Genomic DNA, 62,613 nt, shown 5'->3' with positions numbered 1-62,613 from the left:
GGTCAGAACAGACTGACTGTGACCCAGGCACTGCCCGGCTGCAGCTGGCTCGGCTCCTGCAAGCGCTGGGGCGGGCAGCAGCTCTGGGACTCGCAGCCCCCTCTCCCCCCCGGGAGCAGAGCTGGGGCGAGGAGGGGCCGGTGGTGCAGAGTCAGTTTCCTGCCCGGCCCCGCCCCTTCCCCGGGTCTCCCCGCTCAGCTGCAGGCTCCGGAGCTGGTATCGGCAGAGCCCGGGGCTGCTTCAGGGGCTGGTCCCCCCCCCCCCCGCGTGCAATGGCCAAGCGTGAGTGTCGGTGAAAGCTCCGGGGGCTCAGGGCTGGAGGCCGATCCTGCGGGGAAACGGCGGGTCCCGTCTTTGTTACGCGGTAACCAGCAGTCCGGAGAGGAGGATTTTTATCTGTTTGAATAATCAAAGTGGTGCTTTCGGTGCCTTCTTGGTTGCAAAGATTTGAACTTCCTGAAGGTCCACACTCTGGGCCAGCTCATGCGCGATTGAGATGGTTGCAAGGCCGACCAGCCTCTCCTATGTCATTGTGGAGCGTAAATGTGTTTTTCTTAACTTCAGCTTAGAAAAGCTGTGTTCTCCACTGGCAACTGTTACAGGAAGTGTTAGAAGTATGTGCAGAGCAATAAAAGTATTTGGAAAGAGGGTGGTCTCTTGCTTACAACATTTATTTTAAACAGTATGCCATGCCACAACACTAAGCCACACAGAAATTTGGAGTTATGTATGTTTCTGATGATACCACTTCCCTCTACCATTGTCATAGCATTATCCTCCATAATGGCAACTATGGCATCATCTATCTTCCCAATTTGCTGTTTGATAGGCTTTATCGCCTCAAATCCACTTTCCCATCGTGTGGCACTCAGTGGTTTCAGTGTCAGAGAGGATGTTCGCAGATATTGCTTCAAAATTTACCATTGATGAGTTGATGCAGAGAAAAAAACAACAACACAGATGCTTTGAATTATATTAAAAAAAATTCAGCAGCCTCAGTAGAAGCTGAAGCTGCATCACTGACCACCAAGTTCAATGAATGAGAACTGCATGGGATAAAAAAAGCGTGCGGGTTTAACTCTTGGATCCATGTGTGCACTCCTCTGTTCTTTCCTCTCATGTTGGCACCATTATCATAACCCTGACCTCTCATGTCAGCTATCACAATTCCCGTATCTTCCGGCTTTTTAGGAAGTACATTTGTCATACCAGCTCCTGTAGTATCATCAATGTCAATAAATTCTAGAAAATGCTCTCTGACAGTCACCATTGCAGGGATATTTTCACTAGGTTCTGTTGTTGTTACAAAATGCACCATTAAAGTCATTTGTTCCGTATGGCTGATGTCAGGTGTGCAGTCCAGAATAACAGAATAATATCTGGCTGACACCAGATCGGCCACAATCTTCTGTTTGACTTTTGTTGCCAGTAACTGTATGATCTCATTTTGAATGGTTTTTCCAAGGTAGTGGTGTGTGTACATTTCTTAGGTGGTGACTCTTCTTAGATGCTCCTGGAGTACAGCATCAAACTCAGCCATCAGCTCCACAATTTGAAGGAAGTTTCCATTCTTTGGCACATACAGCTGATCTGAAGTGCCACGCAGTGCTAGGTTTTGGGTAGCAAGCATTCTCACAATGGCAATGAGCCTTTTTCAGAACATTTTGCCAGTAAAGAGACTCTGATGCAATCTTCTCTTGATGCTGATCATCTATGGTGGCTTTTAACCTTAGTCTCATCTCAAGCTCTTCTACCTATGGACCTGCTCTCTGGTGATTTCCTGCCTTCTCATGGCATGCCAGATTGCTAGCCAGATTTTTCCAGTCCTTTGTTCCTGTAGAACCCAATGTGGCTGAAATATTAGACTGGAAGAGTTTGCAACAAAAACAGTATGCAGCATTCTGGGATTTTGAGTACATAAGCCACGGCCTCTCCACTTTGTCACCATTGTGCTAGAGGAGAAATGAAAAGAACAAAAATTGTGAAAAAACAATGGTAAATTACAAAATCCTGGTAAGAACATAGAAAAAAGGTAAGTGATTGCTTAAATTCTAGCGTCAATTACTATTTTCTGTGATTATTTATTATTAGAACCATACACTAAGCAACACAATGACATCCATGTGCACCATGCTGACCAAGGTGTGCTAAGGAAAACAGGAATAACCAAAAACCTACTTTTAAAAGTGAATTAAAAATAAATAAATAAATGGAGTGAAATTGCATTTGCAGTGGTTTATAGGAAGTAGAGTTATTTTCAGGCAATGAGAACAGCAGATAAGACCCACATAAAGTGGCAATGAATTATTTTATGTAACAAAGACATATATGGTAATGGGCTTTAGCACCACAGCCCTGTGGAGGGGGTGCTGAGATGGGCCAGCAATGAACACAAGCCTCTTTGCCACCCATGTCCTATTTTGGCATCCACTGCAGCAGAGGGCTCATCCCGTTATGGTAACTTTTATCTCTCTGCCCCTCGCTATCCCAGAGTTTTCCCCCCTCTGCCCCTGTCTGGCAGAGCATCTCCCCCTATCCTAACCCCAGTTCCTGCACCTTCTCCCTGATTCTGACTGCCTACTCCCTCATTCCCCTGCCTCCACCAGGGGGGACTTTCTGTAGGTACTCAAACGAGCCCCCTGGGGCAGCACCAGGCTCTGCCGACACCAGCCCCTGAGCTGGAGCCTGCAGGTGAGGAGAGAGACCTGGGGGAAAGGGCTGGGGCCGGGCAGGAAAGTGACTCTGCACCAACGGCCCCCAGGAGCCTTAGATCTCACAGCCCCTGGGAGGCGGCTGACTTGTTAAATCTCCTGCCCCAGCTCTGCCCTCAGCTCCAGTCCAGATCTGCAGCATGGGCCAAAGTGGAGGGAAGGGCACAGGGGGTGCAGAAGGACTACGAAGCAGCCCCAGTTGGGTTTCCCCTTTGTCTCTGGGCAGCAGGGCCGGCTCCAGACCCCAGCACGCCAAGTGTGCGCTTGGGGTGGCGTCCCCCGGAAGGGCAGCAGGCGGCTCCGGTGGACCTCCTGCCGGCATGCCTGCAGAAGGTCCTCTGGTCCTGCGGCTGCGGTGGAGCATCCGTAGGCACGTCTGCGGGAGGTCCACCGGAGCCGCAGGACTGGCGACCGCCAGAGCGCCCCCCCCCCCACGGCGTGCCGCCCTGCTCGGGGTGGCGGAAATCCTAGAGATGCCCCTGCTGGGCAGTGAAGTTGTCAGGGAGGTGAGGGTTGAGAAAGAAGGTGGCTGTAGCCAGAAGGAAGGAGCTGAGGCAGGAGACATGGTGAAATGTGGCAGAGTTAAACAACTCCGCCCAGTCAGGGCTAGTCTGCACTAGAAGCACCGCGTCTGGTGAAGATGCTCTGTGAGCTCTCCTGTCGGCAGAACTACTCCACCTCTGCGAGAGGGGGAAGCTGTGTTGACGGGACAGCACCTCCTGCTGACATAGTGGCTGCTCTGGACAGTGCTTATGTGATAAATGAAGGGATGGGGGGTCCCTTTTATAGACTCCCAGACAGCCAGCAGCTATAAAATCCTTCTTAGTGGCTGTTCTCTAATTGCTCTACCTCTAAAGGGTTAAAAAGTCTGACTGCATGCATGGGTAAAAGGAAGTGAGTGGGCACCTGGCCAAAAGAGCCAATGGGGAAGCTAAAACTTTTTAAAATTAAAAGAAGACTCCCCTTTTGCCTGTCTGTTGTTGTTCTCGGGGAAAGGCAGACAGGGAGCAGTGATGCTGTGAGAAGCTTGGGCCGGGTATAAAAAAAATCATCAGTATCATACCTAAAAACTACTCATCTAAAACCCCAGATATGTAAGTAAACCAGGAAATGTCTAGAAAAATGCACTTAGGTTTATCCCTTTTATTTCTTTATGACTTGTGGATTCCTCTGTGCTAACCCCAGGTGCTTTTGTTTTGCTTGTAACCTTTAAACTGGACCTCAAAAAAGCTATTCTGAAAGCTTAATCCTTGTAGTTTTTTTTCCTTCTAACAAAAAGCCTGAATTCCCAGCTTTCCTTTTTCTTTTTTTGTTTATTAATAAAATTTACCTTTTTTAAGAACAAAATTGAATTTGTGTGTCTTAAAAGGCTTGTGCGTGTTTAATTAGCTGTTGCCACCAGCTGGTTTCCTTCCCCCCCCCACTTTTCTCTCTCAGCTCTTCCCCCGGGGCGGGGGGGAGGGCTTAAGGTACCCCACAGGAAGGAATTCCCAAGTGAGCCTTCCTGGCCTCTCAAAGGGTTTCTGCACTTGGGTGGTGGCAGCATCTACCAATCCAAGTTCAGAAAAAGGCTGTAACCTTGGAAGTTTAATACAAGCCTAAAGTGGCCAGTATTAATTTTTTAAAGTCCTTGTGAGCCCCCATCTTCTGCAGAAAAATCAGCCCTGACAGCTTAGGTCACTGTAACACAGGGGTCCCCAACACGGTGCCTGAATTTCTGCGGCGTTTTGGCGGCGACACCTCTTGATGACGTCACTTGTCTGTGGCAAGTGGCATCACTGAGAGGCGTCGCCGCCGAAACGCTGCAGAAATTCGGTGGCGACGTCGCTCGATGATGCCACTTGCCGCCGAGAAGTGACATCATCAAGAGGTGTCGCCACCGAAACGCCGCAGAAATTTGGTGGCATTTCGGTGGGTGCTCTACCGCCACCAGGGTCCTTCATCTGGTGCCCGTCAGACATAAGGCAGAGGGATAACTCAGTGGTTTGAGCATTGGCCTGCTAAACCCAGGGTTGGAATACTGTGAGCAATTTTGGTCTCCCATGTTTAAGAAAGATGACCTCAAACTGGGACAGGTGCAGAGAAAGGCTGCTAGAATGATCAGAGAAATGGAAAACCTACCTTATGAGAGGAGACTCAAAGAGCTTGGCTTGTTTAGCCTAATCAAAAGAAGGCTGAGGGGAGATATGTTTGCTCTCTATAAATATATCAGAGGGTAATTACCAGGGAGAGAGAGGAGTTATTTAAGTTAAGTGCACATGTGGACACAAGAAGAAATGTCCATCAATAAGTTTAGGCTTGGAAGGTTTCTAACCATCAGAGGAGTGAAGTTCCGGAAGAGCCTTCCAGGGAGAACAGTGGGGGAAAAAAACCTAAATGGCTTCAAGACCGAGTTTGAGAAGTGTATGGATGGTATAATGTGATTGCCTAAAATGACATGTATCCAATCTGTAAGTGCTAGCAGCAAGTATCTCCAATGGCTGGTGATGGGACACTAGATGGGGAGGGCTCCGAGTTACTACGGAGAATTTTTTCCCAGGTGTCTGGCTGGTGGGTCTTGCTCAAGGTATAAGTCATCACCATATTTGGGTACAGGAAGGAATTTTCCCCTGGGTCAGAATAGGAGTTTTTCACCTTCCTCTGCAGCTTGGGGCATGGATCACTTTCAGGTTTAGACTAGTGCAGGGATTCTCACACTCCATTGCACTGCGACCCCCTGCTGACAACAAAAATTACTTCTTGACTTCAGGAGTGGGGGACTGAAGCCTGACCCAGCTCCAGCCCCACTGCCTTGGATGTGTGTGTGTGTGTGGGGGGGGGGAAAGCCCAAGTCCCACCGCTCTGGGCAGGGGGGGCCAACCTGAGTTCTGTGGCCCAGGGCTGAAGCCCTCAGGCTTTGGCAGTGGGGTTTCGGCTTCAGCCCTAGGCCCCAGCAAGCCTAAGCCAGACCTGGCGACCCCATTCAAAGGGGGTCGCTACCCACTTTGGGGTCGTGACCCATAGTTTGAGAACTGCTGGACTAGTGTAAATGGTGGATTCTCTATCAGTTGAAGTCTTTAAATCATGATTTGAGGACCTCAGTACCTCAGCAGAGGTCTGGGTGTATTAGGAGTGAGTGGTATAGTTCTGTGACCTGCAATGTGCAGGAGATCAGACTAGAAGATCATGATGGTCCCTTCTGGCTTTAAAGTCTGAAGTGTTTAGATAAGGAGCGGAGTCTCTCTAAAAAGATTTGCTGTGGCTCAACAAGAATGTATGGGCTCAGTGCAGGAATTATGAGGGGAAATTCTCTAATCTGTTATACAGGTCAGACTAGATAGTCCGCATGGTCCTTCTGGCTTCCGTAGCCAATTAGTTCATTTTATTATCTATCTATTGTTGTGCTGTGTGATGTTATGATTAACTCATATACTATGTTACATATAATGAATATACACTAAATAGATTTCAGTTGTAAGATAATAGAAGTACAAGATTGATAAATATTCAGGAGTGATCAGTATGCATTAGGGATATAAGTAAAGCACAGCGGAAACGCAAGGCCTAGGCCGAGGCCTGTAAGATTTCAACTTAGCTATATGAGGCCATAGGCTTAAGAATGCCGGATGTAAGCAAGTGACCAAAGAATGACCCTATGCCCGTAATGTCACAAGACTACTGGAAAGATGTGCCAACAGGTGATGTTACAGAAAATGGAACGCAATGTACTGTTCATGACATGAGATCCCTTATTGTAACATTGTTTATAACACATGTCCTGGCTCCAGCGTACATATTATGCATCGATGCTAATGAAAATAAGAGGAACTGCACACAATGGGGCCCTCCAATATTTATGGGGTGTGGAAATATAGATAAGGAAAAAGAGGAGTGAAACCTTCATGCACATACACAGAGTGAAACCTTCATGCACATACACATCTAGTCAAAATGATAATATAAAAGAGGGTTCCCAGCAATGTTCCCTCCAATATTTTCCACCAATCTGCGGAATGAATTTTGTTATGTGCAGCACCAATATTGAGGTAATGTGTGCCACCACTACAAATAAAAAAACCTAGATATAATATATACTTTTAAACAGTTCATAGGTATGGAAGAAGATGAATATTAAAACAAGGGAAAATTAAGGTGCCCAGCTTAAGATGGTTATTTAATATGAAATCAAATAAGAAGATTAACACTGCCCTTGGAGTACATGTATTTTATCATCCTTTCTAACAACTCAAGCTAGTAAACACACCAAAATATGGCATACTGAATACAAAATCATGGCCATTAAGTGAACAAATAAAAAATATGCACCAAAGGCCAATTTAATAACCTACTCAACAGTGTATTTATGCAAGTTTTCAGGTGCAGAAGTTTGCCCTGTATTTATTTACTTCTGAAAAACACCAAAAGTTAGATTCTGACTGTGTGGAGACATCCACCATTATAGAACCCACTGCGATGTTCTGTACCTCATGGGAACACCCTACATCCTCATGTTCATCCTTATAATATGATTGTGGGGTATCTAATGAAAAGTTTGTCATGTCGGGTGACTTTGGAAAGCTCATGGTATACTGAGCATTGTTGTTATGGTAATGTTATAGTAATGTTATGGGTTGTAATTTCATGTATATATAATTATGAGGCTGAAAATGTGTCCTTGTGGCTTAAAGCAAGCCCAGGCAAAAGCTCCCCCAAAGCAGAGGGGCAGTTCACACCTCATCAGGGCATGTATGGGACAAACCCAGCCCAGCCTCACAGGAACAAAGGACACTGGTCTAGGCAATAACAAAGGATCTGTTGGACTCTGGATTGAGTCACCCCCTTTCATTTGGTCAGTTTGGGACTGCGATGAGGTAATGCTCACCTGACCCTGAAGAACTGAGAACACCCAGGGCACCGGGTGCAGTTAGAGGAGGAGGGATTGAGCAGTTTGGGTTTGGAAGGGCAGAGGGGATCACTTGCACCTGTAGGGAGCCTGATGCGGTCACTAGCTCAGCACAGAGAAGAAAGCAGCTGTATAAAATTCTCAATTGGAGCAGGAAGGGGGCTCCTTGTAACTGCTGCTATGTTGTGATGCACCATAAAAAGTCATAAAGAGACAGAATGGAAGTTCCCTAGCAGACTGCATGCTGCTTAATTCACACAGAGGTCTGCCAGCCAGGGGTTGCAGGAACTGATGGGGGAGCCCATTCAGAGTTAGAAATTTAAAAATGAACATTGCCTGCAATCTCTTCATGACACTTCATGCTGTAAATTGTGAGTGACAACACATTTTTGTGTCTTGTCAGACAGTAAAAACCATGTTGTATATTAATCTATTTGCCAACATTTTTCCCCATGTAATAACACAATAAGACTGGATAAGAAACCACAGTAATTACACATAAGTCAGTGAGAAATAGGGAAAGAAACACAGATATTTCTGAAAGAAAGTTTAGGGGGAAATTATCTAGGAAAAATAGTTTCAGCAGCCCATGCCACCTAGACACAAGCAGACTAGATAAAAACCACAAATAAATCCATCAAAAGATAATTTTAGGGTATTTATTTTCAAATAATCAAGGTAAGTGTAGGGCACATGCTATGAATGGCATATTTTGAATAAATCTTCAAAACTGAATTATGACATTGAAAATGTTCATAACACATCACGGTTAAAACAAAAAGGAGTCCTAGCCATGCCATGTGATGTGCCCAGGGGCGGCTCTAGGCACCAGCAAACCAAGCTGTTGCCTAGGGCGGCCAAATCTAGGGGGCGGCAGGCTGGGCCGGTGGACCTGCCGCAGTTATGTCTGCGGGAGGTCCACCGGAGCCGCGGACGACCGGACCTGCCGCAGGCATGACTGCGGAGGGGGGCTCGTCCCGCGGCTCGGCTGGACCTCCCGCAGGCATGACTGCGGCAGCTCAAGCGGAGCCGCCGGACCCGCGAACCGTCCGCAGCCGTGCCCGCGGGAGGTTCGCTGTTCCCGCGGCTCCGGTGGAGCTCCCGCAGTCATGCCTGCGGCAGGTCCGCTCGTCCCAGGGCTCCGATGGACCTGCCACGGGAGCTCAACCGGAGCCGCGGGAAGAGGGGACCCGCCGCGGGACCGAGGAAGGGCGGCGCAGCGCACCGCGCTGCTTGGGGCAGCCTAATTTCTAGAGCCGCCCCTGGATGTGCCTCCCCTCAGACTCTGTTCAGGGGTAGAAAATTCTGACAGGAGTGAAAGACCCCATCCCCCACCATCTGCTACCCTTGGGGAAGGGGATGGAAAAGGTGGGGGCTGGGGGTTCCCAGGTGTCTGGTTTTTGACTGGAGGCTCCAGTTGAAAAGGGAAACTGGCAACGTCCGGTCAGCACAGAAAGTCCAGTTGCTGCAGTAACTGGCCCCCACCACTGGCAGAGGGGAGGGTGGGAAGAGCAGCAGGGCTGGAAGGGGCCAGTCTGTGCCGTGGGTGTCACAGTCAGGGACAGAGATTCCCTTCAGTCTGAGCTGGGACCGGGCAGATTTTCAGGGGATCCGCATTTGTACCCCAGGTGTTGACACCAGGATAGAAATAAGGGCGGAGCTTCCCGGAGAAGGTGCCAGTGAAAGTGAAGAGATGGGACCTGTCAGTCACATTGTAAAACGAGACCTCGCCCGCCTCATAGTCCAGGAAAATCCCCACCCGGCTGGGTCTGACGCTCACGGGGAGGGGGGTCAAGGGGGAGGTGAGGGCCTTGTATTCCTCCTCCCTCAGCCACATGACCCAGAATCCATCCTCAGGTGTGGCTGTGATCCATCCCTTCCTGCTCACAGATTCCCTACAAACCCCCAGATCCCATCTCGTCTTGTCTCCCACCTCCACCTCCCAGTAATGCCTCCCACCCGCGAACCCCTGAACGCCCAGGACGGAGGGACAAGGATCAAATCTCTCAGGGTTGTTGGGCAGATCCTGTCGTGTATGTCCACATCTCACACGTTTCCGATCCTCAGACAGGATGAGTTTGGGATTTGCCGTGTCTGGATCCAGAGTCACGTCCACTGGGGAGAGAGTCACAGAGTCAGGGCCGGGGGCAGGGGCTGGTCACTGGGATCAAAGGTAAATTAATCTGCGTCCCCATTAATTGCTAGGCGTGGGGGGAAGAAGGGGGAGTCTTGCCCTTTAAGGAGAGTCAGGGCCCTGTCCGCCCATGAGAGAAAACTTGAGGGGAACGACAGGAAGGTGGGGAGCAGAGGGATGGCGAGGGGAGGGCAGGTTCCAGGGGCAAGGGGAGGGATGGGCATCAAGAAGAAGGAGACAGACCCCAGGGAGCACAGGGAAGCAAAGGAAGCGGGGGTAGCAGGGGGCAAAGGGGTGTAAGGGAATGGGGCGGCAGCCAAGGGGCAGAGGAAATGAGAAGAGGGGTGGACTCCAGAGGGGCAGATCAGAGTCAAGAGGAGGGACAGGTGCCAAGGGTGGGGGGATGAGGAGTAGGGCAGACACCAGGAGCATGGGGGTTGGGAAGGAAATGGGCAGGTGCCAGGGGGACAGAGTGAGGCAGGAACCTGTGGGAGAGGAGCTGGCTAGGGCAGGGGTGGTCACTGGAGGGCAGAACAGAGAGAGGGGAGGGGCTGATGTTGGGATAGAGTGGGGTGAGGAGAGGAACGGCAGAGGAGGGGCAGCACCAGGGAGCAGAGGGTGGGTGGGGCAGAAGCCACGGTGCGGGGATAGGGGGGAGGAGAAGCCCTGGACCCTGGCAGAACATGTGGGGCTGAAGTCTCTGGGTCGGGAGCCCCAGCCACCCTAGCGGCAGAAGCTGCAAGGCTGAAGCCCCGACCCCACTCTGTGTGGAGCTGGCCTGAGCCCCTCTCTCTCCCGTGCCCTCTGTGCGGAGCTGGCTCTCACTCTCCAGCTATGGAGAAATTCAGCCAAATCTACCCACCTTGGTATCTCCATTTCCCCCCTCACCACACAGCCATGAAGGGATTCAGCCTCGGAGGCAGGGTCACGATTAGCCCCATGTGGCAAGTGGGATCTAGGGCACCCAGAGGTGAAGTGACTTTCCCAAGGCTAAGCAGGGAGTCAGTGGCAGAGCAGAGAACCAAACCCAGGACACCTGAGCCCCAGGCCTGTGCCTTAACCACTAGGCCACCCTTCCTACCCGAGGAGGGGGAACCGCCTCTGCTGCTTTGAGTGTGTGGACAGAGCCCCCAGGAGGTGGGGAGCAGAGAGAGATGGGTAAAAGGACACAGGTGGGAAGCAAGAAGGGGGAAACATCAGGAAGGGGAGGGAGCAAGGAGTTACAGAAGAAACAAGAGGGAGGGAAAGGGGCCGGGAGAGTGATAGGAAGGAAGTGGAGAACAGAAGAAGGGAGCAGGGAAAGACTCCCCACTGCTTGTGCCTCCCATCCACCTTCTTCCCACAGCCATCCCTGGCCTTCAGCTCCCAACCAGGAGCTAAGCCGGGGTGAGGCACAGCGTGAACACAGTGTCTTTACACAGGGGTGTCAGTGAAGACAGCATGTAGCTGAGTGTAATGAGTTTAACACACTGGAATTCATGGAAATGTAATGCTGTAGTTCGTTACTGTTTGAATAATGACATTGCTGTGATACCAGTGACAGACACACATTCAATAAAAGAATATGAAGGAAGTGTATAAATATGCTGAAAATTGTCAGTTTTGAGGGAGGCTGAACGCCCCCCCCCCCCCCCAACACACAGACCTCGCCTTCAAGGCAGGAGGGAGCAGAAAGGAGTGAGCAGTGGGCAGGAGATGCTCAGGGGAGAGGATCTAAGGGGAGGAGGCCGAGTGGGGGCAGGAAGAGATGGAGTGGGGTAGAGTGAGGGCAGGACCATGGGGAAGGGGGCGGAGCCAAGATGGGGCACCCGCCGGCAAAACCAAAAGTCAGCACCTATGCACACACAGAGCTCAGCCACGGCTGTGAGGCAGAAAAGCTGCCGCGTGGGCACAATTTGTTGCAACTGGGTCAGGGGAGTGTCACAAGCTGGTTATAAAAACCTGTCTGCCCTTGTAGTGGGGACAGGGCCTTCCTTACCCCAGATCCATGGAGACACTGAACAGCTCCTGTCTGGGCCTGTTACGCTGGAAGGAAATTGTGGCTAAAGCCCAGTCTGAGCCTGCTGCTGGGAAGAGAGAGCTTGGAAGTTCAGTTCAACCATCACTCAGCCCTGCAGCCTGCAGCGAGAAGCCAGTTCTGTTCCATCTGTCTTCCCCATTCCTCTACTGTGTATCTGAAGCTTGGGGGAGGTGGAGAGGCTAACAGAAGCTGACCTGTTTCTATACCACAGTTTCTCAAATAAAGTAATAACTATCCTAAAAAAAAAAAAAAAAAAAAAATGATGGCCAGATAAGAATGTCCATCCTGCAGAGCCCAGGTACCGCCCTGGAAAGGTGACACCAGGGGGCAGCATTTCCTCACCAATCAACCCTTTCCCAAAGGGGCAGGTCCCTGCTCTGCAATAAACCTGGGTTTTGTCTGCCCCTTTCCATCCACCCCCAGTGACATTGCTGTTTTCAGCCCATTGAATGTCATAGGAAAATGCTCTGTGCAGGGAAAGGAGCAGAGAGCTCCCAGGGGGAGGTGGGTGTCATCATGGATAAAACACTAGTGGTATGTACAGTACCTGAGTAGAGCTGGGCGCGTCTCCACCCTGCAACCAAACACAGACAGAGGGGTGAGAACTCCCCTGAACACAGACACACTGAGCAGGAGACAATGTCACACAGGGTGATACTGCGGGGAATGGAACTTACTGAGCTCAGCCTGGAGTTTATCTAAAAATAAAACAAGGAGAAATGAGTCAGTGTCACATTATCTTGCAGAAGAGAAGCGAGTCAAAAAGACCTTAAAGCACATAGGAGTCACCAACCCCTCCCGTGAAGAGCTCACAGTCTAACCGGACAAGACAGGCACAGGGCTGGGGAAGGGGCAGAACGCACAAGCAGAGTGAGCAGAGCGATAGTGCAAATGCCACATCAGTGCCACCATTTAACAGTCACACTGTGCTGTGTGGGAGAGAGGGGGAGCAGGGGGTGGAGTGAGATTGGGGTGACAGGACCGGGTGAGAGGGGGTTGGAGCTGTCAGCCAATCAGCACAGGAGAGAAGACAGGCAGAGTGACACTGTCACAAGTAGCATGATGACATCATCAACCACTATATCCCTCTGGACACGGAGGTGAACTACAACAGCCTGGGCACAGCGCTGGCTACAGGCAGAGTGATGCCAAACCTGCTCCCGCCCCCGGCTGTGTGGGAGCAACAAACCCGTGGGAATTCAGTGAGTGGGGTTTGGGTCTGTTCGCTCCGTGTCCTGAGTACGAAGGCCGAGGGGCCGAGCTTCTCTGTGCACCGCACAAACCAGACTGACTTTCTGTTCACAGTGAGCTCTAAGAGCTGCCCAGAGGGGCTATGAACCTTGTTGTAAAGTCTGAGATTCCCCCTCCCGTCCCCAGTGAAATGAACAAAGGGACCTCACCTTTCTCTGCACGATGCGCCGCTGGAAGTGAATAACAGGAGAGGTGGGTTACAAGACAGAAGATTTATCTGTAAGTATTGCAAACTCATTGGAATCATTTTTCTGCTGGTAGAAAGTAGAACACACAGGGGCTCTGCCTCTAGCTATTCCCACTGCCCACGTTATACTGGGGACACAAGGCCAAGTGCAGGCAAAACACTGAGTAAATGGCCATCTCCTTTCCTCTCTGGCTGAGTGAAGGGAGGCCCCACACGGAACTCGGTGGCATTTCTGTCTGTCTGTAATGGGAGAACTTTTGAAAACCACGACCCTTCAGCTCCGGCGTGTTCTAGGCATCAGTGGGTGGAACCCTCCTGATTTTCAAGAAATCTGGACATTTGTAACAGCCCGATTCCCTCAAGATACAGGGTGAGAGGAAAACAAAAACAAAAACGAGGAGTCCTTGTGGCACCTTAGAGACTAACAAATTTATTTGGGCATAAGCTTTCATGGGCTAAAACCCAATTCATCAGATGCATGCAATGGAAAATACAGTGGGAAGATATATATATATATACAGAGAACATGAAAAAATGGGTGTTGCTATACCAGCTATAACGAGAGTGAGCAATTAAGGTGGGCTAAGGGTTTCAGGTGAGGGTGAGGTCAGAGTTAGGGTTAACAGGCTCCTCATTCCACTCCAGTCACCCTCTCCCCCGTTGGGCTTCTCGCCTCCCCTTCAACCAGCCCCTGCCAGCTGGACTCCTTACACCCCTATTCCAGCGTGGCCCCTCCCCTCCCCACCCTGCTCAGAACCCTACGGATATGGGGGGAAATCGGAAAAGCCTGATTTTAGTGGAAATTAGTTTTTTCCAGTTTTCTGCTTTTCTCAAAAATCAGTAGGGTTATAGCTACAGTGTGTGTTGGGGGGAAGGGACCCATTTGAAGGTTGCGGGGCTGCGGTGAGACCAGCTGGATGCAGCCCTGGGCCTATGTAAGCAATGAAGTAAGCAACCCTCTAGTTACAGAATTGCCACATCATTGTGCTCCGTGATCTAAACTCTCAGGGTGAGATTCTGTGCTCAGAACCAGGAGCCCAGGGGCACAGGAGGGCTAAGCCCACATTGCATCCCCCTGATCCTGGCTGCTCTGGAAGCCAAAGCAGCCCCCGCTGTAACTCAGGGCTTGTCTGCATAGGAAGGTTACACCAGTACATGGTAAGGTGGGAATTTAAACTGCTCTTGTTACACGGGTATAACACCCCATGTCAGCGCTGTTATCCTGTAATGGGAGTGAGTTTTTCTGGCTTATCTTGTGCCTTTAGTTACAGCAGCCTTTCCCTAGGTGAAGGGCAGCAGCACAGCCCAGGATCTCTGCAACACTGTGCCCTGGGCCCCTCTCCTGACACCACCCTCTTGTTCCCAGACCCATCTCCCACACACCTAAAATAGGGGTTGTGAGTGGGTCCTCAGAGGGCAGCCTGTAGCTGTTCACTGCAGTGTCTGCACTGGAGGAATCCTCCCGCACCTGGATCCAGGCCTTCTGGAGCCCTTTAATGCTGCTCTGGTCCTTTTACTGACCATAAAGAGGTTGAAGTGTGGGTGAAAATCTCATCCTCCATTTATTAAAATGTGCCCAGCTTTTATGGGTATGAAGGCATAACTGAGCAAGTGATCTCAGTGTAAGCAGTGCTCCAGCCCACTGAGATCTGCCTGAGTCTGCAGGCAGCGCTGTTTGCTGTTCACACTCAGCACAGTGGGATTGGGAGGCTGACATTAAGGCCTGATCAATGATAATTTAATTATCACCATTTGCAATTATCTCACTACTGATCATTTTAGCAGAAACATCCAACTTCTGTGCTTCTCCCTCACAGCTGGATGAGGACGGGTACCGGGGAGGGCGGCAGTGGGGCAATGGCAGAGGGCACTGGGGCAGCTACCTGTCATCAAGGGTTGCTGTGGTGAGGAACAGTGAATACAGGCCCCTCCCTGCACCATCCAAATACAGTGTGAGCTCTGTGCCTGCTAAAATAGGGAGAGGAGATACATTCTCCCTCCCTTCCTCCAAGTATGAAATGCCTCCTGGTCCTGGATACCAGAAAACAAACAAACAAACAAACAAACAAACACACACACACACACACACACACACACACACAGTGAAATCCTGCCCCTTCCCTCATTACATGGCCGTGGAAAGGCCAGAACACGGGGGGATCCCATGTGAGGAATTGTGTTAAATGCTGGACAAGTCTCAGTCCCCAGCAATGACTCTGGTCTCCGGCCCGGCCAGGCTAGGGTGACTCAGGCCTGGCCTCAGGGTGCTGTGTCTGTAATTTCCAAGGGGTTTTAGGACAAATGGCCCCTTCCCCTTCAGAGCCCGTCTGTGTCAGCGTGAGCAGCCCTGAGCTCACTGCTTGGGCTCTGGTGCCAATACGGAGACATTGCCCATCACCCCTTCAAACACCAGCACGTTATTTGTAATTGTTCCATCCCACGGGTGTTTTGCAATTTCTCCAGCAAACACACTTACTCTCCCTCTCCCCTCCCTCCCCACTGGAATTGTCTCTGTGCAAATACCTTCCCCCACAACCCTGGCTGAAGGGAGGGGCTCTGCTGATTTCCCACCCGTCACTGCTCCCCATTGCTCTGCCATGTCCCCGCTGCAGGCGCTGCAGCCCACACAGCTCCGTAGCCACAGCCTGAGCCATCACGTCCTATGGGCCCTCCAGGCACAGCCGGGTCCCCAGAGGTGAGGGGGGAATCCCTAACTGTGACGATCTTTACATCTGCCACATTTTGGGGTAACATTCTCGTATAACCTTTAACCTACCCCCTTGGCCCCAGACACTGACCTTTCTCACTCTCCAGATCAGATCGCAGCATCTCTAGGGGGAGAAAAGGGGCAGAGGTGAGATTCCCCTGTCATATTTCTGGGAATAACCCTTACATCAGGTAATGTAACTAGCCCAGACACTGACCTTTCTCGCTCTCCATTTCAGATCGCAGCGTCTCTAGGGGGAGAAAAGAGGGAGAGGTGAGATTTCATTCCATCATGTTTATGGTGAAGTTCCTATTGTTTAATGCAGCTCTGCTGTAGGTATGAAACAGAGGAACAAAGGGAGAGACACAGATGGGTCTGTCTGTGGAGGTCCCTGCACTCCCATCCCAGGCCAACTTCTAATCTTGGGGATGGTGCCTGCCTCCTGGTCCTAACGTTACAAGGGAACAGCTCCCTGTACGGCCAGGTTCAGTGGGAGGTGCCCCAGCTAAGAATGGGGTGAGAGGCCTTTCTTTAGCTGGGTGCTCAGGTCAGCGTGAGCCAGGGAGGGGTGTGTGGATGGGCCCCTACAGGCATCACCTCTAAGTTCAGCTCTTTCCCACTGGGAGCTTGACCCTGTGGTGCGTCAGCCCTGGGGTACCAACGCTGCTGGAAATGGAGGTTGCAACATGTCTGCCAGTCACTGCTGAGCACAGCCTAAGCGAGAGCATCTTGTGCCCAGTGTGAGCAGCGTGTCAGACTCAGCTGTGCCAATCCTAAGTGTGTTTGTGTTATTACAGCATCCTAGCCCCAGCTCACCAGGGCAGCTGGTGCGGCGAATTCTCTGAAAGGCCCAGGGAACAAGACAGTGACAGTTGATTGTTCTGATGGTTTAGTGGTTGGAAATGAGCCCAACAGAATTCTCTCTAGGCCCACAGACAAATTCTATACACCACTCAAAATGAGTTAATCCCTGTCACCTAATCAGTGCTGCCAACTCTCATGATTTTGTCATGAGTCTCATGATAATTATTGTTTTCCTTAAACCCCCAGCTCCTGGAGTCTAGTGGAGATGTGATGATTTCAGCCTTCCTTCTTAGAGAAAAAGTATGCTTCTAGCCCTTGTTTCAAAATGTTTCTCCAGTGCACCCTAAAGGCTCAACAAGCAGAAGGCAAATAAAAAGAAGCCCCCATCGACTATTTTTACATCATCCCGTGATTTTAAAGCCAATCTCCTGATTGTTGGTGAGCCTGATTCATGATTTTTGAACATTTGGGGTTGACAATTGTGATAAATGGGGGGGGGGGTCCCTTTAGTGGACACCCAGCCAGCCAGTTAGCTATAGAATCCCTCTTGGTACCTGTTCTCTACTTGCTTTACCTGTAAAGGGTTAAAATGTCTCACTGCACGCATAGGTAAAGGGAAGTGAGTGGGTACCTGGCCCAAAGAGCCAATGGGAGGGCTAGAACTTTTTAAAATTGGGAAAAAACTTCCCTTTGTCTGTCTGTTGTTCTCCGGAGAAGAGGGCAGCAGTGATGCTGTGAGAAGCTGAAGGCCAGGGATGAAAATCAGCAGAATCATACCTAAGAATTGCTTATTTGGAACCCAGATAAGTAAGTAGATCAGAAAATGTGTAAGAAGATGCAACTAGGTTTATTTTGTTTATTTCTTATGGCTTGTGGACTCCTCTGTGCTAACCCCAGAGGCTTTTGTTGCTTGTAACCTTTAAACTGAATACCCAGAAAATTATTTTTGGTGCTTAATTTTTGGAATTGCTCTTTTAAAATCTAGCAATAATCTGAGTTTTCAGATGTATTTTCTTCCTTTTTGTTTTTAATAATATTTACCTTTTTTCAGAACAGGATTTGGATTTTTGTGTCTTAAGAGGTTTATGTACAGGATTTTTTCGTTAGCTAGTGGCAACAGCTGATTTCTTTATTTTCCTTTCTCAGCTCTTCCCCGGGGGTGGGGGGGATGAAAGGGCTTGAGGGTGCCCCACAAGAAGGAATTCCCATGTGCACCTTCCTGGGTTCCAAGCGGTTTTGCATTTGGGTGGTGGCAGCATCTACCATCCAAGGTCAGAGAGAGGCTGTAACCTTGGGAGTTTAATACAAGCCTGGAGTGGCCAGTATTAATTTTTAGAGTCCTTGTGGGCCCCCACCTGCTGCACTCGAAGTGCCAGAGTGGGGAATCAGCCTTGACAGCAATCCTGTGGACTCAGCCCACATAAAGCTGTGAACTAAACCAGTTCACACCTGGTGCCGACAGAGTGTGTAGGTGACAGTTCTAAGGTGTCAAGTATCAGAGGGGTAGCCGTGTTAGTCTGGATCTGTAAAAGCAGCAAAGAATCCTGTGGCACCTTATAGACTAAGGGCTTGGCTACACTTACAAGTTGCAGCGCTGGTGGAGGCTTTCCAGCGCTGCAATTACACCCCGTCCACACTTGCAGGGCACAACCAGCGCTGCAACTCCCTGGTTGCAGCGCTGGCTGAAAACCCATCCCGGCAGGGGTATAAGGAGTGCAGCGCTGGTGGATCCAGCGCTGCTCAGCAGGTGTGGACACTCACCAGCGCTTTACCTGTCCTCCAGGGAATAAGGAGCTATCCCAGAATTCCTGTTCAGCCACTCTGCTCATCAGTTTGCACTCTACTGCTCTTGCCTCAGGTGACCAGCCCTTTAAATGCCCCGGGAATTTTAAAAATCTCCTTCCTGTTTGCTGCAGCCAGGTGTGGAGTGCAATCAGTTAATCTTTCCAGGTGACCATGCCTCCACGTGGCAAACGAGCCCCAGCATGGAGCAATGGCGAGCTGTTGGACCTCATCAGTGCTTGGGGGGAGGAATCAGTGCAGGCACAGCTGCGCTCCGGCCGTAGGAATTACGATATCTTTGAGCAGATATCAAGGGCCATGCTGGATAGGGGCCATGATCGGGACGCACTGCAATGCAGGGTGAAAGTTAAGGAGCTGCGGAGTGCCTATTACAAAGCCCGCGAGTGTAATCGCCGATCCGGATCTGCCCCCACGACCTGCCATTTTTACAGGGAGATGGACGAGATACTTGGGGGTGACCCCACTGCCAATCCCAGGATAACGATGGACACTTCTGAGCAGGCTGGGGGACAGGAGGAGGAGGCGGAGGCGGCGGCGGCGGAGGAGGAGGCGGGGGGAGGGGAGGAAACCACGAGTGAAGCTACTGGGATGGGGGAAGACACCCCAGAGTGGGCATGCAGCCAGGATCTCTTCTCAAGCCAGGAGGAAAGTACCCAATCGCAGCAGCCAGCAGTTGCAGAACGACAAGCAGAGGAGCGGGTTAACGGTAAGCGGCTTTTATTTTCTGGGTGGAAATGTTTCTGGAGAGGAAGGGGGTAGGGTCCCGGGCGGAATCCACATTGCTGTAAAAGAGCCTCCCGCTGTCTCCTAGTGACTCGCAGCAGGGAGATATCTTGCAGGATTAACTCCTGTGAAAAATGTTGGGAGACTCTTTAGTGAAGAGATAGGTAGATAGTGAAGATCACCCCTGCAGCTGCATCTTCACTCAACCCCTCTATCACTCCAGATTACCCGAAGCAACCAGCCCCCCTCTATCAATCAAGCCCCACTTCTCCTTCTATAAGCACCCCTCACTCACCATTTCGTGGCTTCTGTCGTGTTATGCGTGTGGGAAAAGAATGTTAAAGTGCAAACTCCCTCAGTGTAACAATTCATGTCTGGAGATAGTGGATACAATGCTGCCCCTGTTAAATGTTTCATTTCTACAGTGACCTTGACTCCTGGAGTGGCAGATGTTCCACAGCACAGAGGCTACAAAATTTGAGAAGAAATCCCCGAAAGAGCAAAGAGGAGATGCTGAAGACTGTTCTTCAGCACTCTGCTGCAGAGAGAAAGGAACTGAAGGAGTGGCGAGAGAAGGAAAGCATGATCCGCCAGAGACATTGGCGTAGAAACGCTGTGGCAAAGAAGAAAAGCACAAACCAGCTGCTAGAGATCCTGTCGAGCCAAGCGGACTGTCTCAAGGCAATCTTAGCCATGCAGGCAGAGCAGTCCCGTGCTGCCCCACAGCCCCCCCCGTCCCAAAGCTGTTTTCCTTGTGCCCCAATGTCAGCTCAAACCGCCTTTCCCCAGCATTCAGTTTCTTATCACCACCAGCTGCCTCCAACACCTGTTCTTTCACCAACCAGCCCTGAAACCTACCACCCTTACCCTCTGCACTCAACCCCCACAACCATGCAGTATATGCACCCTGAAGTGCAGGAATCGTTAAACAGTACTCCAGACAGGACATATGCAAACTTGTGACTGTACAGTTCACCAACCCACACCCCTTCCCTCTTGTGTTCATGAAATGTTGTGTGTCTGTCTGTCTGTCAAGGAATTTTTTTTCTTTACAATAAAACAATTCTTGGCTTTGAAAACAGTCTTTATTATAGCAGATAGTGAAAGATACCTTAGCCCAGTAAAGAAAGAGGCACTGCAAATCATTTTAGGGATAATAGAATAACAGTGTAAACAGTGCAATTCACTCCCATGCAAGGCAGCAAACATTACTGTTGGCTTTCAGCCTCAAATTCTTCCCTCAAGGCATCCCTAATCCTTGAAGCCCTGTGCTGGGCCTCTCTATTAGCCCTGCTCTCTGGCTGTGCATATTCAGCCTCCAGGACTTGAACCTCGGTGGTCCATGCCTGACTGAATGTTTCACCCTTCCCTTCACAAATATTATGGAGGGTACAGCAAGCGGATATAACCGCGGGGATGCTGCTTTCCCCCAAGTCTAGCTTCCCATACAAGGAACGCCAGCGTGCCTTTAAACGGCCAAAAGCACACTCCACAGTCATTCGGCACCGGCTCAGCCTGTAGTTGAACCGGTCCTTGCTCCTGTCAAGCTTCCCTGTATAGCAGCAAAGAATCCTGTGGCACCCTGTATAGGGTTTCATGAGCCAAGGCAGTAACGGGTAAGCGGGGTCTCCAAGGATCACAATGGGCATTTCGACGTCCCCTACTGTGATCTTCCTGTCTGGGAAAAAAGTCCCTGCCTGCATCTTCCTGAACAGGCCACTGTTCCGAAAGATGCGTGCATCATGCACCTTTCCAGGCCAGCCTGTGTAAATGTCAATGAAACGCCCGCGGTGATCCACAAGCGCCTGGAGAACCATAGAGAAATACCCCTTTCGATTAACGTACTCTGATGCCAGGTGGGGGGGGGGCCAGAATAGGAATATGCGTCCCATCTATTGCCCCTCCACAGTTAGGGAAACCCATTTGTGCAAAGCCATCCACCATGTCCTGCACGCTCCCCAGAGTCACGGTCTTTCTTAGCAGGATGCGATTAATTGCCTTGCAAACTTGCATCAAAACAATTCCAACGGTCGACTTTCCCATTCCAAACTGGTTCCCGACCGACCGGTAGCTGTCTGGATTTGCCAGCTTCCAGATTGCAATAGCCACCCGCTTTTCCACCGTCAGGGCAGCTCTCAATCTTGTGTCCTTGCGCGCAGAGTGGGGCGAGCTCAGCACACAGTCCCATGAAAGTGGCTTTTCTCATACGAAAGTTCTGCAGCCACTGCTCGTCATCCCAGACTTCCATGACGATGTGATCCCACCACTCAGTGCTTGTTTCCCGAGCCCAAAAGCGGCGTTCAACGGTGCTGAGCATTTCTGTGAATGCCACAAGCACTTTGGTGTCACACATGGCAGGAGAATCGATATCGATATCATCGTCAGACTCCTCGCTGTCACTTTGGAGCTGAAGGAATAGCTCGACTGCCAAACGTGTTGTGCTGGCGACACTCATCAGCACAGTCCTCAGCAGCTCGGGCTCCATTTCCCACAGAGTAAAACAGAAAGACACTCACAATGGCGCCAAACGTTGCCGGAAAGACAGAATGCTGGGATGTGAAGCGATGCACCACGGGGCGTTGGAACAGGAAGCGGAATGACCCACACACTTCCTTCCCCTTCCCACAATACTCAGCGCCAAAACGGCGCCAAAACGGGACGAGGTGTTCTGTGGGATAGCTGCCCACAATGCACCTCTCAATACAGCGCTGGAAAGTGCTGCAAGTGTGGCCACACTGCAGCGCTGGTAGCTGTCAGTGTGGCCACACTCCAGCGCTGGCCCCTACACAGCTGCATGACCAGCGCTGTAACTCCCAGCGCTGCAACTTGTAAGTGTAGCCATACCCTAACAGACGTTTTGCAGCATGAGCTTTCACCCACGAAAGCTCATGCTGCAAAACGTCTGTTAGTCTATAAGGTGCCACAGGATTCTTTCCTGCTTTTACAGTTCTAAGGTGCAACATCCAGTTCCAACTTTCACAAGTACAAAGCACAAGAAAACAGCACAGCTCCTCTCTGCTTCTCTGAACTACCTGCTTCCATCCCCACGAGAAATCGCTATAACAGACATTTCCCCTTCCCAATTCTTCTGACACTGGTACATTTCTACCTACAGTTCACAGCACTTCAGTTGAGAAAACCCTCTGGGTGGGACTTTCACAGCTACCTTGGGGGTTTGCACATTCGGTGCCCATTACTGTAAACAAAAATTGGGCATTCAGACCCCTTAGGCAGCTCTGAAAAGCCCAGCTCCCTATAAACACACAGATCACTGAAGGACCATTTCTGCCTTTTGTGATCACTGCGTGGCACTCTCCTGAGGAACACTGAATCAAAGGCCCTTAATCCCAATCTCTCTACCTTTGGTTTTGATTTTCACTGTCTCTCTATCACACATCAAATTCCTCCCTCTTGTTAATTTACCTTTTGCTCTGTGCTGCCTCCAGATGCAGTAACTGGCCAGGAGAATGAGAACAGTCAGGACAGCCAGGATCACACCCAGAGCCACCAGCCCAGGATTGACTCGTGGGAAAAACAGCTCTGCAAGAGAAAGTGCCATTGACTTGGGAGCAAACACGCACAGAATGAAGGCAGGACCCTGTGACAATGGTGACTCTGTGACTAGTTAAAAGAATCTCAAGGTGAGATGTGGCTCTTTTGTGCTTTATTATTCAGCTAATGAAAGTCCAAGCTTTAGCCTGGTTACTGAGCATGGTTAATGAACGGGATGGGGGCTGTTGTGGGTAAGGAGGGGGTAGGGTGCAGATCTACTATGCTACACCTGGGATTCCATATTCTTTATGAAAACATAACTGAGATATACTTAATGCAAGATGGCTCATGTGAGATATGATTGGGAAAGGTTCTGATTTACTGAATGCGATGATCCAATTTGTATGCCTGTATCATGTCTGTATCTGAAGTTAGGAATATTAACTATGTATCTGTATTTCGACTATACTACTTTGGGTGACACCCCTGCTAACACTTCAGGTACAACAACGGAAAAACCAGACAGTGCTGATGGCCCATCGGCAAGAGACAATGGACGATAAAAGAGCTTAGTCTTCCCATGAACCTGTGGGTCAGCCTGTGAAGAATGGCTACAGGGGCCCTACAGAGGCATGTGACCATGTCACCTGATACCAGAACCCAGCTTGAATTCTGCACTTTTCCACGAGATGCTGGGGTGGGGGTCAAACTAGGAAACAAAGGACTCCCGCCTTATGCAAATACTATTTAAGGGTGGGGAGTGAGGTAATCCAGGTCCTCAGTTCTCCCCCATAAGCTAGTCAGCAGTGCAGCACTTTGAGATCTGAGATGAACAGGGCTTTACAAACACAACCATCTTATTATTATTATTATATAGATGAAATAGTCATTCAGTATTAACAAAGTTATTTGCCAATTTTTAGAAAAACTTCAGATTTTATATAGTTTTGAGCTGCTCTTAGGTCAGATTTTGCTTCTGAATATTTTGGGCCTGATCCTTTATTGCCAGCACTCCCAAAGCTCCGACTTCGTTATGCAGGGCTGCCCAGAAGAGGGGGCAAGAGGGGCAATTTGCCCCAGGCCCCGAGCCCTGCAGGGGCCCCCACGAGAGTTTTTCGGGGCCCCTGGAGCGGGGTCCTACTCTCTCTCTGGGGGCCCCGGAAAACTCTCGTGGGTTCCGGAGCTTCTTCCGCTCCCGGTCTTTGCTGGTGGAGGGTCCTTCCGCTCCGGAAGCTGGGTCTTCGGCAGTAATTTGGCGGCGGGGGGCCCTTCCGTTATGGGACCTGCCACTGAAGTGCCCCAAAGACCTGCGGCGGGGGCCCCCCGCTACCAAATTACCGCCGAAGACCTGGCTGCACTTTGGAGGCGGGACCCGCTTCGGCGGTAATTCGGTGGCGGGGGGCCCCCGCTGCGGGTCTTCGGGGCATTTCGGCGGTGGGTCCCGGAATGGAAGGGCCCCCCGCCGCCGAAGACCCCAGGCCCCCAGAATCCTCTGGGCGGCCCCGTGGTTATGCAGGGAAGGAAGGATGAGGCCCACTGTGTGACTGTGAAATGAAAACCCACAACATATTCACAGGGTGAGCGGGGTCACCCTCGCTGTGGAGCTCTGTGCTGATGGACTTTTCTGCAACTGAATACAAGTTACAGCCTGATCCTCAGTTCTGACTTGGGCAATGGGAGTTTTGCCAGAGTCTGAAGTGCAGGAGGGGGCCCATAGTGCAGCTGTTACACAGATGTGGTAGTTTCAGATGTAATCTGAGTAGCGATGCTCAGACCATAGCCAAGGCTCTCTTGTGCTAGTCAGGAAAAATGACTTAATTAGCCTGATTTTCATAAATACTCGGCACCCCACAGCTCTCACTGAGAGCAAAGGAGAATTCCCTCTCCCACCCCCACTGAGAACTGTGATGGTCACAGCACACACAGAAGTTAGACACAAACATAAATACTCTTGCTGGAAGGTTGCAGCATTACAGGATTTTATGTCTTAGAATCCAGAACCTTAAGACGCAAGAACCCACAACAGAGATGGGGGAGTGCGGGGGAAGGCTGCTCCCTAAGGCAGTGGGCACAAATCATCCCACCTTGCTTTACGTTGCCTTGTCTATATAGGAACAGTTACTGTGTGGCAGGCTGGGGTGTAAATCCACCTTGCACTAGCCTGCTGTGCACTAACCGGCTGTGTGCACTCTGCAGCCATGCAGTAAAATTTTCCTTGTGCACATTGATCTGTTCCCGTTTCCAAGTGGGGTAGATCGAAGCGCACTACGGAATTGTTAGTGCACATAGCAGGGCTCACACAGACAGTTAGTGCACAGCAAGCTAGTGAGAGGCAGATTTACACCCCAGCTCTGTCCCTGTCCCTGTCGACAAGCCCTGATTCTGCTCACATGCTTTCCTACAGAGCCCTCTAGCCTGCAAACAGGACCTGGAAACACCCCACTCGTAAGGTGATAGTTGCAATTCCAACACAGTCCTCACTATACCACCACCACAAAGGAGCATTCCCTCCTCCAGCCCACTGAGAAGGATGATGATTGCTGAGTCCTGAGCTGTTATGAAAATCTGGCCAATGGCATCCCAGCCTGCAAGATGCTAAACACCCTCAGCTCCTACTGGAGTCGACGGGTACATCTACACTGTAATTAGGACCTGCAGCTGGCCCCTGCCAACTGACTCAGCCTCTCTGGGCTCAGGCTAAGGGGCTGTTTAATTGCACTGGAGACTTTCTGGCTGAAGCTGAAGCTCAGGCTCTGAGACCTTCTCACCTTGCAGTGACCTAGAGCCTGGTCTCCAGCCCAAGCCCAAACGTCTACACCACAGCTTAACAGCACCTTAGAACGAGTGAGCTGGCACGGGCCAACTGCAGGTTTTGAATTGCAGTGCAGACACATTCAAAGAGAACTGAGGTTGCTCGGGACTTTCCAAGAAGTGCTCAGCACCTTGAAGGTTCAGGCCAATGAACCAGAGACACAAAGATAAAGACTCTCTGCCCATGTCTGCAGCGTCTCAGTCTATCCCTGTGCGGCTGGGATGGGCACTGACCTGCTATGGAAATCACTGACTCTCTCTCCTGGTTGAGAAGGAGGTTCCTGACACAGCAGGACACTTTCTGGTTGGACTCTTCTGTTAGAACAATGGCAATCTCTGCTTGAAACAGGCCATTGGCCTCTGGGGATATTTTTGCAGAGTCTGATTGTAAGATCTTCCCCTGGAGGTCTCTCCACTGAGCCTTGGGCTCTGGGTACCATCCAGCTGATCGACACACCACCCGGATCCCTCCGTCCTGATGTCCCTCCACAGAGATGGCAGGAGCAGAGCCCAAACCTACAGAAGAAATAAATGAACTTGTGACAATCCTACAGTGCCCAGTAATGAGCCAAACATTTTATTACATCGTTATCAAAACCCATTTCTCATTAAATTAATAGTCAAATGTAAGTCCACGAGTGCAGTTGGAGCACCCATGGAGTAGGCATCTATGGAGAGGAGGGTGGAGAGAGGAAGAGAAACAGGGCGTGTGTGTCTGTAGCTCCTAACAAGAGAAGCAGCTGAGAACCTGTCCGAAGCCCGGGAGGGACAGAGTAGCTGACTGGGGACACCCAGGACAGGAGCCAGGAGAAGCATTGTGACAGAAAAGAATTACCTGAGCACAAACCGGAACCGGAACCAGTATCCCTGTCACCCAGAGCTGTATGGGGGACTGAGTACTGGGGCCTGTGATCTTGCATTGGGAATAAAGAGGGAGGCTGCAGCCAGGTAAGTGGGGAGGTGGTCGCTCTGTGTGGCTTTGCAGAGAGTGGCAGAATAGGGCACCAGAGGGGTTTGTTGGGGAGAGTTCACTGGCACTAAAGACGACCAGGATACCCAAGACTCATTGCTGAGCTGGAACTCGACTCAGAGTTCAGGAGTCCTGGGCAGACGCAGTGCTTGGCATCTACCCTTTTATGTTGTGGTACCACTGGGGCCTCGTGCTGGATCTCAGCCTGTTTTATCCTCAACCCCCATATTCCCCGTTGTTTTTCTATATTCATCCCTCTGTAAATAAATATTTCCCCTTCCTATATTCGTTGTACTATTCCGGTGTGTGTGCGTTTATCCCAGAGGATTTCGAAGAGGTGCCCCTGGGACAGGGATGACTCATGCCTGCCGGCTGTGGGGGGGACACAGAGTGAAGGCAGCTGGCTTCAGAGGTATTATTAAGCATGTTCAGTACAACCCAGGCAGCAAATGTGGGTGAGCACGTGACCCCGCATGCTCCCTGATACATCACTTGTGGGCTGGGGTGGAAGGGAGTTACCCTGCTGCGCTCCAGAGCGCGCCTGTTCCTGGCAAGTATAAGAGGGGTAGCCATGTTAGTCTGGATCTGTAAAAAGCAACAAGTAGTCCTGTGGCACCTTATAGACTAACAGATGTATTGGAGCATAATGCAAACTGGACACCCTATTGCATAATGCTCCAATACGTCTGTTAGTCTATAAAGGTGCCACAGGACTCTGTTGCTTGTTCCGGGCCGGAGCCGCTCTGCAGAGCAGACTCCATCTCAGCCACAGGGGGTCTATAGTTACATATTAGTTCCTAACAAATACTCATCAATGCAGAATGACGGTTGCCCGGCAGGGCCTTGTGCCTTCCCAAAATGCAGAGAGCGGCTAAACTTAAACGTCTGAAACCCAAGAGATACAAAGTAACGGCTCACAGCGCCCCAGCCCTGCCACCTTAACTCTGCCAGCTGGGCTGGCAACAGGCGCTGGGCACGGTTCAGTGAGGGTGGTGCCGTAATACATAGGCATGAGGAAGGGCTGTGAGAAGGTGCCATTGCTTGTGTTGTGTTTCTTGGATTTGTTTTCCAGCATCTCTCTGTCATCACTCCCACTGCCTTCCTTGTGTTCGCAGTCGCTGTAGTGACTGGTGGAGGGATTCATTCGAGCAGGCTGGCAGAGCTGTCACTGCGATGTGAGGAGAGGGATCACATTTGCCTCATTTCAGTGCTGAGGTCTGTAGGCTGTGTCAGTAGCAGTGCACAGAGGTGTCTTATTGCCATGGGGATTGTCAGCCGTCTGGTGTTTGCTGCATCTGATCTAAACCTCACATCACTGTCACAGAACTAGCTACACCTGTTCCCTTCTGGTTTGTCTGGCAGCACCTTCAGGCATCAGGCCACCTGCCTTCATCTGTCCTGGAGGGAATTCCTCAACTCTCCCACTCTTAGACAAGGCACAGGGCTACTGGACCCTGTGCATCAAGCACTGTTACCCTGTGGGTGCCAGACACCAGCCAAGATCAATCCCTGCTGGTGGCATCAGTATGGGGAGGATCAGCCATTGTTTGGTGCCAGGTGTGCACAAAAATGTTGTAATAACCACATGCTAATATCATCTGGCTTTTCAGGGGTGTCTGTGTATCTCATTAACCTCTTTCTCTAATGACCTCAAATTTTGCTCATTAACCCCACCCCAGAGTCCAATGAGTCACAGCAATTTTCAAGAGAATCTGAGTATGTGTCTGGATTTTAGAACCCACAGAAAAAATAGCCCTAAACAGTAAACTAGAATCAACCTTAACCAGAGCAGAGCTACCCCCCTACCATAATGAGAAAAATCAGGTGTCATCTCACAATGAACCCTCTGACTCCACTTATTACCCTGTTGAAGATTCAAAGTATCAGAACAAGTCACTGACCTGCCACCTGCAGTTCCAAAAAAGCATCCTTATAAGAGGCACTGGACTGAAAAAAACACTTGTATTGTCCATTGTCAGAGGGTCGGATATCACGTATTTTCAGGGAAACACTCCCATTGGTGATGTTGTCTTTCAGGAGCTCAGTTCTTCCTCGATATTCCAGCATCTGCTCTCCGTACTGATCCTGCCCATAATGGTACAGGTGCACGACTGCAGAGAACTCGGATCGGAACCACCTCACCTCCATCTTCTCAGCGCTCATCCTGGGGGAGAGGTGGCAGGGCAGGATGGCCTCACCCCCTAGGGTGGCAGTGATTGGATGATCAGGTCCAGTCACTGTGAACTCTGCTGTGAAATGTACAATGATAAATTGAAGTTAAATTGGCGAGTGACTGGTAATGGCATTAACTCAGTAGTAAGACACACAGTAAGAGAACGCCCTGACTTAGAAGAGAACATTCCATATCCAGGCAGTGCCCAAGACATGTCCATGAGTGCAGAGAGTCACAGGCTTGGGGTAACTGCACCTCTGGCTCCCTCTGTGGTCTGCTCAAGGAACGTCCCCTTAGGTCTCAGGCCTCCAGCTGTCACCTCTCCCTGGGCAGGGACCCACATCCCTCTCCCTCCGCACTGGGGTTTTAGGCCTGCAGCCCCCTTCAATTAACTGGTTTTCCCAGCAGGCCTGACCAAAGACCAGCACCTGCGTTTTGCTGTCACTCCCAGGGCTATGAACAGTGTGTGCCAGCGGCTACCAGTAATGAAACAGCTCTTCCAAAGCAGAGAACACTGAAGGATAAAAGCCTGACAGAAAACGTAGCATAAACCAATCAAAGGTCTGAACTTGTTACACTTATCCCAAAGGATTCTCATCTGGCACATGGGACTCACTGGTAGGATCCAAAGTCTTTCAAAACTTTCTCTCAGGGTATGTCCTAACTACTCACCAGATCGGCGGGTAGTAATCGATCTGTCGGGGATCGATTTATCGCGTCTTGTCTAGACGCGATAAATCGATCCCCGAACGCGCTCCCGTTGACTCTGGAACTCCACCGGAGTGAGCTGTGGTAGCGGAGTCAACGGGGGAGCCGCGGACATCGATCCCGCGCCGTGAGGACCCGAGGTAAATCGATCTAAGATACTTCGACTTCAGCTACGCTATTCACGTAGCTGAAGTTGCATATCTTAGATCGATCCCCGCCCTAGTGTAGACCTGCTCTTAGGGTTTGTTCTTTTGGTTAACAAATCACGTCAGTTTGTAGCCCATGATCCCTGGCCTCTGACCAGTTTAAATCGAGGGTTTATACCAAAAATCTTTGTTCTCTTGGGCTTCTGGGACCCACCCTGAACTAGTTTAAGCAATTTCCCCGGGCGTGGTACTTCTCTGGAGCTGTTATCTATCCCAGCAGTAACTACCCCCCATGGTTCATAAATACTGGAGAAGGTGAGGAAACCCTCCCCCATGTAGTTTACAATCCTGAGCCCACAAAGACTCGTACAGCACAGGGGCTCTCAAACGTCACTGCACCACAATCCCCTTCTGACAACAAAAATTACTACATGACCCCAGGTGCGGGGAGAGGGGGAGAAGGGGGAAAATTCCAAGCCTAAGCCCCACCATCCTAGCTTGGCAGGGGGCAAAGCGAAAGCCCAAGGGCTTCAGCTCCAGTCAGGGGGGCCTGTAACCTGAGCCCCACCACCCAGGGCTGGACCCACTGGGCTTTGGCTTTAGCCCAGGCAGTGGGCCTCGGGCTTCGGCTTTGGACCCGGGCAGTGGGGCTCAGGGTCTGGCCCTGATTGGTGGGGCTTGGGCTTGGCTTTGGCCCTCAGCAAGTCTAATGCCAGCCCTGGAGATCTCATTAAAACAGGGTCGTGACCCACAGTTTGAGAATTGCTGACATAGCACATAAGATACTATTTATAAAGGGGACACAAAGACACACAGAATATTCATAGTCCCCAAAATACCACTTGTGGTTGCAATTCCTGTCACACAGAGTACCCGTGTGAGTGTTATACACTGTCCAAATGTTCTTTGATTAGTGCTCTGACTTCTCATGGACACCTTGGGTATAATGGATATTGGGGGTCTGGTTCACTGATACACAAGGACCTTTCATGATGCTAAAGTGCAGGGGCCTCTGCAACTAGTGTAGGGATGGTGCAAGGGTCTGCAAGGTGTAAAGATGTGAAAATAGCTCCTCACTATGCAGGGAAAGTTAGAGCTCAGATAACAGAGAGAGGGGAGGAGGCAGATAGAAAAGAGCATTGGGCAGAGAACCAGCCGTTGTGGAACTGCACAGAAAGGGGGGGTCTCAGGGCAGAGACTCAGCATCAGGAGAGACAGAGAGAGCAGGTTCAATTAGCAGGATGGAAACCACAGCAGGAGGGAACTAAAATGCCGGAGTAGCTGTGCAGGCAGCCCCAGGGGTGGAGTGGGTCACTATAAGGCCTTCACCAATGGCACAGAATAAAGAAGACAGCAAATATCCTCACATCCTCACTGAGACACAAGGTTTAGCTCTCAGTCCTAGTCAGATGTACCTAGTGCAGTATGAACGGCTTGTGTGTTTTCCACTCATAACCAGAGAGTTGGGGAGTCATGATTCTTTGGGGCTGAAGAGTCTGATCTGTGACTGATACAGTCCGGCAGTGCAGTGTAAAGGAATTGGGTAGTGTCCCTTTAAATAGTTTGTGAGCCCCATAACAATGCTCACCGTGTTCTATGTCTTAGAAGTCGCCAGTCAGAGCAGCAGTGTGTGTGTAGCTAGGTTTGACAAGACTGCGTATAGGTAGCAAGCATGGCTACTGGGGACCCATCAGTGCCCTGGGGTTTCTCCACGTTGCTGGTTATGGGCAGGTTGAGCAGACATGGTTTACAAGACAAAGCAGTGATGTGAGATGGTCGGTGATGACCAGTAACAGCAGCCAACCCAGCGAGGAGGCCGGAGCTCCTACCTGACGCCAGCCTGTGAACCTGTAGAGCGAGGCAGAGAGCGACGTAGCCGGGCAGAGCAGAGCTCACTGTGGAGCCGGGGGAGAACGAGGGAACCTTCCCCATCATCATCTCCCCCTGTCTGGGGAACAGGGGAGATAACAAACCAGACAGCGAATGAGTGGGATGCAGTGACAGTACTACGGGACAGTGGGGAGGAGGTAACAAGCCTAACATACACCAGAAGGGAAGGGATTTCCCCCACAGTCCTCATCTGCCCTGGTTCTGAGCAGGGTCAGATGTCACTGTGCCAGCAGCCAGCTCATACCATCTTCACACCATGGCTGGCACCCGTGGCGCTGTCTGGTCTTATTTAGATTTAATACACTCTCGAGAGCAGGGACGGTCCCTCACTAATAGTGTGTACGGCGCCTGGCACAACCAGGCACCCAAATTGCTTGGGGCATTTAGATACTCCCATAGAATGGGACATATTAAGGAAAACAAGCCAGTGCAGGCAAGGCCATTGAATGCAGTATGAATTGCTGTGGGAAAAAATGGCTCCATCTCCCAACCACACCTGTCCCGGGTAAGGGACCTCTGGGGATCTCCCAAGGAGCAGTTCAGTCCCTGGCCCTGATGATTTTGCATGTGAGTGACCCACCCTCATTGCCTCCAGCATTGGTGCAATGTCAGGATTGAATTCTGAGCAGGGTCACCACGTCTCTGTGCCCCTGGGATCTGCAACATTTAAACCGCTCTAAGGATACGTCTCCACTGCAAGCTTCCCCATGGGGCAGACAGACATGCTAGCTCTGCTGGAACTAGCATGCTAAACGCAGCCGTGTAGCTTTGGTAGCCCAGGCATCAGCTCAGGTTACATGCCAGGATCACGGTGGGGATGTACTTGGGCAGCTAGCTCGAGCGGCTACCCACGCTACATTGCTGTTTTTATTGCACTATCTTGAGCATAAAAAACGAGGAATATTTGTGGCACCTTAGAGACTAACAAATGTATCTGAGCATAAGCTTTCATGGGCTAAAGCCCACTTCATCAGATGCATGCAGTGGAAAATACAGTAGGAAGCATGCATGCATCCACTGCATGCATCTGATGAAGTGGGCTTTAGCCCACGAAAGCTTATGCACAAATAAATTTGTTAGTCTCTGAGGTGCCACAAATACTCCTCGTTCTTTTTGCTGATACAGACTAACATGGCTACCCCCCTGAAACCTGTCTTGAGCATGTGTCTGTCTGTTCAGGGGGGGAATTGCACTGCCCAGCTGCAGTGTAGATGTATCCTTAGAGACAGAGAGCTTTAGGCTCATGCTGCACCCAGCCATGCGACTCCCGCCAGGCTGTGCGGTGGTGTAAAATCCTCCCAGGAACCAGGCTGTGCCTGTAACTTCCCCTACACTGGGACAACCACCAGGGCCAGTGTTGCCCACAGAGTGGCCAGTGGTGGCCCAGAAGGAAACCTGACCAGGGCTCCAGGGCACAGACTTGTGGCCTCCTCCCACTGACTGAGGGGAAGGTGAAGCACCCCCTGCCCTGGCAGGCACCCATGGGCGGGCGGGGGAGGGGTGACAGTGGTAACAGCACCTGCCTTCTCTCGGGGCAATGGCCCTGCAGACTCGGGTGGGGCTGGGAGGGATTAACTGACTCTGGACCAAGGGTTTTCTCTTCTAGTCTTTCACCCCCTCCCTCTGGAACTTCAGTTTAGTGACAATAACAAAAGCGGGGGGAGGGGAGGAGGAGTGAAACACAAATACACAAACACACACACACACACACACACACACACCTGTCACAAAGGGAGCCCAGCTCTGTGCCAGCGTCCCAGTCTGTGTTCAGATGAACAGAGAAATCTCTGAGTTTGCAGGGACATTCCCACAGCCAGGTTGACATTCAGAGTCAGGAGGTGCCAGTTTCTCCCGAGACTCCCTTCAGTGAGGCCCATTGGTGCTAACAGCCCATCTGAAGGGACCTCAGTGCCGTGTGTCTGGAGATCTCAGACCGAGCCATGCAGCCGGGGATCTGGAGCCCGGAGCTCCCCTTCCTGCTGAATCCCAGAAAGAAGCTTTGAAACAGAAAGTCTGGAAGGTTCCACAAAATTCTACAAAGCTCTGGAACATCCTCAGAGGTTAGTGACAAACGAGCCACAGAAGGAAAACCTGAAACATTTCACTTCAAACATTCGATTTTTTCTTTTATCGCTAACAACAAACACAGTGCCTGAGTCTGGTGCCCCCCCCACCCCCAGCCTGGCACCCAGGCAGTTGCCTCGGTTACGTGCCCCTAAATTCAGCCCTGGTCCCCATGTCACTTACCGAGGCTGCAGCCCCAGTTCTGCACCACGGGTCACGGAGCCGGAGGGTTTGAGACCCGACCTGTCATCGTTACTTGTGTGACATTTGTAGCTGAATTGATGGGGCCAAGCCCCCCCAGCCTGGGCCGAGCCCCCTTCCTGCTTGGGCCTTCCGCACGCTTCAAAAGTGAAAGTACCAAAGTAGCGGGAAGTTGAAGTCACTTGTCTGTGTCTGGGGCTGGTTGAGTCAGAGCAAAGTCCTGTGAAAGTAACAGCCCCACCCACAGTGCACTGAGCTGGGTGGGGAGGCGGGTGAATGGGCCTGGCAGGGGCAGTTTGCCAGGTGAGCCAGTGCAGGGGTGTCAGTGCCCCCCCCAGCTGCTGTTCCTGCCCCCAGGGATCGCTGGGTTCTCAGTAATTCCCCTGCCCAGCACCTCCCCGGCTGGGGACATAACACAGCAGCAGCAGCAAAAAGCACCAGCCAGTTTGCCCCCCTCTACCCCCCTGGGTGAAGACAGAATGAGAATTGTGGCACCGTAGAGACTAAGCAATGTAGCGATGAAGTGGGTTTTAGCTTATGCCCAAATAAATGCGTTAGTCTCTACGGTGCCACAAGGACGACTCCTTGGCCTGGTCTACACTACGCGTTTAAACCGGTTTTAGGAGCATTAAACCGATTTAACGCCACACCCGTCCACACTAAGAGGCCCTTTATATCGGTATAAAGGGCTCTTTAAACCGGTTTCTGTACTCCTCCCTAACGAGAGGAGTAGCGCTAATATCGGTATTACCATATCGGATTAGGGTTAGTGTGGCCACAGATCGACGGTATTGGCCTCCGGGCGGTATCCCACAGTGCACCACTGCCCGCTCTGGACAGCAATCTGAACTCGGATGCAGTGGCCAGGTAGACAGGAAAAGCCCCGCGAACTTTTGAATATTTCCTGTTTGCCCAGCGTGGAGCTCCGATCAGCACGTGTGGCGATGCAGTTAAAAATCAAAATAAAGAAAGAGCTCCCGCATGGACCATGCGGACGTGATCGCTGTAAGGGCAGGCAAATCTGTTCTATCAGCGCTCCGTTACAGAAGATGAATTAAAAAACATTTTTAAAAAATCTCCAGACAGACGCCATAGCAGGGACTCAGCGCCTGGGTCGCATTCAGTCCGTTCTGACCCCCCCCCCCATTGATCAGCTGTTGATTCCCGCCCCATTCCCCACTCAGTGTCTCTAGATTTCAGACCGCCCCGCCACAGCATCCCCCACCCTTCCTCATTCTGACAGGTTTCAGAGCAGTAGCCGTGTTAATCTGTCTCAGCAAAAGCAACAAGGGGTACGTCTACACTACGGGACTATTCCGAATTTGCATAAACCGGTTTTATAAAACAGATTGTATAAAATCAAGTGCGCGCGGCCACACTAAACACATTAAATCGGTGGTGTGCGTCCACGGTCTGAGGCTAGCATCGACTTCTGGAGCGTTGCACTGTGGGTAGCTATTCCGTAGCTATCCCATAGTTCCCGCAGCCTCCCCCGCCCCTTGGAATTTCCGGGTTGAGATCCCAGTGCCTGATGGGGCAAAAATCATTGTCGCGGGTGGTTCTGGGTAAATGTTGTCAGTCACTCCTTCCTCTGGGAAAGCAATGGCAGACAAGTATTTCGCGGCTTTTTTCCCTGGATTGCCCTGGCAGATGCCATAGCATGGCAATCATGGAGCCTGTTTTGCCTTTTGTGACTGTCACCGTATGTGTACTAGATGCCGCTGACAGAGGCGATTCAGCAGCGCTACACAGCAGCATTCATTTGCTTTTGCATGACAGCAGAGATGGTTATCAGCCACACTGCACCATCTACCAATCCATAAATTGGTAAAAAGATGATATTGGCTACCAGTCATTTTCCACCATTTGCTGCTGTCATAAGTGCTTCTGGTTGCTCTTAGCCAGGGGTGCAAAAGCTAAAATTGGGAATGATTCCCTGAGTCAATCTCTCCTTTTTGGTATCTGAAAATAGAATCAGTCCTACCTAGAATACAGGCAAGTGTACTAAAGAACCACTGTATCAGAGAGCACAGCTGCTCTGTGTCAGATCCTGCAGAAATTATGAGCTGTATGCTATTCACAGGAGATGCTCCTGCAACAACCCCACCGGTTGATTCCATTCTTCCCCCAGCCTTCCTGGGCTACCGTAGCATTGTCCCCCCACTTGTGTGATGAAGTAATAAAGAATGCAGGAATAAGACACAGTGACTTGTTAGTGAGAAATGAGTGGAAGGCAGCCTCCAGCTGCTATGATAGTCCAGACAGGACAGTAAGGAGTGTGGAGAAGAGGAGCCCAGCATCCCTCTGCTAGTCCAGGGGCAATTGAATCTTTTTTTTACACATGAAGGGTGGGGGCTGATGGAGCTCAGCCCCCTGTTGCTATGATGATGATGGTTATCAGCCATACTGTACCATCTACCAGGAAAAATTAGGGCCAGGCACCCTTGATCAACCGGACAGATGCTAGTCAGCATGATTACCAGCCCTTTTGCACTGCCCCATGTGCCAATAGGCTGATGATGAGGACGGGTACCATTCATTTTGCACCATCAGCCACCTCTGGTGGGGGGGAGAGCAAGGATGTTGGTGTTCAGTGCTGCAGCATCGCGTCTATCTGCAGCATTCAGTAAAGATAGGGTGACATGTAAAAGAGTCAAGAGAGGATTGTTTTCCCTTTCACTTCTGGGGGTGGGTGGGGGGTTGGGTAAATTGCCGAGCTATGCCCTGACCCACCGCGGACACTGTGTTTGACCTTAGAAGCATTTGGAGCTCAGCCAAGAATGCAAATGCTTTTCAGAGAGACTGCAGGAACTGTGGGATAGCTTGAGTCCTCCAGTCCATGAGCGTCCATTTGATTCCTTGGCTTTCCGTTATGCTTGTCACGCAGCAGTGCGCTGAGTCCCTGCTATGGCGTCTGTCTGGAGATTTTTTAAAAATGTTTTTTAATTCATCTTCTGTAACGGAGCGCTGATAGAACAGATTTGCCTGCCCTTACAGCGATCACGTCCGCATGGTCCATGCGGGAGCTCTTTCTTTATTTTGATTTTTAACTGCATCGCCACACGTGCTGATCGGAGCTCCACGCTGGGCAAACAGGAAATATTCAAAAAAGCTGCGTGATCCAGCGCTGCTCAGCAGGTGTGGACACTCACCAGCGCTTTAATTGTCCTCCAGGGAATAAGGAGGTATCCCAGAATTCCTGTTCAGCCACTCTGCTCATCAGTTTGCACTCTACTGCTCTTGCCTCAGGTGACCCGCCCTTTAAATGCCCCGGGAATTTAAAAAATCTCCTTCCTGTTTGCTGCAGCCAGGTGTGGAGTGCAATCAGTTAATCTTTCCAGGTGACCATGCCTCCACGTGGCAAACGAGCCCCAGCATGGAGCAATGGCGAGCTGATGGACCTCATCAGTGTTTGGGGTGAGGAATCTGTGCAGGCACAGCTGCGCTCCGGCCGTAGGAATTACGATATCTTTGAGCAGATATCAAGGGCCATGCTGGATAGGGGCCTTGATCGGGATGCACTACAATGCAGGGTGAAAGTTAAAGAGCTGCGGAGTGCCTATTACAAAGCCCGCGAGGGGAATCACCGATCCGGAGCTGCCCCCACGACCTGCCATTTTTACAGGGAGATGGACGAGATACTTGGGGGTGACCCCACTGCCAATCCCAGGACAACGATGGACACTTCTGAGCAGGCTGGGGGAGAGGAGGAGGAGGAGGCGGAGGCGGAGGAGGCGGCGGGGGGGAGGAAACTGCGAGTGAAGCTCCTGGGATGGGGGAAGACACCCCAGAGTCCCTGGAGGCATGCAGCCAGGAGCTCTTCTCAAGCCAGGAGGAAAGTACCCAATCGCAGCAGCCAGCAGTTGCAGAAGGACAAGCAGAGGAGCGGGTTACCGGTAAGCGGCTTTTATTTTCTGGGTGGAAATGTTTCTGGAGAGGAAGGGGGGTTATGGCTGCATGCATGCCAGACTTTAGTAGATGTCGAATAGCCCGTTGATGTGGTCTATCACGTCACGGTAATCTGCTTCAGTTATCTCAGCAAAAGTTTCATCCAGAGCGTGGGCAATATGCCTGCGCAGGTTTATAGGCAGAGCCACTGTGTTCCTTGTCCCAGTCACGCTGACGCGTCCGCGCCACTGTGCTGCAAGTGGTGGGGGGACCATTTCTGAACACAGGCAAGCCGCATAGGGTCCCGGGCGGAATCCACATTGCTCTAAAAGAGCCTCCCGCTGTTCCCTAGTGACTCGTAGCAGGGAGACATCTTCCAGGATTAACTCCTGTGAAAAATGTTGGGAGACTCTTTAGTGAAGAGATAGGAGATAGTGAAGATCACCCTGCAGCTGCATCTTCACTCAACCTCTATCACTCCAGATTACCCGAAGCAACCAGCTCCCCTCTATCAATCAAGCCCCATTTCTCCTCTATAAGCACCCTCACTCACCATTTCGTGGCTTCTGTCGTGTTATGCGTGTGGTAAAGAATGTTAAAGTGCGAACTCCTCAGTGTAACAATTCATGTCTGGAGATAGTGGATACAATGCTGCCCGTTAAATGTTGTCATTTCTGGGTTTCTACAGTGACCTTGACTACTGGACTGAGCAGATGTTCCACAGCACAAAGGCTTCAAAATTTGAGAAAAAATCCCCGAAAGAGCAAAGAGGACATGCTGAAAACTGTTCTTCATCACTCTGCTAGAGAGAGTAAGGAATTGAAGGAGTGGAGAGAGAAGGAAAGCATGATCCGCCAGAGACATTGGCGTAGAAACGCTGTGGCAAAGAGGAAAAGCACAAACCAGCTGCTAGAGATCCTGTCGCGCCAAGCGGACTCTCTCCAGGCTATCGTAGCCATGCAGGCAGAGCAGTCCCGTGCTGCCCCACAGCCCCCGTCCCAAAGCTTTTGCCTTGTGCCCCAATGTCAGCTCAAACCGCCTTTCCCCAGCATCCAGGTTCTTACCACCACCAGCTGCCTCCAACACCTGTACGTTCACCAACCAGCCCTGATACCTACCACCCTTACCCTCTGCATTCAACCCCCATCACCATGCAGTATATGCACCCTGAAGTGCAGGATTCATTAAACAGCAATCCAGACAGGACATATGCAAACTTGTGACTGTACAGTTCACCAACCCACACCCCTGCCCTCTTGTGTTCATGAAATGTTGTGTGTCTGTCTGTCTGTCAAGGAAGTTTTTTTCTTTTCAATAAAACAATTCTTGGCTTTGAAAACAGTCTTTATTATAGCAGATAGTGAAAGATACCTTAGCCCAGTAAAGAAAGAGGCACTGCAAATCATTTTAGGGATAATAGAATAACAGTGTAAACAGTGCAATTCACTCCCATGCAAGGCAGCAACATTACTGTTGGCTTTCAGCCTCAAATTCTTCCTCAAGGCATCCCTAATCCTTGAAGCCCTGTGCTGGGCCTCTCTATTAGCCCTGCTCTCTGGCTGTGCATATTCAGCCTCCAGGACTTGAACCTCGGTGGTCCATGCCTGACTGAATGTTTCACCCTTCCCTTCACAAATATTATGGAGGGTACAGCAAGCGGATATAACCGCGGGATGCTGCTTTCCCCAAGTCTAGCTTCCCATACAAGGAACGCCAGCGTGCCTTTAAACGCCAAAAGCACACTCCACAGTCATTCGGCACCGGCTCAGCCTGTAGTTGAACCGGTCCTTGCTCCTGTCAAGCTTCCTGTATAGGGTTTCATGAGCCAAGGCAGTAACGGGTAAGCGGGTCTCCAAGGATCACAATGGGCATTTCGACGTCCCCTACTGTGATCTTCCTGTCTGGGAAAAAGTCCCTGCCTGCATCTTCCTGAACAGGCCACTGTTCCAAAGATGCGTGCATCATGCACCTGTCCAGGCCAGCCTGTGTAAATGTCAATGAAACGCCCGGTGATCCACAAGCGCCTGGAGAACCATAGAGAAATACCCCTTACGATTAACGACTCTGATGCCAGGTGGGGCAGAATAGGAATATGCGTCCCATCTATCGCCCTCCACAGTTAGGGAAACCCATTTGTGCAAAGCCATCCACAATGTCCTGCACGCTCCCCAGAGTCACGGTCTTTCTTAGCAGGATGCGATTAATTGCCTTGCAAACTTGCATCAAAACGATTCCAACGGTCGACTTTCCCACTCCAAACTGGTTCCCGACCGACCGGTAGCTGTCTGGAGTTGCCAGCTTCCAGATTGCAATAGCCACCCGCTTTTCCACCGTCAGGGCAGCTCTCAATCTTGTGTCCTTGCGCCGCAGAGTGGGGGCGAGCTCAGCACACAGTCCCATGAAAGTGGCTTTTCTCATACGAAAGTTCTGCAGCCACTGCTCGTCATCCCAGACTTCCATGACGATGTGATCCCACCACTCAGTGCTTGTTTCGAGCCCAAAAGCGGCGTTCAACGGTGCTGAGCATTTCCGTGAATGCCACAAGCACTTTAGTGTCACACGCGGCAGGAGAATCGATATCGATATCATCGTCAGACTCCTCACTGTCACTTTGGAGCTGAAGGAATAGCTCGACTGCCAAACGTGTTGTGCTGGCGACACTCATCAGCACAGTCCTCAGCAGCTCGGGCTCCATTTGCCACAGAAATCGCGATTCACACAGAGAGTAAAACAGAAAGACACTCACAATGGCGCCAAACGTTGCCGGAAAGAGTGAATGCTGGGATGTGAAGCGATGCACCACGGGGCGTTGGCACACAGGAAGCGGAATGACCCGCACACTTCCTTCCCCTTCCCACAATACTCAGTGCCAAAATGGGACGAGGTGCTCTGTGGGATAGCTGCCCACAATGCACCTCTCAATACAGCGCTGGAAAGTGCTGCAAGTGTGGCCACACTACAGCGCTGGTAGCTGTCAGTGTGGCCACACTGCAGCGCTGGCCCTACACAGCTGCATGACCAGCGCTGTAACTCCCAGCGCTGCAACTTGTAAGTGTAGCCAAGCCCTAAGTGCTTCAGAATTGATTCCTTGAGGATCTGCTCCATGATTTTTCCAGGGACTGAGGTGAGGCTGACTGGCCTGTAATTCCTCGGATCCTCCTTCTTCCCTTTTTTAAAGATGTGCACTACATTAGCCTTTTTCCAGTCATCCGGGACCTCCCCCGTTCGCCATGAGTTTTCAAAGATAATGGCCAATGGCTCTGCAATCACATCTGCCAACTCTTTTAGCACCCTCGGATGCAGCGCATCCGGCCCCATGGACTTGTGCTCGTCCAGTTTTTCTAAATAGTCCTGAACCACTTCTTTCTCCACAGAGGGCTGGTCACCTTCTCCCCATACTGTGCTGCCCAGTGCAGTAGTCTGGGAACTGACCTTGTTCGTGAAGACAGAGGCAAAAAAATCATTGAGTACATTAGCTTTTTCCACATCCTCTGTCACTAGGTTGCCTCCCCCATTCAGTAAGGGGCCCACGCTTTCCTTGACTTTCTTCTTGTTTCTAACATATCTGAAGAAACCGTTCTTGTTACTCTTAACATCTCTTGCTAGCTGCAACTCCAAGTGTGATTTGGCCTTCCTGATTTCACTCCTGAGCAATATTTTTATACTCCTCCCTGGTCATTTGTCCAATCTTCCACTTCTTGCAAGCTTCTTTTTTGCGTTTAAGATCAGCAAGGATTTCACTGTTAAGCCAAACTGGTCGCCTGCCATATTTACTATTCTTTCTACACATTGGGATGTTTTTTTTCCTGCAACCTCAATAAGGATTCTTTAAACTACAGCCAGCTCTCCTGGACTCCTTTCCCCCTCATGTTATTTTTCCAGGGGATCCTGCCCATCAGTTCCCTGAGGGAGTCAAAGTCTGCTTTTCTGAAGTGCAGGGTCCATATTCTGCTGCTCTCCTGTCTTCCTTGTGTCAGGATCCTGAACTCAACCATCTCATGGTCACTGCCTCCCAGGTTCCCATCCACTTTTGCTTCCCCTTCTAATTCTTCTCTGTTTGTGAGCAGCAAGTCAAGAAGAGCTCTGCCCCTAGTTGGTTCCTCCAGCACTTGGACCAGGAAATTGTCTCCTACACTTTCCAAAAACTTCCTGGATTGTCTGTGCACCGCTGAATTGCTCTCCTAGCAGATATCGGGGTGAGTGAAGTCCCCCATGAGAACCAGGACCTGTGATCTAGTAACTTCTGTTAGTTGCCGGAAGAAAGCCTCGTCCATCTCATCCCCCTGGTCTGGTGGTCTATAGCAGACACTGACAGTACATTGCCTGCAAATAATATTTCTAAAAGAAATAAACTAAAAAATGGAGATTGTAGAAGAGATTTCTGTCTATAGGATATCATTTGAGTTTGGGGACCGTGTTTTGTTAATTGATGTGAGAAAAAGAAAGGAAGGGTCATATCTTGATTACCCATTATACGTAGCTAGAAAGTTAAAAATCACATGAATTAATGCTGACAGAAGTTCATAGAACATTATATAATCTTGTTTGAGTTAACTTAAATATATTGCTTAATTAATTCTATAATTTTAACCTATTAATTGTCAAAGGTGTAGTGCAGGAGGTGGGTGTAGTTTCCCTGCCGTCCAGAGAGAACCAGTCAAAGACAATAAAGAGAGGGGGGAGAGAGAACAGAGAGCAACTTGTGTAGTTGTTATGTTTATGACACATGTACATTGTCACTGAACAACCCAGTCTGACAATTTAATAGTTTATTTTGTTAAGATAAATATTTTGGATTTCTTGAAATTCCACGGTTGAAATACAAATGATGTTATTTAGAGAAGTTAAACTTCACTATAGATTTGACGGAAGAATCAAAAAATAAATGTAAATAATTCCAGTTCTAAAAATGTGTTTAGATGTTTGATTTTGAAATACTGTTGAAATGTAAATTAAAATATTCTTGTATTTACACCTTGTTACAATAATATTTTCTAAATTAAAATAATCTTTTTTCGTTCATATTTTACATTGAGATTTCACAGGGGTAGAAAATTCTGACAGGGGTAAATATCCCCCATCCCCCACCATCTGCTACCCCTGGGGGGGGGGGAAGGTGGGGGCTGGAGGTTCCCAGGTGTGATTTTTGACTGGAACCTCCAGTCGAAAAGGGAAACTGGCAGTGTCCGGTCAGCACAGAAAGTCCAGTTGCTGCAGTAACTGGCCCCCACCACTGGGGGTGGGAAGAGCAGCGGGGCTGGGAGGGGCCAGTCTGTGCCGCAGGGTCACTGTCAGGGACCGAGATTCCCTCCGGCCTCAGCTGGGACCGGGCAGATTTTCAGGGGAGCCGCGTTTCTACCCCCAGCGTTGAGACCAGAACAGAAATAAGGACGGAGCTTCCCGGAGAAGGTGCCAGTGAAAGTGAAGAGATGGGACCTGTCAGTCACATTGTAAAACGAGACCTCGCCCGCCTCATAGTCCAGGAAAATCCCCACCCGGCTGGGCCTGACGCTCACGGGGAGGGGGATCGCGGGGGAGGTGAAGGCCTCGTATTCCCCATCCCACAGCCACACGGCCAAGAATCCATTCCCAGGTGTGGGTGTGACCTCCCCCTTCCTCCTCACAGATTCCCCACAAACCCCCAGTTCCCAGCCTGTCTTGTCTCCCACCTCCACCTCCCAGTAATGCCTCCTGCCCGTGAATCCCTCAGCGCCCAGGACACAGGGACAATAATCAAATCTCTCAGGGTTGTCGGACAGATACTGGCGAGTGTCTCCGAGTCTCACACATTTCCGATCCTCAGACAGGACGAGTCTGGGATGAGCCGTGTCTGGATCCAGAGTCACGTCCACTGGGGAGAGAGTCACCGAGTCAGTGGTGGGAACAGAGGCTGGTCACTGGGATCAACCTGCGTTCCTGTTAATCACTGGGAGGAGGAGGGGTTGTTGCCTGAGGGGAGTCAGGGCCCCTCTACCTGTGAGGTGGCAATGAGGGGGAAAGGACAAGAGGAGCTGGGGCGGGGTGGGAAGGTGTCAGTGGAGACAGGGGAGGGGAGGGGACAAGTTGATGCTGGGAGAAGAAAGGGGAGGGGGAGGTGACAGGAGCAGAGGGGCTGGAGGGAGAACAAAGGAGGGGCACTGGTGAGAAGGGGACAGACCCCAGGGGGTTGCGGGGGGGGGAAGAGGATCAGGCACCATGAGGACAGAGGGGGGGTGAAGGGAAGGGAAGGTTCCAGGGGCTGAGGGGAGGGGTGGGCACAGGGGGGAAGGGAACAGACCCCAGGCGGCACGGAGTAGCAAGGGAAGGGGTCAGTGGCAGGGGGCAGAGAGATGTGAGGGAATGCAGGGCACCAAGGGAGCAGAGGGAATCTGAAATCAACAGTGGATTGCCTGGAAAGAATATTTCTAAAGAAAAATAAACTAAAAGAACTGGAGATTGTAGAAGAGATTCCTATCGATAGGGAGAGAGCATTTGAGGTTGGGGACCATGTTTTGTTAATTGATGTGAGAAAAAGAGAGGAAGGGTCATATCTTGATTACCTATTATATATAGCTAGAAAGTTAAGAATCACATGAATTAATGCTGACAGAAGTTCAAAGATTATTATATAATCTTGTATGAGTTAATTTAAATATATTGCTTAATTAATTCTATAATTTTTAACCTATTAATTTTCAAAGATGCAGAGCAGGAGGTGGGTGTTTGTGCCCTGCCGTCCAGAGAGAACCAGTCAAGACAATAAAGAGAGGGGGAGAGAACAGAGATCTGGGAGAGGCTGGTACCTAGAGGGAGAGAGGTAAGGGGTGGGCACCAGGGGGTCAAAGGTGAGCAAGAGAAGGGGCAGGCACTGGGGCACAGAGGGAGGCAGAGAGGGAAGGGGGTTGCACCATTGGACACAAGGAGTGAATGGAGGGGTAGGCACCAGGGAGGCAGAGGAGTGAAAAAGGACGGGTTGGCACCAGGGGGTTAGAGGGGAGTGAGGGAAGGGCGGGCATGACATAGGCAAAGGAGGGGAGAGGGGAAGCTGCAGGTGATCAGCGGACAAAGGCAGTGAGGGGTGAGGCTGGCACTAGAGGGGAATGGGGGGAGTGAGGGGTGGGGCAGGCATGAAGAGGGAGATGGTGGGAAGGAGCAGACCCCAGAAGGGTTGGGGGAGTCGAGCAGAGGGGCAGATGCAAGTAGGGCAGGGGGCAGAGTGGGTCGGGGGGGGGGGGGAAAGGTGAGCACAAGGGGGCAGAGAGAGGAGTGTGGAGAAGGACAGGCCCTAGAAGGACAGAGGGGTGTAAAGGGAGGTGTGGGAAACAAGGGGGCTGAGAGAACATGAGGGGAGGAGCAGGACCGCAGGGGTGAGGGAAGGAGCTTGTGCCAGGGGCAAGGGGAGGGTGGGGGTCAGTGTGGGAGAAGGAAGAGGCAGGCACCAGGGGGCAGAGTCGGTGAGAGGTGGGCACTGGTGGGGTGTGGGATGGGGCAGGCACCAGGGCCAATAAGGGGGAGGGGAAAGCAGGAGGGGGTAAAGGGGACAAGGGAAGGGGTGGGTGCCAAAGGGGCAGGGAGTGCAGCAGATGCCTGAGGGACAAAAAAGGGGAGGGAAAGGAAGGCCCAGGCAAAAGGAGGGAAAGGGAGAGGGCAGGAGTGGGTGCCAGGGGCAGAGGGGAGGGGGTGGGCACCAGGCAGGAAGTGGGCAAAGGGAGGGGAAGCTGCCAGGGGGGTTGTGCAGGGGCAGACTAAAGGGGTGTGGGACGGAGGGGCTGGCATCAGTGGGGCAGAGGGAGGGGTGAGTAGATGGGAGGACTAGAGAGGGGCAGAGGGGATCAGAATGGGTCTAGAAGAGGGGTGGGCACAGGCACGCAAGGGGAGGGATTGGGTGAGGGGTCAGGAGAAGGGCAGGAGCCAGGAGGATGAGGGTGGGGTGGGAATCGGGGGCGAGGGCAGTGGCAGGCAGAGGGGGATGACGGGAGGGTGGGAGACATGGGATCAGAGGCGGGAAAGGGAGAGGTGGATGCCAGGCGGTCAAGCCCGCAGACAGGGGGCAAAGGGGGCAATTTCCCAGGGCCCCAGGTGATGTAGAAGGGCTCGGGGCCCCCCGACCACCGCTAGCCGTGCAGTGGGGCTAAGGTAGACTTCCTGCCTGCCCTCGCTGCATGTCACTCCCAGAACTGCAGCCAATGGGAGCTGCGGGGGCAGCAGTATATGGAGACCCTCTGCCCCTCTCCGCCTGCCTAGAAGCCACTGCCAGAGGGGTGTGCTGGCCATTTTCTGGAGCTGTCCGAGATAAGCACCAACCCCTTGACCTCCTCCTGCATCCCAACCCCCTGCGCTAGGCTAGAGCCCTCCCCACACCCGTTCCCAGAGCCTACACCCCATACTCCCCAGAGCCTACACCCCGCATCCCCTCTCACACCCAAACTCCCTCCCAGAGCCCGATCCTGCACCCCTCCCACACCTAAACTCCCTCCCAGAGCCTGCACTCCCTCCCACACCCAAACTCCCTTCCAGAGCCCGATCCTGCATCCCCTCCCACACCGAAGCAGGTGCTTGAAAGGGGGTGAAGTGATGGGTGGGCTCCAGTGTGCAGGCGGTGTTTGGGGGGGAGATGGGAAGGTGCCAGGAGGTCAGGGGGACAAAGGAGAGGGGCAGAGGTGGGTGAAGAGCAGGGGCGCGGTTCAGGGAGACAAAGTAGAGGGGGCAGGGGCCAAAAGGAGCAGAAGGGGTTGAAAGGAGGGGAAAGGTGGAAGGGGGAGGATAGAGGCCGGGGTCAGGTGAGCACAAGGGTAAGGAAGGTTAAGGGAGGGGCAGGTGCCATGGGCGTAGAGGGGCGAAGGGGGGAAGGCCCCAGGGAATCTGGGTTGGTTTGTTACTAAGAGCAGGTCGGTGCCGTCCCCACACACAGGACAAAGACACAATAATCAGATAATCAAATCTCTCAGGATTGTTAGGCAGATCCTGCCAAGTGTCTCTACGTCTCACATGTTTCCGATCCTCAGACAGGAGCCTGCCCCCTCCATCTGGGAGAAGCTGCACCGGGGGACAGTCCCAGTTCACACCAGCAGCTACACGAAGGGTTTGCACGGGGGCACTGACCTGGCTGAGACACTGCTGTGCCAGGGGCCGTATCCCCTCCCGTCACTGGGGTTATGGATCAATAATTACAGGGTCACTGGAACAGGGGAGCTGGACTCTGGGCTGCCAGGTGGGGCCTGACCCACTGGACTGCAAAGGTGACACCAGGGGGCATCATTTCCTCACCAATCAGCCCTTTCCCAAAGGGGGCAGGTCCCTGCTCTGCAATAAACCTGGGTTTTGTCTGCCCCTTTCCCTCCACCCCAGTGACACTGCTGTTTCCAGCCTATTGAATGTCATAGGAAAATGCTCTGTGCAGGGAAAGGAGCAGAGAGCTCCCAGGGGAAGTTGGGGCCTCACTATGGATAAAACACCAGTGGTATGTACAGTACCTGCGTAGACCTGGGCGCGTCTCCACCCTGCAACCAAACACAGACAGAGGGGTGAGAACTCCCCTGAACACAGACACGCTCAGCAGGAGACAATGTCACACAGGGTGATACTGGGGTAAAGGAACTTACTGAGCTCAGCCTGGAGTTTGTCTAAAAATAAAACAAGGAGAAATGAGTTAATATCACATTATCTTGCAGAAGAAGAGTGAGTCAAAAAGACCTTAAAGGAAGTTACAATCCTTAGACTCAGCCTGGAGGCTACATCAGCAGCATCCCCTGAGCAACAGAGGAATCAGAAAGGGGAGGAACAGTAACCCCACCTAGCCACCTGCCAGGTGCAGGAGGTTGTAAGAGCCAAACAGGGATCCCTCTGCAAATGGAAAATATTAACCCTGTGAAGCCAGTAGGAAGGAGCATACAGTACATCGGGTGAAGTGCATCAGTGGCATAGCCAGGTGGAGCGAACAGGGAGAGCAATCACAAAAAAGGTGCCACCACAGTGCCGCCGAACACACCTGGAGCGAGTGGAGGACCCACCGCCGAAGTGCCGCCAAAGACCCGGAGCGCGGCCAGGTGAGTAAAAATTAAAAAGGCGCCAAGAAATTGAAAAGGTGCCACTCGTGCTCAGTGGGAGAGCAGCCGCTGCCCCACTCCCCCCTAGCTATGCTACTGAAGTGCATGATGGGAATTAGGAGACTAAAATGGAATTAGCAGAGTGAACAGCCAGAGATATAAAACAAATACCAGGGAATTATTTAGGTTCATCAATATCAGGAAGCCTGTGAGAGAATCCATGGGTCCCTTGGATCCACAGAGGGGAAAGGGAGCAATTGCGGAGGGTAAGGACAATGCTGAGAGACTGACTGGTTTCTTTGCATCAGTTTTCACCACCGAGGTTGCTGGGGAGAGACCTGCCCTGGAGCTGCTCTGTTCAGGAAATAAAGCTCAGGGATCAAGGAGTGAAGAGGAGATATTGGAACAAACTGACAAACTAAAGATCCAGCAGCCACCAAGATCAGCATAGATCCCTGCCAGATGGCAAAACCCAGGAGCTCTCAAATGACATCAGACAATATGGCTGAGCTACTAACAATGATATGCATCTCTCATTAAAATCAGCTGCACGTCTGGAGAATCGGAGAGTTGGGGATGTTGTAGCCAACTTCAACATTTTGGTAAGAGTAATCCTGAGAACTACAGCTCAGTGAGCTCACATCAGTGCCTGCTACATGGATTGAAACAAGAACTAAAGGAGATTCTAAACAGCTCTTTGAGAATGACAGGATAAGGTCTGAGTAGCAGAGCTGGAAAGGAAACCTGTGTCCTACTAATCTAATTGCTTTACGTATGTCAGTAAAATAGTGCATAAAGGAGACCCCATTGGCATAATTGACGTGGAATTTCAAAAAGCCTTTAACAAAGTTTCTCACAAAAGGTTATTAAGGAAACTAAGGCCAGGTCTACACTATCCGCCGGATCGGCGGGTGGGGATCGATTTATCGCATCTCGTCTAGACGCGATAAATCAATCCCTGAGCGCTCTCCCGTTGACTCCGGAACTCAACCACGCCGAGAGGCGCAGGCGGAGTCGACGGGGGAGCGACTTAGGGCCATGAAGCAGGGCCGCCCAGAGGGGGGGGGCAAGAGGGGCAATTTGCCCCAGGTCCCGAGCCCCACAGGGGCCCCCACCAGAGTTTTTCGGGGCCCCTGGAGCGGGGTCCCTCACTCGCTCCGGGGGGACCAACAAACTCTTGTGCGGCTTCTTCTGCTCCTGGTCTTCGCCGGCGGGGGGGGGGTCCTTCCGCTCCGGGCGGAAGGACCCCCCGCTGGCGAATTACCGCCGAAGACGGAGCGGGACCCGCCGCCGAAGTTCAGCTCGGTCTTCGGCGGTAATTCGGCGGCGGGGGGGCCCTTCCGTTCCGGGACCCGCCGCCGAAGTGCCCCGAAGACCCGCGGCGGGGGCCCCCCTCCCCCCCGCCGCAGAATTACTGCCGAAGACCGGGCTGCACTTCGGCGGCGGGTCCCGCTTCGATGGTAATTCAGCGGTGGGGGCGGGGGGGGGGCCCGCCGCGGGTCTTCGGGGCACTTCGGGGGCGGGTCCCGGAACGGAAGGGCCCCCCGCCGCCAAAGACCCCGGGCCCCCGGAATCCTCTGGGCGGCCCTGCCATGAAGACATTGAGGTAAGTCGACCTGAATACGTCGACTTCAGCTACAGTATTTGCATAGCTCAAGTTGTGTATGTTAGGTCAATACCCCCTCCTCAGTGTAGACCAGGGCTAAGTCATCATGGGGTGAGGGATAAAGTATTGTCCTGGATCAGAAACCAGCTCAAAGTTAGAAAACAAAGAGCAGGAATAAATGGTGAAAATTTTCCATGGAAAATGATTAGCAATGGGGTGCCTCAAAGTTGGGCCTTAGGTTGGGACTGGTGTTCAGTATAGTTATCAGTGACTTGGAAAAAGGAATAAGCTGAGAGGTGGTGAAATTTGCAGATGTCACAGAACTATTTAGGTTAGACAAGGCCAGAGCAATCTTGAGTTATATTAGAGGGATCAAGCTTGGGCAACACGAGGGCTGATGAAATTCAGTATTGATCCTAGTAAGGCCAGGCACATTGCAAGAAATAATTACAGCTCTTCAGACAGGTTACAGGGTTCTAAAATTAACTGTAACTACTCAGGAAAGAGACCGAGGTGTCACTGTACACAGCTACATGAAGATCTCTGCTCCATGTGCAGCAATGGTGTAAAGAATGAAGAGTTAGGCTGCAGAAAGGATAGAGAAATGTTCTTATCTAGTTCCTCACCTGGGCACTGTGCGCAGTGCTGGTCCCGTCTCAGAAAGGACATTACAGAGATCAGCCACAATAACGATTAGAGCCCTGAAGGCACATCCGTATAAGGAGTGATTTAAAAGGTGGCACATTTTAGTTTCGATAAGAGACATGACAGAGAAATACAAAGCAGTGAGTGTGAGAGAGAAATTGGGTGCTCAGACCCACCTTCTCAAATAAACTGAAAAGCAGCAAATTTGAAACTGTAAAAGGAAACGGCCTCTCAAGGTCCCTTCCAGTCCCAGGATTGTATGAGTCTATGAAATACTGCTTTATGGGATGCATAATTAGCCTGTGGAACAAGTTGCCACAAGATAGGATTGAGGTCAGGAGTTCAGCAGGAGTAAAACAAATGGACATTTAGATGGATAATGAGAACATACAGATTTATACTGGGTAGGATTAAAAGAAAACAAACAAGCAAAGAAAACACTCCAAATGGACAAAGGATTCAAAAAGGCCCAGGCAGTGATACGGGAATGTGAATCTCCAGACTTATCACAGTTCTCAAAAAACACAAGCGTTCAGGAGGGCAGAGAAACCCCTTCCTGCTTCAGGGCATAAGTCAATTGTTAACTGATGGGGGTCAGGAGAAAACTTTCCCTGGGGGCAGGTTAGTCCATCATCAGCCACTGAGGCCTTGGCTACACTAGCGCTTTACAGCGCTGCAACTTTCTTGCACAGGGGTGTGAAAAAACACCCCCCTGAGCGCAGCAAGTTACAGCGCTGTAAAGCGCCAATGTAAACAATGCCCCAGCGCTGGGAGTGCAGCTCCCAGCTCTGTAAGCTAATCCCCACGGGGAGGTGGAGTACCTGCAGCCAGGGGCGGCTCTAGACATTTCGCCGCCCCAAGCAGGGCGGCATGCTGCAGGAGGTGCTCTGCCGGTCGCCGGTCCCGCGGCTCCGGTGGACCTCCCGCAGGCGGGACCAGCGGACCCTCTGCAGGCACGCCTGTGGGAGGTCCACCGGAGCCGTCTGCTGCCCTCCCGGCAACCGGCAGAGCGCCCCCTGCGGCATGGAGCCGCCCCAAGCATGCGCTTGGTGTGCTGGGGTCTGGAGCCACCCCTGCCTGCAGCACTGGGAGAGAGCTCATGCGATGCGCCGTGACCACACTTGCACTTCAAAGGGCTGCCGCGGGAGCGCTCCCAAAGCAGCGCTTTGAAGTTGCAAGTGTAGCCGGGTACCCTAAGGAGTTTCTTGCACTTTCTGAAGCAGCTATTGCTGCTGTTTTAGAGCCTGATCCAGTGAAACCCTTAAGCACATGCTAAACAGGGATGGACTGACTCATGGGCTTAAAGTGCAGCATGTGCTTAACTACCCTGCTGAACTGGGGCCCTAGTGAACACACACCAAAGGCCTGTTTGGATAATTATCCCCAAATAAAACAACTACTTTGAGGTTAAAGTTTTTATGAAAATCAACTATTATTATTGGCTGAGGGAAGCGAGGCCCCACACCCCAACTCGATGGCACCACACAAACCAAACTGACTTTTTGTCGAATAGCTGCCCAGATGAAACTTCTTGTAAAATCTGAGCTTCCCCCTCCCCTCCCCAGTGAAATGAAGAAAGGGACTCACCTTTCTCTGCACGAAGCGCCGCTGGAAGTGAATAATAGGGGAAGTGGGTTACAAGGCAGAAGATTTAACTCAATTATTGCAAACTCATTGGAGTCATGTTTCTACCGGTAGAAAGGAGAACACACACAGGGGCTCTGCCTCTAGCTATTCTCACTGCCCACATTATACTGGGGACACAAGGCCAAATGCAGGTAAAACACTGAGTAAATGGCTGCCTCCTTTCCCCTCTGGCTGAGTGAAAGGAGGCCCCACACTCAACTCAGTGGCGTTCTGTCTGTCTGTAATGGGATAACTTTTGAAAACCACGTCCCGTCAGCTCCAGCAAAGCCTAAGTCCCAGCCTCCCTTTGGCTTCATTCCAAATGTCTCATCTGCCTGGTAATCTCTAGTTTACTGATCTGCCACATTTTTGGGAAACATTTTCATGTAATCTTTATGCCACCCCATTGGCCCCACACACTGACCTTTCTCACTCTCCAGTTCAGATCAGAGCATCTCTAGGGCAGTGGTTTTCAACCTTTTTTCATTTGCACACCCCTAAACATTTTGAATAGTGGTGCAGACCCCTTTGGAAATCTTAGGCGTAGCCTGCAGACCCACAGGGATCCGAGGGCCACAGGTTGAACACCACTGCTCTAGGGGGAGAAATGGGGAGAGGTGAGATTCCCCTGTCATATTTATGGGAATAACCCTTACATCAGTTAATGTAACTAGTCCAGACACTGACCTTTGTCTCTCTCCAGTTCAGATCACAGCGTCCCTCGGGGGAGAAAAGGGGGAGAGGTGAGATTTCATTCCATCATGTTTGTGGTGATGTTCCTATTGTTGTTTAAGGCAGCTCTGTTGTAGTTATGAAATACAGAAACAAAGGGAGAGACACAGATGGGTCTGTCTGTGGAGGTCCCTGCACCCCCATCCTAGACCAGCTCCTGACCTTGTGGGTGGTGCCTGCCTCTGGGAAAGTGATACATGGAAACAGCTCCCCCTAGGCCCTAGGTCAGGGGTGGGCAAACTGTTTGGCCTCGGGGTTGCAAAATTGTATGGAGGGCCAGGTAGGGAAGGCAGTGCCTCCCCAAACAGCCTGGCCTTGTCCCCCATCCGACCCCCTCCCACTTCCTGTCCCCTGATTGCCCCACTCAGAATCCCCGACCTATCCAACCCCCTTGCTCCCTGTCCCCTGACTGCCCTGAACCCTATCCACCTCTCCACCCCCTGTCAGACCCCTGGGACTCCACACCCATCCAACCCCCTGCTCCCCGTCCCCTGACCGCCCCCCTAGAACCTCCACCCCATCCAACTTCCTCTTCCCCTTGACCATCCCCCGGGACTCCCTGCCCCTTATCCAACCCCCTGGCCCCAGCCCTGGCTCCAGCCCCCTTACGATGCCATTCAGCAGCATGTCCGGCAGCTGCGCGGAACCAGACATGCTGCCCCTCAGGAGCGCCAAGAGCCCTGCCCCCCAGAGCGCTGCCCACGTGGCGGCGTGGCTCCAGGGGAGGGGTGAAGGTGGGGAGGAGCCAGGGGCAGCCTCCCCAGCCGGGAGCTCAGGGGCCGGGCAGGATGGTCCCGTGGGTTGGAGGTGGCCCGCGGGCCGTAGTTTGCCCACCCCTGGCCTAGGTAGATGGGGAGTGCCCCAGCGAAGAATGGGGTGAGAGGCCTTTCTTTAGCTGGGTGATCAGGTCACCGTGAGCCGGGGAGCGAAGTGTGGATGGGCCCCTACAGGCACCGCCTCTAAGTTCAGCTCTTTCCCACTGGGAGCTCGACCCCTTGGTGCGTCAGCCCTGGGGTACCAACACTGCTGGAAATGGAGGTCATGTCACGTCTGCCAGTCACTGCTGAGCACAGCCTCAGCTGGAGCATCCTGTGTCCTAGTGTGAGCAGCGTCTCAGACCAGCCGTGCAAATCCTGAGTGTGTTTGTGTTATTACAGCATCCTAGCCACAGCTCACCAGGGCAGCTGGTGCGGAGAATTCTCTGAAAGGCCCAGGGAACAAGACAATAACAGTTAATTGTTCTGATTGTTTCGTGTTTGGAAATGTGCGCAACAGAATTCTCCCTGGGCACATACAGAAATTTTACATACAACTCAAAATGAATTAATCCCTGGCACCTAAACATGGATTCAACTCATATTAAAACCACGAACTAAACCAGTTCACACCCGGTGGTGACAGAGTGTGTAGGTGATAATACTAAAGGTACTGCATTTATTCCCAACTTTCATAAGTACAGAGCACAGCTCCTTTCTATTTCTCTGAATTACCTGCGTCCAGCAGGGCCACCCAGAGGGGGGGGCAAGAGGGGCAATTTGCCCCAGGCCCCGAGCCCCACAGGGGCCCCCACCTGAGTTTTTCGGGGCCCCCAGAGCGGGGTCCTTCACTCCCTCCGGGGGGCCCGGAAAACTCTTGCGGGGCCGGGCCAGGAGCTTCTTACGCTCCCGGTCTTCGCCGGTGGGGGGTCCTTCCGCTCCGGGGCGGAAGGACCCCCCGCCGGCGAATTACCGCCGAAGACAGAGCGGGACCCGCCGCCGAAGTTCAGCCCGGTCTTCGGCGGTAATTCGGCGGCGGGGGGGCCCTTCCCTTCCGGGACCCACCGCCGAAGTGCCCCGAAGACCCACGGCGGGGGCCCCCCTCCACCGAATTACCGCCGAAGACCGGGCTGAACTTCGGCGGCGGGTCCGGCTTCGGCAGTAATTCAGCGGCGGGGGGCGGTCCCGCCGCGGGTCTTCGGGGCACTTCGGTGGCGGGTCCCGGAACGGAAGGGCCCCCCGCTGCCGAAGACCCTGGGCCCCTGGAATCCTCTGGGCGGCCCTGGCGTCCAGCCCCACTGGGAAATCATTGTAACAGACATTTCCCCTTCCCAATTCTTCTGACACTGGTACATTTCTACCTACAGTTCACAACACTTCAGGTGAAAAAACCCTCCGGGTGGGACTTTCACAGCTACCTTGAGCGTTTGCACATTAGGTGCCCATTACTGCAAATAAAAATTGGGCATTCAGATCCCTTAGGCAGCTATGAAAAGCCCAGCTCCCTATAAACACACAGATCACTGAAGGACAATTTCTGCCTTTTGTGACCAAAGGAAGAAAAAAAAAAAAAAAGAAAACTACAGCTGAGCACTTATACTACAATAGAGAGTTCTCTGCCCTGATTCTGTAGCAGGAACACAGGCTGAGCAAATTGTAGTATGGAAAAGTGACTGCTACTCTTTCCATTTGCACAACCACCACTTCGCCCATCTGCAGCTCCTACTTACCTAGATGTTTAGAGCAGGACACAACAGTTTAGTCATGGGAAAAAGAACAACTTTCTAAGTGCCCCACTGTATCTGCAGTTATATTTCATCTCAGAAGAATTCAGGAAGGATGAAATTCTCCTCTTCACAGGGGACCAGCACAAGGTATATCCACTTACATCCCATTTAGAGCCTAAAAATGGGACTTAAGCAGGATTTCAGTTGGGTCTAGGTCTCATGCCAGCCTTCCAAATGGATGTACATTTCCCACAGAGCTTCTCCGGTCTACTTTGGGTTTATCTAGTTCATCACAGAAAATGTGGCCATGTGCCTGTCAGTTCTACAGCTCCCTGTTTAGAACCAGTGCTAACACCAGCATAGCTAATTATTATTATTATACAAAGACCATTTCTCTCAGTGTCAGAGAAGGTGGAGTAGATGTGCCAGACATTTTTTTTCAAAAGAGCATTAAAATCAATTTTAGATGTTAAGAAATGGAACTTTTAAAACCATGGAAAGTAAAAGTTAAGATTCAGCTTCAATTAAAATCACTCGCAAGTTAAACTGTTGCAAACCACATTTCGGGTCACTTGAACAAATGTAACGTGATCACCACCGTATTGAAAATGTTGCCCACATCTCTTTAGGATTAAGCACATATCTCTGGTACTGAGCAGAATACTCTGACAGGGACTGAACTCTTCTGGTGTTGGTGCCATAATCTGTTTTGGTACCAATCGGGCTCTCATTACCATCCTCTTTGGGCTCCTCACAATCTTTAGTGTATCTATCTGCACAACCCCTCTGGGAGGTAGAGCCCGACTACTCTCCCCATTGTACAGATGGGGATCTGAGTCACAGAGGGACAGGTTTTCTAAAGGGATTGAGGCACTGAAAGATTCAGATAGGCACCTAGTAGGATTTTCAAAAGCAACTAGGCACCTAACTCCTATTGAAATCAATGGGAGTTTGGCACATGGGCATGTCCAAAAATCCCACTAGGCGCTAATCTGCATCTTTAGGCACCTACACGGCTTTAATAATCAGTCCCTAAGTGACTCACCCAAGGTCCCACAGCCCATCTGTGGCACAGCAGGCTAGTTCTGTAACCACTGGAGCATCCTGCCTCTCTAATTTCATGAACTCAGCTTGAGCATTTGCACATGAAGGTATATAACCAACCCCTACCTGTGCAATCTGAACACAAACCTGGAGAGCCACTACCACCTCCACCATTTGAGCTAACGCCCCAACTCCAGGAGATGCTCACATGTGTACATGTGTTCTTGAGACTGGCTGTGCATCCTGAAAGAGCACACGCAAACTGTGGGGGCAGCGAGTGGGGAATGGGGTGGCTGGAATGTCCTTAAAGGTTCAAAAATGAGGTGGTACAAGTGTTTGTGTGCAAAATGTTGTGATATGATTTTCTCCAGTCTTGTCACATATATGGACCTGACTGATGAGTTGTGAGCGCTTGGGGGGGGGGGCACTGCTGAATATGAGAGTGGCGTTCATTTACCTCTGAGCTCCTGCTGTTGAGTAGAAGTGGCTTCCTGTTCCTGACTGTTCACATTTTCACTCCTAAAGAGAAGACATTCTCAGCTGTTCAGTGCAGTAATGCTGCAGTGCATCAAACAGGAATGTCAGGGGAAATGAAAAAGGCAAATGCATGTACAGTACCTGCTCGATGAGCTTGCCTCCTCCTGAAAGGAGAAATGGGGAAAATGTCAATAATTTAATAAAACCAAGTGAACAAAAATCCAGGTACCATTCCCCATGGGTGTGCCATACACTTGCAGGCACAAAACCCTCTCCTCATCAGGGCAATCCCATTTCAGAAGGGTAAATTCCCAGCCATCCCTGCTTCCCTAGGTATTTATGAATTTCATTCATCCGAGCAAATAATGTAGCTACCTTATTCACCCCCCTATGGCTACAGTTTGCTAAACCCACTGCTGTGCACCTTTGTCAACCACAAAGGGTTACACTTCTGTATGGAGCAGCATTAGCCAGAAAAAGTGATAGATTCACAGCTGATAAGGCCTGAAGGGGCCATTCTGAACACCTGGCCTGACCTCCTGTTTTTGAGCACAGGTCAGAGAACCTCTCCCAGAGATTCCTGCAGCATCAGCTTGCGGCTGAGATAAAGCAGGTCTCTGAGAGACGCCCAGCAATGATTTAAAGACTCCAAGTCATGGGGACCCACCACAACCCTTGTTAAGTTGTTCCAGTGGTAAATCCCCCTCGTGGTAATATGGGCACCTTACTTCTAGCCTAAATCTGTCCAGCTTTAACTTCCAGCCATTAGATCTCACTCTGCCTGTCTGCTGGATTAAAGAGCCCTCTCCCAGACCTGACTTACCTCTGCAGGGCTAATAAGATTAAAAGGCAGAAACTAAACCAAGGAGCTCTGACTCTGCTATTGGCATGGGGATGGAGCTTAGTGAAGAATTTATTTGACAAATAAGATTGGTCCATGGAGCTCAGACAATTCCATGCGGCAAAAGGGAACAGAGACTAAATTGAAGGAGGGATGCTCTCAGAGCAAGAGGGGCCATCGACCACCATATGCCAGAAGATAAGGCTGGAGAGATAGAGCAGGAGGGTCTCTACCTTTCCTGAGATGCTGACCAGACCTCACTAGAAGGGCTGCAGCTGCTCAGCTCTCCCGATACAGCTGTGCCGCTGCAGCACATGTGGTGAAGACACTCTATGGCAATGGGAGAGAGCTCTCCTTTTAGCATAACCCCGTGAGCAGTGGTACCTATTTTGGCGTAACTTATGTCACTGATGGGGGTGGAATATTCACTCCCCTGAGTGACACAAGTTTTCCAACATAGGCTGTAGTGTAGCCATAGTGATAGAAGGGTTGTGCGCGGACACAGGGGATAGGGGGCAGTTTGTCTCGGGACTGTTTGTTATTTTGGGTAGATTTGTAACTCTTTTTGTGCTTTCTTAAAAATACAAGTGCCAGTGGTTAGGAAATCCCTTTGCTAAGCCAGTGTTCCTGGCTCGCCTGACACATTGTCCCTGAAGGGGTCAATCGCGAACTCAGCAGGCCCACAGTGAGCTGGAAATCTGCCGGAGCATGTGTAACCAAGTGGGAGCTTGGCAGGGCTGCGGCTCTGGGTCTGGGGTTTCAGACAGCTGGGGTGCGGAGGACCACATCCCAAAGAAGAGGGGCAGACGTGGGGTCTGCAACTGGGAGTGCAGCTGAGAGACCCAGAGCTGGAGTCTTAGAAGCACCTGGGATCAAGTGGTTAGATCTGGTATCTGTCCAGAGAGGGGGTGACACAGGGCCCTGAAGGGATTTAATTAGCCAACAGACACACCCCTACCTTGGACTCGTGGGCAGCCTTTCCCCTGGGAATCACAGTGTGAGAGCAGTGAGCCGGGGATCCTTTGCAATCCTCATAAAGGGCCTTGACATCCTCCATACAGAACCAGGTGAGCTCTTTGCCATGTTCCTCGCAGACGTTCCTGTCCCTCCCCCTTTGTGCTGGCTTTAAGCCCTGCTGTCTGAGGAACTTTATTATGTTGCCTAGCAGTGCGTCGGGCCTGAAGGCTTTTTTCTGGAAAGTTTCTGTTCTTTGATGTGGCCACATTATTTTTTTTCCAAAATAATAAGCTCAGTCTGAGAACGAGGGAGAAAAATAGCAATTCAAAATTAAGTGGAAAAGGTATCAAACCACCCTAGTTAATGTCTAGCTCTACCCACCGTTCCCAGGGCATTCTCTCCTCCCTCATCGTTTGTGATCCTGCTGAGATGACGAGCTCGGATAACAGCAGCGGAAAGGGGCAGGTGGTGAGCGTGGGGTACAAAGGGTAACAAGCAGCAGTTTATTGAGCTGCGGAGGGGAGCCTCTGGGGTCAGAGTTTCCTTTTTTATTGCACATCATTGAGCTCTTATCTGACAGACAGGCCCTGAGTCAGGGTAACAGCGACGCTGAGCCTGTGTGCCCCAGAACACACCGAGAGGGAATGATAATTAAACATTTCGCTGCCTGTGCTGACAGAGCTCAAGGGATCTGAGCTGCTTCAGGTGCAGCTCTGGAGGGAGTTCCAGAGTAAGGTGCATAATTCCCTGCTCTCTACAGACTCCCTATGTGACCTTAGGTGAGTCACTTAGGCCCAGAGTTTCCAGGTGTTTTGATGTCTAAAGATGCAGACACGCGCCTAGTGGAATTTTCAAAGGTGCCTGGGCACTTAGCTTCCAATGGGAGTTAGGCACCTTGGTGCTTTTGAAAATCCCACTAGACACCTAACTACATCTTTAGGTGACTACAGACCTTCCAAAATGTGCCCCTTAGTCGCTGTGCCAGATTTTCAAAGCTATTTAGGATCCTAAAGATGCAGACAGGAGCCTAGTGGGAGTTTCAAAAGTGCCTGCGTGATAAGGGGCCTGATTCCATGAATTCCCTTTAGCTCCTGCCCCTTCTGCACTCTTCCTGTGCGTATTCCATCAACGGCGCTTGCTGGCAGGAATGTCCATGCGAACAAGGGATTTCTACTGAATGTTATAAAATATTCCTGGGAAGCAATGTCTGACCATTTAGGCCCTGACACGAAAAGATCCTTAAGTATGTGCCTAACTTTCAGCATGCAAGTATAAGCAGTCAGGATGAGCTCTATTCTGACATCTGATGGTGAGTTGTGGAAAAGGACTTCAGGGGCTGATCTCGTTTGCATGGATTCATCCACCCGGCCTAGCATGATGTGACTGCTTGCCCAAAAGGTCACTTTGGATGCTGTGGGATCCTCAGTCTCTTTGTTACTGAGGCAGGAGTAATAAAGGGTTGTTATCCTGGTTATGTGAATCAAGGACAGTGGAACTGTACCTGGCATTTTATGATGGAGGGACTCACGCTCACCTTAGTTGCACTTGCTAGGCAAGGGACATGGGTTCCAAAACCAGGTGACTGAACAGAGAGGGTGGGAGAAGGTAACTATATGTGTAGAGAGGCTGCTGTCAGAGGGGCAAGGTACTATTTTTGTGCTTCTCTGTTCTCTATAATGAAAGAGCTAGTTTTTACTCTATGACTCAGGTTACATACTGCAAAGTTAATAACTTAGTCTAAGTATTAGACTTCTTTTGGGATAGTAGTGTCCCAGCACTGAGACTTCACTACTATGAGCTGAGCTTACTAAAGAGCTAAAGTCCCTGAGAGCTGTGTTAAGTGGGGGCCTAGAGGTGAAGTAAGAGGGATGGCTAGTGGAGAGAAGTAGCTAGCCAGATGTGTAGCGGAGAGCTGGATGCAGGGTGGTGAATGGCTGGCTGGTGGAGAGGAGCAGCAGTGGAGCACATAAGGTGCCCCCATACCTCCCCCCGCTTTCTGCACAGGCTGGGAGGTAAACTCTACAGATGAACTTCTAAACCCTGAGGGGGCTGCACTGACCAAGGACAGACACTGTGGGAGGGCTGACTGTTGGGTTGCTGGACTTAAGACCCTGAGGGGAAAAGGACACTGCCAAACTTACTTGGGGGTGGGTCATTTGTTTATGGTTTGTGTTATGAATCTTGTTTGTGGTGTTTCCCCAACATAGTGCTCCATTGTTTCCCTTCTTTATTAATAGGCTTTGCTACACTCAGACTCTGTGCTTGAGAGAAGGGAAGTATTGCCTCTTAGAGGGGCCCAGGGGGTGGAATGTAATTGTCCCAGGTCACTGGGTGGGGGCTCGAGCCGGTTTTGCATCGTGTTATTGACACGGAACCCCTAGATACTGAACCCAGCCCTTGTTGCTGCCAATTCTGATGGGCAGGAGGGTTACATAGGTTTAAAATAAATTGGTGTTGTTTTAAATAATGCCACTTCTTGCCCAAATGGTCCCTTTGGCTGCTGTGGGATCCCCGGTCTCTTTGTTATTGGGGCAGGAGTAATAAAGGGTTGTTATCCTCGTTATGTGAATCAAGGACAGTAGAACTGTACCTGGCATTTTATGACCGAGGGACTCACCCTCAACTACGCAGCACTCGCGAGGCAAGGGACATGGGTTCCAAAAGCCAGTAGGTGAAGGGGTAGAGTGTATGTATAGGTTGTCATAAATGGTTGCCTGTGTAATAACAGAGCTAATTTTGATTCCACTAGGAGTCTTGTAACATGCTGCAGAGCTGAAATCTGATACCTGGGTCTAAGTATTAGACCTACTTTGGGCTAGTGGTGTACCAGCATTGAGGCTCCCCTAATTCCAGCTAAACTCGCTAAAGAGCTGACATTACTGAGAGCTGTGTTAAGTGTGTGGGGCCTGAAGACAAGTTGGTGAGCAGCAAGCAGTGCAGAGCAGACAGCAGGCTAGCTGGCAGAGCAGAGTGGGTAGCAGGCTGGCTGGCGGAGTGTAGCAGACAGCAGGGCAGCTGGTGGACAGGGGCAGACTGCAGGATGGCTGGTGGAGAGGTGCAGCTGGTGGTGAGGACTGCAGCAGAACCCCATGGAGAGGCGTGGCACTTGGCCATCAACCTGAGCAGTGCAGAATGTAAGATGCCTCCTCAACCACCTCCCTCCACTTCCACCCTGCCTGGGATCTAAACTCTGCAGATGAACTTCTGAACTCTGGGGACTGCACTGACCAAGGTCAGAAACTGTGGGTGGGGTGACTGTTGGGTTGCTGGACTTAAGACTCTGAGGGGAAAAGGACACTGCCAAACTTACTTGGGGGTTGGTCATTTTTCTATGATTCTATTTGCTCATGGTTTGTGTTATGAATCCTGTCTGTGGTGTTTCCCCAATATAATGCCACATTGTTTCCCTACTTTATTAAAAGGCTTTTGCTACACTCAGACTCTGTGCTTGCGAGAAGGGAAGTATTGCCTCTTAGAGGCGCCTGGGGGGTGGTGTGTAATTGTCCCAGGTCACTGGCTGGGGGCTTGAGCTGGTTTTGCATCGTGTTATTGACACGGAACCCCTGGATACTGAACCAGCCCTTGTTGCTGCCAACTCAGAGGGGCAGAAGGGTTACATTTTGGGGGCTCGTCCGGGATCCCTGGATCAGTACCCCTCACAAGCACCTGTTGATTGTTCCACTGCATTGAGAAACAATTGTGTTTATATTTTGAGGAAATTACTGTTTGTATCATGGCTAATATGTTGCATTTGTTGGGCCCCAGCCCTGCAGCCTCTAGCTCAGGGGCGGCAGCCTCAGCCAATGATTGGGCAAAAGCATTGGGGCAAACATTGGAAAAGGTTGTGCTGGCCCATGCTACGTCAAACTCTTGTCATAAGTTAAGGTTATTTGCTGGGGAAGAGGAGTTTGAACCCTGGTTGGAGCAAAGCACTGAAATGCTGCAGGAGTGGGCCCTATCCGATGCAGAAAAGCGAAGATGTCTAATAGAGAGCCTTGGTGGCCCAGCATTAGATGTGATTCGCACCCTGAAGCTCATTGACCCTGGGGTCAGTGTGAAGGACTGCCTAGAGGCCCTTGATCATACCTTTGGGAGCGGAGAGGGACCTGGAGACAGTTTCTGTAAGTTCCTTAATTCCTGACAGCAAAGGGACGAGAAGATTTCAGCCTATATACAGAGGCTGGAGAGACTGCTTCAGAGAGCTGTTATGAGGGGAGCAGTGACTGCTGGGCAGATGGATCGGACCAGACTGGCTCAAGTTGTAAGAGGGACTCAGTATCAGAACCCTATTCTACTTCATCTCCGGCTAAGAGAATGGCAGAAACATCCCCCAAGTTACTCCCAGCTGATAAAGGAGGTCAGGGAAGAGGAAGAAAGGCAGGCTGCCAGCGAGTGTTGGGAAGCCCAAACATTGGATCCAGCCAGCACAACACCACTGCAAAGGCCAATGTACTGATGGTGAGAACCACAGAGGAACTTGCCCAACAAATGCAGGTCTTGTCAGAACAGATAGTTGAGCTGCAAAGCACCATTGACTGAGCTAAGACTTCCAGGAATAAGGAGCCTCAGACTGTGGTGATGGAGAGGTCAGCATTTAGAACCACCGTCCCACC

General features: G+C 51.2%; 1 protein-coding gene and 1 long non-coding RNA gene across 6 annotated transcripts; one reads left to right on the top strand and one right to left on the bottom strand.

The window, feature by feature from the left end:
* Window positions 1-8,831: 8,831 nt before the first annotated feature.
* LOC120392955 (butyrophilin subfamily 1 member A1-like) lies at window positions 8,832-33,821 on the bottom strand. 5 transcript variants are annotated; one of them, XM_039517609.1, is made up of 12 exons: window positions 33,660-33,821; window positions 33,134-33,388; window positions 31,352-31,470; window positions 28,397-28,741; window positions 25,760-26,041; window positions 22,646-22,762; window positions 16,110-16,142; window positions 15,984-16,016; window positions 13,148-13,168; window positions 12,425-12,445; window positions 12,295-12,321; window positions 8,832-9,708 (listed from the first exon to the last, which is right to left on the bottom strand). In XM_039517609.1, the coding sequence occupies exons 2-12, from the start codon at window positions 33,235-33,237 to the stop codon at window positions 9,149-9,151; spliced, it is 1,662 nt and encodes a 553-aa protein (XP_039373543.1). In that variant the 5' UTR covers window positions 33,238-33,388; window positions 33,660-33,821; the 3' UTR covers window positions 8,832-9,148. The 5 variants fall into 5 exon arrangements, with proteins under 5 accessions (XP_039373543.1, XP_039373545.1, XP_039373542.1 ...); XM_039517608.1 differs by having other exon boundaries at window positions 8,835-9,708; window positions 28,397-28,744; window positions 33,134-33,391; XM_039517607.1 differs by having other exon boundaries at window positions 8,835-9,708; window positions 28,397-28,744.
* Window positions 12,818-22,798, top strand: LOC120392975. Its single transcript, XR_005591837.1, has 4 exons — window positions 12,818-13,217; window positions 16,131-16,165; window positions 16,943-17,134; window positions 22,669-22,798. It is a non-coding gene; the product is annotated as an uncharacterized LOC120392975 (long non-coding RNA).
* Window positions 33,822-62,613: the final 28,792 nt, after the last annotated feature.

Source organism: Mauremys reevesii, unplaced genomic scaffold (genome assembly GCF_016161935.1).
Source record: "Mauremys reevesii isolate NIE-2019 unplaced genomic scaffold, ASM1616193v1 Contig13, whole genome shotgun sequence".
Lineage (NCBI taxonomy): Eukaryota > Metazoa > Chordata > Testudines > Geoemydidae > Mauremys > Mauremys reevesii.
This window is presented reverse-complemented; position numbering and strand designations above follow the sequence as displayed.

Excerpts from the sequence above, each read along its gene's own strand:
- LOC120392955 (XM_039517608.1), bottom strand. The coding sequence starts at position 33,237 with ATGTCAACCTGGCTGTGGGAATGTCCCTGCAAACTCAGAGATTTCTCT. Across the intron at positions 16,143-22,645 it reads GAGGCAGCACAGAGCAAAAG|AGACGCTGCGATCTGAAATG; the intron begins GTAAATTAACAA and ends TTCTCCCCCTAG. Across the intron at positions 13,169-15,983 it reads TGATCTGGAGAGTGAGAAAG|CGGCGCATCGTGCAGAGAAA; the intron begins GTCAGTGTCTGG and ends ATTCACTTCCAG.